General features: G+C 37.3%; 5 protein-coding genes across 9 annotated transcripts in view; 2 read left to right on the top strand and 3 right to left on the bottom strand.

The window, feature by feature from the left end:
* proser3 (proline and serine rich 3) overlaps window positions 1-13,434 on the top strand; it is a 14,198-nt gene extending 764 nt beyond the window's left edge. The window contains exons 4-14 of one of the 5 annotated variants that reach the window (XM_079886369.1): window positions 1,027-1,322; window positions 3,078-3,232; window positions 3,380-3,495; window positions 5,115-5,200; window positions 6,259-6,392; window positions 6,753-6,910; window positions 7,333-7,775; window positions 7,914-8,103; window positions 9,505-9,679; window positions 10,961-11,042; window positions 13,361-13,434. In XM_079886369.1, coding sequence (XP_079742495.1) covers window positions 1,027-1,322; window positions 3,078-3,232; window positions 3,380-3,495; window positions 5,115-5,200; window positions 6,259-6,392; window positions 6,753-6,910; window positions 7,333-7,775; window positions 7,914-8,103; window positions 9,505-9,679; window positions 10,961-11,042; window positions 13,361-13,391 — 1,866 coding nt within the window. In that variant the 3' untranslated portion in view covers window positions 13,392-13,434. Of the gene's footprint in view, window positions 1-1,026; window positions 1,323-3,077; window positions 3,233-3,379; window positions 3,496-5,114; window positions 5,201-6,258; window positions 6,393-6,704; window positions 6,911-7,332; window positions 7,776-7,913; window positions 8,104-9,504; window positions 9,680-10,960; window positions 11,043-13,360 lie in introns of all 5 variants that reach the window. The other 4 variants (XM_079886368.1, XM_079886367.1, XM_079886366.1 and 1 more) reach the window with 4 other exon arrangements.
* Window positions 13,435-13,532: 98 nt separating this feature from the next.
* Window positions 13,533-15,363, bottom strand: hspb6 (heat shock protein, alpha-crystallin-related, b6). The gene is made up of 3 exons (XM_079886400.1): window positions 14,886-15,363; window positions 14,316-14,438; window positions 13,533-14,170 (listed from the first exon to the last, which is right to left on the bottom strand). Exons 1-3 carry the CDS (start codon window positions 15,042-15,044, stop codon window positions 14,003-14,005), a joined length of 450 nt encoding a protein of 149 aa, XP_079742526.1. The 5' UTR covers window positions 15,045-15,363; the 3' UTR covers window positions 13,533-14,002.
* Window positions 15,364-21,169: 5,806 nt separating this feature from the next.
* psenen (presenilin enhancer, gamma-secretase subunit) lies at window positions 21,170-23,568 on the bottom strand. Its single transcript, XM_079886402.1, has 4 exons — window positions 23,433-23,568; window positions 22,937-23,029; window positions 22,745-22,849; window positions 21,170-21,436 (listed from the first exon to the last, which is right to left on the bottom strand). The coding sequence occupies exons 2-4, from the start codon at window positions 22,995-22,997 to the stop codon at window positions 21,297-21,299; spliced, it is 306 nt and encodes a 101-aa protein (XP_079742528.1). The 5' UTR covers window positions 22,998-23,029; window positions 23,433-23,568; the 3' UTR covers window positions 21,170-21,296.
* Window positions 23,569-24,749: 1,181 nt separating this feature from the next.
* On the top strand, window positions 24,750-63,916 carry kmt2bb (lysine (K)-specific methyltransferase 2Bb). Its single transcript, XM_079886343.1, has 37 exons — window positions 24,750-25,132; window positions 27,989-28,067; window positions 28,395-31,673; window positions 32,011-32,210; window positions 34,631-34,735; window positions 35,088-35,244; window positions 35,589-35,799; window positions 38,209-38,273; window positions 38,367-38,621; window positions 38,777-38,883; window positions 38,992-39,102; window positions 39,308-39,421; window positions 39,626-39,772; window positions 40,580-40,672; window positions 41,155-41,272; window positions 43,357-43,470; window positions 44,218-44,423; window positions 47,354-47,455; window positions 47,956-48,066; window positions 48,383-48,459; window positions 48,568-48,788; window positions 48,897-49,000; window positions 49,445-49,582; window positions 49,797-49,955; window positions 51,348-51,465; window positions 51,584-51,662; window positions 51,778-51,938; window positions 52,023-52,193; window positions 52,308-55,356; window positions 55,443-55,535; window positions 55,913-56,019; window positions 56,150-56,287; window positions 56,474-56,726; window positions 59,339-59,446; window positions 60,678-60,761; window positions 61,282-61,411; window positions 62,510-63,916. The coding sequence occupies exons 1-37, from the start codon at window positions 24,824-24,826 to the stop codon at window positions 62,783-62,785; spliced, it is 11,349 nt and encodes a 3,782-aa protein (XP_079742469.1). The 5' UTR covers window positions 24,750-24,823; the 3' UTR covers window positions 62,786-63,916.
* Window positions 63,917-65,500: 1,584 nt separating this feature from the next.
* igflr1 (IGF-like family receptor 1) lies at window positions 65,501-70,302 on the bottom strand. The gene is made up of 7 exons (XM_079885782.1): window positions 70,133-70,302; window positions 69,581-69,764; window positions 69,268-69,328; window positions 68,970-69,120; window positions 68,228-68,317; window positions 67,543-67,680; window positions 65,501-66,992 (listed from the first exon to the last, which is right to left on the bottom strand). The coding sequence occupies exons 1-7, from the start codon at window positions 70,221-70,223 to the stop codon at window positions 66,670-66,672; spliced, it is 1,038 nt and encodes a 345-aa protein (XP_079741908.1). The 5' UTR covers window positions 70,224-70,302; the 3' UTR covers window positions 65,501-66,669.
* Window positions 70,303-70,609: the final 307 nt, after the last annotated feature.

The following is a 70,609-nucleotide window of genomic DNA, read 5'->3' as shown; positions in this document are numbered from 1 at the left end:
TAAAATTTGCACCCTGTTGACTTCAATGGGGCAATATTTAAACCTGCTTTTAGCCTCTTAACATCCTTGATGTGTCATTACAAGTGCACAGGTCATGTGAGTGATTCCTTCAGAGTGAACACGAGTGAATCTGACTGCAGTAGATGTGAAAGAAATGGATAAAAATGATGTTATTTAAGCCAGCGCAAATACCTGTATTTACATCCTGTTTTCGGTTGAAGTCCAAAGTAGTCGATTGTCGAGTTCACGCGCATATGTTTAGTTACCTATGATCACGCGCGTGAACTCGGGAATCGACTACTTTGGACTTCAACCGAAAACAGGATGTAAATACAGGTAAATACAGGGATGTTAAGAGGCTAAAAGCAGGTTTAAATATTGCCCCATTGAAGTCAACAGGGTGCAAATTTTAAAAAGAGAATAACACGGTGTAGGCAACACCGATTTTTGTCGTTGTTCTCTGTATTGACAGCACTCCAAATTGACAAAAAAATGAGCTCAATGTTAAAATTGACCGGAGTTCTCCTTTAAGTATTTTGTGACGCTATGTGACAAAAGAGCGAATGAATCGAATCGGGTAGTGAGGTAAACTAACAGACTTCATAGCCTGAAAACCCAGATAAGCAATGAACAAATCGTTTTCTGTTTCTTATTATTTGGCCTTGGTTGTATTATAGTTTTTTTCTTATTCAAAATGTGATCAACAAGTAAGTAGATGTGTTGGGGGTTACTGTGCAGCAGTAAACACATTATCAGAGAAAAATGTCACTGCAAGAGGGAGGGGAATCAAAGTTATTTTGATTAAAGATTATGGGGGCACATTCATAAAAAAAAATAGTCTGCAAGCAGCAAATATTCCATAAAAAAACAAGAATTGTCCATTTTGATTTCATGGTGACTTCAACAAGTGATTGGTATCTCAATGCAATGATAACTGCTAACTGCAAGTGCTGAGATTAGAAAAACATGGCTTTAACTTACAAAAGTACATGGTGATGTTGTCTTTTTTTGCATTGCACATTGCAGGCCTTGAGTCCTGTCCGGTTTGCTGAGCCACCCAGTCTTCCAGATCCTCCTACTCAGATATCACCGTTGAGGACGGAAGACCAGGCTCACCATGAAAGATCACGTAGTGTCCTGCTCTGCCCTCCCTCGTCTAATAAACGCCAGCTGAACTTCTCAGAGTCTTGGCCTTCTACTGACCCGAGTTGCTCCACAGACGACACTAACGCTTCTCCTTGCTCTGAAGCTCAGATGCAAGCCATGAGAAACATGGTTTCTCCAGTGACAACGGGGGCAAAGGAACCCTCAGTTCTTGCAAAGTAAGAGACACCTCTATTGGCAATATTACCATTGATTTTAAATAAACTAGTGCTGTCAAATCGATTAATTGAGATTGTTTATATAATGGTGCTTTTTCACTGCAAAAGTTTTTCAGCAACTTTAAAGGTGCTCTAAGCGATGTCACACGTTTTTTAAGTGGGTAAATCCAGTCTGACGTTCATGACTGTTTCAGGAAGCACGGAAGGGAGGGGGAGGGGATGGGATGAGGAGGAGAGAGGGTCGAGCTAGCCTACATTTTGTTTGACAATACTTCGAACGTCAACTAGAAGTGACGTCACCCAACATCGCTTAGATCGGTCTATAAGCCCACCCACTTTAAAGCGGTACTAAACTGCAGTGGAAAAGCAAACCGAGCTAAAGCGATCCGAGTCAGTGGTGCCGAGCAGTAGGCCTACCATGCAGTGGAAAAGCGCCATAACACAGAAATTGTAATATTTCTCATGAAATTTGTTTTAGATTTGTCATCTTTGTTTTGTGTTTTTTCACATGACTTCTTTACTATCCGTTTTGTTAAAAGTGTTCCACTTACACATGGCAACATAACTGCATCTCTGCAAATCTAATATTCATTGAATTTTTAATTCACGTTCACGTCAATGAAAGCAAGATATGAGTTGCATTTTATTTATCATTAGCTAATTTCAAGAGTGGCATCAGCACTGGTAAGATAATTTAGTGTCACTACTTTTAAGGAAGACAACTGTGTGTTGAGCTTCAGGATGTGAGCTAAACTTTCAGTTTCATTTGCGGCAGTTTGCACGTCGGCTTGCTGAAGAGATGCTCAGCCATATCTGTGGCGATGTGTGTTACAGCAGCACTGTCGCATCTGTAAACCGGAAGCTGTTATAACGCGCTCTTGCATGTTGAGTAAAATGTACATGTATGTGACTTCAACAAGCAGATGTATTTTGTTCAGTTTCATATGGAATATGAAAAAGTGTCCTCTGAGGGCATTTACCTCACGATTGGATTTGAATAGGTTTCCGATATACACAACACAACCGTTCAAAAGTTTGATGTCAGTAAGATTTTTTTTTTTTATAAATTATTTTATTCAACAAGGATACATTACACTTGAAAGTGATATTAAAGACATTTATAATGTTACAAAAGATTTCTGTTTCAAATAAATGCTATTCTTTTTAACTTTCAAATCAAAGAATTGTGAAAAAAAAATTATGTAATCATTTCCCATAAAACTATTATGCAGTACATAGGTTTTTTTTAACGTTGATAATAATGATACAAATGTTTCTTGAGCATCAAATCATATCAGAATGATTTCTGAGGGATCATGTGATACTGAAGACTACTGTAATGATGCTGGAAATTCAGCTTTACCACCACAGGAATAAATTACAGTTTAAAATATATTAATAATATATATTTACTGTATTTTTGATCAAATAAATGCAGCCTTGTTGAGCATAAGAGACTTATAAGAGAATTATTATTATAAATGAATCGCTTTTTTACATCTGGAACTGGACTTTGGACAGTAATTTAACACACCATTTTGTATGTAGTAAACCATGCAATTAAAATGTCAACAGTAGCTTATTAAAGGAAAACTGGTGTTGTAGAGTAACGTTGCCACGTGTGGTGAGTCTGGTGACACATTAATTCTCAGATGAGCAGGACCAGGACATTTAATACAGCCTTTTGTCTACATTTAAGAATATATTGTTGCTTGTTCATTATGTGACATCCTTCTTGCAATTAAATCCTTCAAGGTACATTGAACGCTTCCGCTTTGGAAGGCCACAGAGTCGTGAGGAAAGACAGCTTCAGGCAACAGAGGGAAGAGATGATCAGCCATTTTGGTGGATGTCCACATCCCCTCTATCCGCTTCAACACCAACTCAAACATCAGAAAAACATATCAGAGGTGTGCTGACCCAGTTGATTAATACAGGCATATACTACTTTGAATAATACATCTGTTTTTTTTGTTTGTTTGTTTTTTATTGATAAAATAAAGTATTTGAGATCACACATCACACTTTTCCTTTGTGTGTGTATATCCTGTGTTTAGATCCACTTGACTTCATGAAAGATGGCCCTACCAGCTCCCAGAGCCCAATCTCAAAGCCACGGCATGATGAAACCACACTGTCTCCAGCTAGACACATGCTTGACCTCAGTATGCTGGTAGGTTTTGCATAAATTTGAACAACTGATTTGCCTGAAAGAGCTGAAGTCATTTTAAAGTCATTTTACCGTATGTTAAAGAGAATGCTAAACAATTTACAGTTTGTTATATTGATTATATTGATGTAGGTCTTATATATGTTGCTGTTTCGGTTGAATTGTGTTTATGATGTATGTGAGAAGAAAACTAGGATATTTCCTCATGTTGCCAGATGTGGTTACGAAGTGTGGTGGATGATTGTTGCCATCTAGTGGTGGTAGCTGGGACATCTCCCTCCATGGGGGTTCTTCATTTAGAGAAGGGATATAAGTGACCCTGGACCACAAAACCAGTCACATGGGTACATTTTTTAAAATTGCGATTTATACCTCATCTGAAACCTGAATAAATAAGCTTTCCATTGATGTATGGTTTGTGGATAATACAAAACTGTTTGGCCGAGATACAACTACCGTATTTGAAAATGTATCTGGAATCTGAGGGTGCAAAAAAATCAAAATATTGAGAAAATCGCCTTTAAAGTTGTCCATTTATGAATGTGCTGCATTCACTCACAAAAATAAATGTTTTATATATTTACGGTAGGAAATTTACAAAATATCTTCATAGAACATGATCTTTACTTAACATCCTAATGATTTTTGGCAGAAAAGAAAAATCGATAATTTTTAACCATACAATGTATTGTTGGCTATTGCCACAAATATGCCTGTGCAGCTTGTGACTGGTTTTGTGATCCAGGGTCACATATGTGTACTGTATAAAGCTTGGGGTCAGTGAGTTTTTTTTTTTTTTTTTTTTCTTAAGAAATCAATACTTTTATTCAGCAAAGATCCATAAAATTGATCAAAAGTGACAGTAAAGACATTTGCAATGTTACAAAAGATTTCTATTTCAAAATAAATGCTGTTCTTTTGAACAGTTATTTTAAACTGTAATGATATTTCACAATATTACTGTTTTTACTGTTTTTTTTTTAAACAAGTGTACTTTGTGTGTGTGTGTGTGTATATATATATATATATATACATATATATATATATATATACATACATGCATACATACATACATACATACATACATACATACATGCATGCATACATACAAAACAAAATTGCACAGATCGGCAGGAATGATATTGTAATGCTTTGTGGAAAGGAAAGGAATTGGAAAGGACTCTAGAATACCTCAGCATTAAAGGAAGAAGAACTCACTCTGATAATCAGACCACCTGATATAAAGCAGTGTCTATTGAGCATCAAATGTTATGTATTTATAAATTCCCAACAACAGAGAGTTGTTATGCAACCCTTGGCACACATTCCCTGTTTTGCGTTGCAGGCCGTCACTCGTGGTCTTGTCCTCAGCAATGATTTAACATGCCTGATGGAAACTATCCCAGGCTGTCCTTAAATGTCAGTAGTCAGTGGTGCCTTAGTGACTGTTTTTACTGGTGACAGTATTAGAGTTTTTGATAATCTCATTCTCATGGATCTCCACCACACAATTCTGTCCTTAATTATCTGTTTTAGGCCTACATTTTAAAATATATTTTCTATTTTAATATATTTTAAAATGTGATTTATTCCTGTAATCTCCACCACAAATGTGCTACCAGTCATTATCTGAGTCATCGCACTGTGACCAAGAAGAACCAGAGATACTGCAGCTACAGGAGCGGGCCAACCGTTTACTGCAAAGAAGGTAAGACCCGGCCACACATACTGTAAACGCACACTCATTCACTCAAGGGGGGAAATGTCATTTCACAAGCGATTAATGACCACCAACATGTTCAGTTTCCTGGACTGAATGTTCTGTGTGGAAGTCAATACAGGAGTTTCACAATCAAGTGAGCTGTATTATTTTTATTTAGCAAGCATGCATTACATTGCTCAAAAGTCAAGGCACCTTTATTTATACAGCACTTAATACAATATATATTGTTTCAAAGCAGCTTTGCTGTGGAAATAATGATTCAATTCTGCTGTAAAGCAGCTCTAAAAAGAAAATAATGTCATTGTTTAGCTGAGGTCAGTTCAGTGTTGATTTAGTTCTGTTCAATAACTGTGTAAAGATCGTCAAATTATGAAATAAGTTTAATTAATCTATAAAGCAGCTCTGTAGAAAGACAAGTGACAATAAAGACATTTATAATTACAAGATTTCTATTTCAAATAAATTGTATTCTTTTGAACATATATTGTCATAATATCAGTCAAAGGTGCCAATTCTGTGAATGGCCAAGCACCCACGGAAAAACATGAGATATTCACCATTAATTTTATCCAATCAAAAAATCTGCTGAGGTTCGGGAACCTCTCTGATTGGTGGATCTCACATTGGGTCCCGGCAGGTCTTAATACACACAATTCTACCATTCAGTTTAGCATTACAACATAACCAGACACAAAAAGCTTGTGCTTTGTTTATTTTTTTTTTACACAATAGTAAATTGCATTTACGTAATTAACTCTAAATCATCGGGTATATTAGCGAGACAGCGACTTGTGACAACACTCGTGGAAAGAATATGTTTTTGTTTGGTTGGTAATGTATTTGCAGTCCGAGTGTTTCTCTTAAAAACACTTTGACAAAGACTGAACTCTTGAAAAACACCAAGTATAGCCCATTTGCTCATGGAAAGCAGATGTGAATAAAGATGTTTCTATTTGGTTGGTAATGTATCGTGATGGCAATTGACCAAATCAAAGTCCAATTGACTAGTTTAGATTTTAGACATTTAATTCTTTTGTGTTTAGCGAGCATTCTCTCAGCAGTGGCTCCGTGCCTATCAGCTCTGAGGGTTTGGGCTGCTCCGATTTCTCCTCCCCTGTGAGCACTGATGAGCCGGTCCGAAGACCAGCCGTGTCCACCTTAACGGGCTCAATCAACAGTAAGTAACAGGTGTAACACACAAAATAAACATCAACGCATTTAGTATATGTCATGTAACATGCCGCACACTATCTATCCTTTTCAGAACATCTTTGTTGCCGATTTCTAAAACACATCCTTATCAGATTATAAGTCACCGACACCTCTTACCACAAATGCTGTAAAAAGAACAGGTGGTTTTGTAAACATGCTCAGTTAACTAAAAAACAAACTGAAAGGGTATAATTGCCATTTTGGCGTGCAAGGTATTTATCTTAGAATAATACATTTGCATTAGATATTTTTGTTTGTTTGTTTCTGTCTCTTAAAGTAGTTTTAGAGCCCAGTTTGTGTGAGGGAATGTCTTTTCCACCAGCAGTTGGTTCTGAGGGGTCAGGTGTCCGTCGTGAAGATGACATCCTGTTTCAGTGGCGTCTAAGGAGGAAGATGGAACAGGCCAGGCGATGGAGTCAGGAGGCCCCTTCCCACAATTCTCTTCTCCATATACCTCTATCACACACTATAGTAACAAACCAGGTGAATGCCTCAGTGCACATTAGGGTTACTTTGTTTATTTTTTTATTAATATGTACCAAAAAGTCAAATGATTAAAACAGTTTTTGTTTTTTGCAGTTCTTTATATTGCAGTTTCCTATAATATAATATGATATAAAGTGCCATTTTAACACTTTAATTTTTTTTATGATATGATGCATTCATATTTTTTTCACTTTTCTTTTTTTAAATAACATGGGAATTGTTTTAATGGTTGATTACTTATTTTGCTGTCATAAATGCATGATTATATATGGTTAGTTGCATTGTATAAATTGCATTTAACATTGTTTTTCCTCCTAAATTGGACCCAAATAGAACCTGTGACACACCAGAGTTAGATTTTCACTTTTACTTTGTGCAAACTTTTTTAATGAATACATTTTTCTTCTGTTTGCTTTCAGAAGGTACAACATAGCACTTTAGACAGCACGCCTCATCAGAGAGCAAATCTCTCATTCACTCCGGTCACCTTCGCTAGCCTCGAACCTCCAGTCCCTGAGTCTGCTCTCCCCATTTCAAGCCCCAGCATCTCCAGACTTCAGCCTGATGTCACCCAGGAGCAACCAGACCGTAATATCCAACCCAAACCCCTTCCCCAGTGCTCCAGGAAGACTGTCAAAAAGAATCTTGAAACCCTTTCTGCCCAACCACAGCATCACAATCAAATCAGAACACAAGTCAGCATTCCAGAAACCACAGAAAAGCATGGCAGATCGAAGAGGTCCTCTTCTCCATCTCCTCAGACTTCTGACAGCACAGAGGACCGGTGGCCGGCAGTCAAAAGACAGACTGAAAACGAGAGACGTGAGAAGAAACCTTCAAACCAAAGGAAAAAATCTGAACGGTACTTTAGATGTTTTACATAATTGTCCTAACAGACTGTGACCAAACCAGGCATAACATGGCAAGTGTTTAAGAACATGTAATTGTACTATTAATGTTTAATATTAAACATTTCCTAATTATTTTCTTACATTTCTAGACATAGTGGCGAGCGAGGCAGCATTCCAATGAGGGCGAGAAATTCTAGGGGTCACGAAGGGGTCAATCGCAAGCCGGAGGAGCCGAGTGTGAAAAACAGGTGGCAGGAAGAGGGTCAAAGGTCGACACGAGGAAGACTGCCTGGAAATCAAGCACCACCACCCTCACCTATACACAATGCTCTAGGAGAGGTTTGTGTGTTTGTTTTATGACACATTAAAAAAAATTGAAGATAAGATTTGAAGATTGTTCATTTTGAATTAAGATTAAATTCAAGTCTCGATTTGATTCAAAATCTCCATTCAATTCATTTCCATATCGATTCATTTAGATATTTATCAGTTGCATTACGATTTTCTCAAGGAAAACAAATTGCAAATAATGCAGTTTTTATAATAATAAAGTTATAACAATAACTTTTTAATGATTTTTTTCTTCATTTTTAGAAATATATTTACTCGGTGGGTAGCATTAAAACTTGTTTTCATGACAGATTTATTCAAACATGATTTAAATATTGAAGAACAGATTAAGTAAAAATATGATGTATGTGTATTAGTGTCTGTATTTAACAATGCTCCTCTCAAGAGTATTATTCTATCTTTCCTGAGGTAAAAATCTGTCACGCCACATTAAAGATTTATTGTTTGAATTTTGTAATGAAATTGAAAGAATTCGAAAGCTGAGACTTTGTTTCATATCAAAAGTATCCTAAAAGATTGATTCTTGGGATTTAAAAATACATATCAGTTCTAGAGCCCTGCACGGGCCAAAAACTCCAGCCCTAGCCCGGCCCTGGCCCGTGGTGTTCAAGCCCTACCCGACCCCAGCCCGACAACGCCTGCAATTTTTTCAGCCCGAACCCGACCCGACCCGAGACCAACATCAATCACTTTTAAGCTCTCTCTCTGCTACACACGCAAACACACACACGTCACACGCTACTAAGAGGTAAACTTTTATTATAGGCCTGAAACATCATGCCCAAAAATATTGGACAAACCGTCCATTACACAGAAGCATAAACATGAAGGGAGAATATAGTGCTACGGGATCAAACCGCAAAAATAAGTAAATAAACGGCCTACCTTTCTTTGCTTTTCAGTAACTGAAGTGTCACCTGTTTAATGCACGTGAGTGACGCGCGCGCGTTCGTGTATGCGTGTTGCGTTTGTGTTACTTTCTTAGGTGATGTATAATATTTATAATATAATCAATATAACAATATTTCATACACACTTCGTGACGTGTGCTCTGCTGCACGTTAATTATATACACAATGAGGAGAGAAGCTAAAATAAGCCCGAGCCCGACCCGAGCCCGATCTGTAAAAAAAAAAAAACGGCCCGAGCCCGGCCCGAATGGGCTTAGCCTGTCGGGCCCCGTCGGGCCCCGACGGGCTTGCAGGGCTCTAATCAGTTCATCAAAATGAGAATCGATTAAAATTGAGAAATCAATATTTTCAACCAACTAGCTGTATCTCATCCTGTTTATTATAACGCCAACGGTCAACAATAGTAACTGTACGTGATCTCTTATTTTCTTGTGAAATAGACTAGAAAAGAGTAAAACGCTGTTCTTGACATTGACAGGTTGTCTCTGAGGTGCTTTTTGCAGAGACAGATTCCCCAACCCTGTGCAAAACTGAGAGTTCTTCAGATTCCCCAACATTTACCCCACCTCCACCCCCACAATCCCCTGTTGCCTCTTGTTCCGGTGTGCAGCAAACCTTGGAGGTCATAGATCAACTCATGCTGGATGCAGAAGGTATGACAGCTCTAAAACTGTATGGCAAAATGTATTTAACTGGTCACGTAAGACTGGAGTTGAGTGTTTTAGCCTGAACCTGTTATAAATAGCACGACTGACCCGTCTAGGTGTGCTTAGAACTACAGAATTCATTAATGCTAGTACATTGTATTATGTCAGAAAATACAAAATATTGTACAATTCAAATGTTTTGTTTTTGTCAAATTGTTAAATGTTTTACTTTAAATATGTTAATATTATTTATTTTCCCCCTATTTATTTGACTATAAAACAACTGATTTTTAAATACACTAAAGGTCAAACTTTTTTTTTTTTTTTTGAAAGATTCTCTAATGCTCACAAAGACTGCATTTATTCAACCATACAATAAAACAGTAATACTGTAAAATATTGTTACAATGTAAAATATCTGTTTTCTATTATAATATATTTTATAATTAAGTCCTGTGATGGCTAAGCTGAATTTTTATCAGCTATTACTCTTCAGTGTTGATTTGATGCTCAGGAAACATTTCTTTCTATTGTCGAAAACAGTTTTTGCTGCTTAATATTTATTATATATGTGGAACCGTGATGTTTTTTTTAGGATTCTTTGATGGATAAAAAAGTTTAAAGGGGTCATCGAATGCCCATTTTCCACAAGTTGGTGTGATTATTTAGGGTCTTTGTGTAAAGTTTGTAACATGCTTTGGTTAAAATTCCTCAATGGTTGTGTAAAACAACACCCTTTTTACCTCCTCAAAAACAGCTCTGTTCACAGCGACCTGTTTCGGTGCATGTCTCTTTAAATGATAATGAGCAACTGCTCACCCCACCCCTCTCTTCCATGGGGGGTGTCCACACAAGACTGCCTTGGTGGACAGTATACAAATGGCTGAGGGGAAAATATGCTAATACGGGACAGTCCGTCAGTGGTCGTGGGCGGAGCATGAGCAATATGACATCATAGTGCTCAGAAAATCCAAAGGCTTGATTATTGAGATTATTTAGGCTTTTTGAGGATAAAAAAAAAACAGTTTCATTGTATGGTGGTTATGTCCACACATGGCAAAGACACATTTATATGCACACATAATAAAAAAGTGAATTTTGCATCCAATGACCCCTTTAAAGAACAGCATTTTTATTTGTATTTTTTTTACAATTTAATTTTCTTAAAAAAAAAACAAAAAAAAAAACACTTACTGACCAGAAACTTATGTATTGTTGTGTACATAAATATAGAAACAAATGTTTGCACTCTTCCCTTATCCTGATATCACATATCTTACATAACAGACTCAGATGGGCAGGAGTTTGAAGACGATCCTTTGTTGCAAGTCCTCAGAGAGCAAAGGAAATGGGTGAAGGAAAAGATTTGGTGAGAATATCTACGCTTTATCTGTTAGACACAGTGTTGGAGTAATATGTTACAAGTAACGTGAGTTACCTAATCAGATTACTTTTATTCAAGTAACTAGTAAAGTAACCCATTACTTTTAAATTCACAAAAGAATATCTGAGTTACTTTTTCAAACAAGTAACGCAAGTTACTTTGTTTTCTCATGTATTGACTGACAGCTCTCCTGTCCTCATGTTGAGAAATCATGAGTAAGTGCAGAGGAGTTGTGTGTGAACATGATGATTATTGTAGCTCTAGACTAAATGTGTTTTTGTGCGAGTGAGATGAGTAAATGCTCACATTCAGTATTCCTCAAAATCAATAAAAACAGTGAAATGCGAACTCAGAACCTGCAATAACATGTTAAATTACACAAATATATACTTTGGTTAATAAAGTGAGATTAAATACACAATGTATTTGCTGCTGACCTTCGATGATCCAGTATGCAAAATGACTGTAGTTAAACATCACATTTGTGTTTGATTATTTTTTTTATTATTGCTGAGAGTGTTGACCTTTCTCGACCTGTGTCCTATTCTTCTGCAATCCAGAATGGCAGCACAGCTAAAAAAAAAAAAAGTTGTTTGAGCTGCGCCCTCTACTGTAAAGACGTGAATTTGCATTTTCTTCAGCCTCAAGCTTATTCATTTCAAGAACCTTTACATTTGCCAAAATAGATTTTTTTTTTTTTTTTTCTTAAGTAAAAAACAAGCAATCCCAGCCCAGGTGAGGAAGAGTAACGCATAAGTAACGTAATGCATTACTTTGCATAACAAGTAGGGATGTCCCGATCGTGCCGATACTGGCCCAAAATGCTAGATCGGATATCGGAGGGGAGAAAAAAAATTATCCGATACCTATGATCCGATACCCATGATCCGATACCCATTAGGGGTGGAACGGTACGTATTCGTACTGAACGTACGTTCGGTGCATGGATTTACACAGAGAATACACGGTATAAAAATAAATAAATCTCGCGTGCACATTAATTAATGTAATACGGAACTAACGTTACTGTTAGATACGCGCATATGCGGGTTCTTTAGGGACACCTAATCTGTAGCCCGCCTTAGCTCTGAACGCGCGTCTACATCGCTTCAAACGCTCACTTTATCATTATACGCGCGCGGCGTGTCCTATTCGCTTTGGACGCGCGAATGGATTCAAACTGTTCAAGCATCGAACTAGACGCGATAGACGCAAATTTGACGCTCTATTCGCGTTTGGTTTGGTGTGAACGCAGCAAAATGAACAGGCTGCGATGTCAAGATTGCAATGCTGGAGTGTGTGTGTCAGAGAGAGAGAGGCACGGGCGCGATCGAACAGTGGAAACATAAAAACATACTCCGTCATTTTCATACAGGACATCATTAAAACTGCAAAAAGTGTTTAGCCTACTTATATTTGTGTAAAACACAACATTGTGCTTTTGTCAAACTGTAAACTCTTGTCAAACTGTAACTGTCACCCAACCAAAATCACACGCGCGCACACACACACACACACACACACACACACACACACACACACACACACACACACACACACACACACACACACACGCTGTTTAAAAGCAAAAATGATCTCATCTTTTGGACATTCATCATTGCATTGGTTTTCATTTCTTGTCCTAAAACAGAGCACTAATCTGTTTATTTTTAAGTTACACATTCTACATTGAATAAAAAAGAAAATCAAATGTGTTTTTAAAAGTAGGCTAGTATTATTTTATACAGAAATAAATTATTTATAATTCAGATGAGAATAAAGTTAAAGTTAATTAAAATTTTAAGGAAACAAATATATTGATCTGAAATATAGCAAATTAATTTTAAATGCATTCAGGTTACCAAACATATCTCAAGGTCTTTTGAATAAAGGCTGGCAGTCTTTCATTATCAACTGTTGTTGTGGACTATATACTGGAGAAGTATTTGTTCTCCATTTTAGTGAGTTTTTATGTGGCTAATTGAGCAAAGTGCTTCCATTATATTTTATTATTATTAGTATTAGTTCAAGAATAAAATAAAAATATCGGATTGATATCGGTATCGGCAAATAGCCAAAGCTGCGGCATCGGTATCGGTATCGGAAGTGAAAAAGTGGTATCGGGACATCCCTAATAACAAGTAACTTCGTAACACAATTAGTTACTTAGGGAGTAGCTCAATATTGTATCGCATTACTTTTAAGAGTAATTTTCCCCAAACCTGTTTGGACATACATTTACACAAATCTGCATTAGTGAATTACTGCAACTTTAGTGACTTGATTTTTGTTTTATTTTCCAGTGAGGTTGACATGATGATCCAGCAGCTCTGAGGCACACGTTTAATATATCAAAGATGCAATATGTGTCGAACACATTATCATGTTTATTTTTGCTACTATTTATTTATGCTGTTTTATGTTGTGGATTTAAACATGTATGAATGTATTTCTAAATAAAGTCCTTAGCAAATAAACAAGTATTACACTATATTTATGTATATTCAAACTGTACATCACACAAATATTAGATGAACAAAATAACATAATTATTTAAATAAAAAAAAAAATGTACAATCCCCACAGTGAGCAAGTGTGACATTATGCGAAACAAAATAATTTGGGTTTGTATGTTTGACTGTGTATGAGCTTTTGGATCAGGGGATCCGGTTAACATGCGGACTATTGCAGGCTGTGTGCTAAACCGACAGCAAGTGTGGAGAAAATGTGATACAATCTTCTTGTTGGCTTGGAATCAAGTATGTTTGGAATTAGCTGTTGATTTGAGAAGTCCACTGCCACAAGGGGGAGTGAGAGGAAGCAAGTCTGTTTTGGTCTTTTTACCATTGCATTATGTGAGAAACCGAAAAGATGAGTGCTTTAAGTGCTTGTATTAACATGTTAAGAGAGCAAAGAATCCAAACGTGTGTGTGTGTGTGTGCACATCATGGTCCGGTGTGATTTAACAGTCTGGAATTGTCTCCTTGTGCCAGAGGTGCTGAGATGACTAGCATTCCTTCCGGTGACACGGCCGATTCCAGTGCCATGATGTCCACTCCATTTGGGATCCGGTATCGGCGGTTAAACTGACGTGTCACCATTCCTGAACCATCCTAGGATTAAACGAACACATATATCATGTTCTTAAAAGTCATGTCTCAAATGTCCAGTACAGAGTGTTTTATTGCAGGGGTAACATCTGATAATCCTAAGGCATGTTAATACATCAGCGTTACAAAGAAACGCTGGGTATCTTACCTTTTTTTGTTCATGTTTTCCCTCAACCACAACATAATCTCCAACCACTTTAACCAGCAGCTCCTCAGGACTGAAGTGTTTCACATCAACTTCCACAGTAAACCCGTTCTGATCACAGGTAACCTGAAAAGAAAGTGAATTTACATTTTTAACTCTAGAGAGAGAGCGAGAGAGAAAAATCATCCAAATTTTGGCATTTCTTGTAATGTATAGTAACTTCTTTTTTTTTTTTTTTTTTTTTTATATAGACTGTAGCTTTTTATTTTTATTACCATTTGTCCTTGTCCTGTTACTAATTCTATATCAACTTAATTTAAAAACTTTATTTACAATTTACTTTAGAGAGAGCAATTTTTCAACAAGTAGCCTAGGCTATATATATATATTTTTTTTTTTTTTATGTATCTACAGTTACACTTTAATTTATTCACTTTTATAAATTTATTTAATAAAATATTCATTATTGTGTGTTTTTTGACAGTTGTAGCTAATAACAAGTCACCACAGATTTAACTTTATTGTGGAAATAGTTTCCGTGGTGAATTTTTATAAGAAACAGGATTACTCTACCTGTGCTGCTCCGGTGTGTTCGGAAACCGGGATTAATAGTTCAGTCGGGGTCCATGAGTAAGGTCCAATCGTCCCGTTCAACCGGGGGAATAACGGCGGGAGAACCCTGTCCCATGGGATGCCGCTCAACGGTAGAGAAGGAGGCAAGTCGAAGTCCATTCTTTTGGGATGAATGTGGAAAAATAACCACCACCAAATAGACTAATACTGCTTCAGAAAAATCGGAGTGCTTGGTTATAATGAGAGTCTATGTTGTCGCGCAGCTCTAAGCAGGAAAGCACTTGCTCTTCAAGTTGGATCTCACTTAGGAGGTTTATAAAGGCTTAAACGCCGCCCCTTCTCGTGAGTTCTTCCTCAAATGCCATAAACAAATGCCATAAATAAGTGGATTGATGGTGCTGTCGAGATCTGAGACACTTAATCATGGAGCACCAAATGTGTTTTAAAGCTGCATGTTGTAGCCTAATGGAATGCCAATGACAGGAGTAGGATTTAACCCCTCCCCTTATTCCCATGATATCCACATTATGTAATGATTCGATGTGGAACATGATGGTCTTCATTCAAATGGTTCCCTTCTCTGTCATCACCTTGCCTGTTATATTAAGCAAAGAGAGACATTCAAAAACTGAATGTGCGACTATTCAATGTCAAAAGGTCGTTGTGTGTGTGTGTGTGTGTGTGTGTGTGTGTGTGGCCGGCTATAAATAAGTAGGAAAGAGTGCAATCCGCGCTGGTCCACATGACATAGCACGTGAGGGTCAAAAAGTAAAAAGAGGGGTCTTAAAAGTATGCAATGCATTCTTTTTCTATATGAGAGCGAGTATTTACATTTCCAGTAAAGTTTTCAAGCACTTTCAGTATAGGCCTAAATAAATAAAAATCAGCGGTCGCGGTCAGTAGCCTATCCTATTATTATTATTTATTTATTTTTTTCACTTTATTGTACTTTTTATATTTCGCAAGTAGCCTACATCACAAAAAAAAAAAAAAATTATAATGTTTGTGTTGGGGGGCCAATTGTACAATTTGGAGACACGAAATTGACTGACTGAAATTCTTTTAAAATGTCGAAAATTAAACAACAAAACACTGCTGTAGATAACACACATTTTAGACTTTTGACTCAAAACTTAGGCTATAGAGTTACCTGAGTCTGACATACAGCCTTGTGAAAACAGGTTAACATTGTTTTTGTTGTTATTTGTCTGCTTGCCTTGCAAACGAAAATGGTTTTAGGCTATTGTAGTAAAAGTGTCCCAGACAGCATCATTGTGTCGACCCAGATCCGGGCCACATCTGGTAGGCCTACATGTGGAATCCACGCGTACCCTACCAGATGCGGGCCGTATCTGGGCTGACACTATGTTGCTGTCTGGGGTAGTAACCATGTTTTTTTGCCACATTGCTTACCATTTGTTTTACTTTGAATACCATGGTTTATCTATGTTTATCCATGGTAAATCTATAAAACCATGGTTAGTTAGGGGTGAATTCAGCAAAAGTGAGACTCAGCTAAAATGGGACAAATAATCTTTTTGGTGTAGGCTAGTGCTCTTTTAAAACAATTGCGATTATGGTGGTTTGTCTTGAAATGTTGTCACAACAGTACTTAATTTGAATATCATCGTTTGATTGGTCAAATATAAACCATGCGGCTGTGGATACTACTCAAGGTTTAAATTCTAATACAAACAGCATTTCAATACAATATACATTTTATTACATCTGTTCATGAGATAATTACATTTTATGCAATGATGTGCAAGTTTATTCGTTCTATTTAAAAAAAAAATATCAAGTTTTGTTACTGACCCAATTTACCTTAACGTGTTAGATAAAATGGGACAGTAGTATTCAACTAAAGTGGGACATCATATAAAATAAAAGATAATGCAAATGTTGTTTTGTTTTACAGAAAATGTCACAAAGCTCTAGGCAGAAAGGGAAAAATGGGAAAACACAGCCATTAGGTACAAGGTGAGAGGGGAGACAGGCCAGGAACGTTGACTTTGTTTTTTGGCCAGGTCATGGTGTGTTCCAAAATCCACCCTTGAAAAAAAGAGCGAAAGGTGTTGTGAGTGCAATGTAGTCATGCCTCTGGCAGATAACCATTTTTGTCAGAGTCGCCTGAGAAGGAAACATATTAAAGCTTCTTTTGCAGAGATGTGCAAAAAAAGCTTTTGAATATGCAAAAGATATGGAATTAAATGTTTTTTCTGAAAACAAATACAAAGCAGTTTATTGCTGGTTCCAAAGTATTTTTTAAAAGGAACCCAGAGCTGGTCATGAAACATCATCATCATAATCATCATCATCATCATCACCATTAACAACAAGAACACAATCCGCTAGTGTGTATGTTTTAATAAAGTTATTCTTTTCCATTTTGAAAAATGTCTATTAAAAAAAAGGATTTGTACAAGCAATTGTATTATCCAAGCACAAACTAGATGAAAATGTGTGTCCCACTTTACCTGAAAACGGCTGTAGAATAAAAATGGGTTCTTATCATTTTTTTAATCTATGTATATTTTAAAGGGGTGGTATAATGCCCTTTTCACAAGATGTAAAATAAGTTTTTGATGTCCTCAGAGTGTGTATGTGAAGTTTTGGCTCAAAATTCCCCACAGATATTTTTATATAGCATGTTGAAAGTACATTTTTGAGGGTGAGCAAAAACGCACCGTTTTGTGTCTGTTCCTTTAAATGCAAATGAGCTGCTGCTCCCGGCACAGAGGGCGGAGCTACAATAGCTTGCACTCACACAGACATGCACTGAAAATTTCTAAAACTTTTAGCCATTTATGTTCAAACCAGATTCAGACAATGATGGAGAGACTCAAGAAGAAGTGACAACATGTAGAAAGCAACAGGACATTTCTGAATGGTTAGTTGATGAATTTATGTAGCTTATGTGTCTTCTAGTCATTGATTAGCATATTCTGTCTCGATAATCTATAAATCGCGTTCCCGGGGGCGGGGTTTATGTAAATTTTAGGGTTGGTGATGTCACTAACCCGGAAGGAATGTGTGTAGTCCCTACCAGCCGTTTGTTGTAGTCCTTAAAAAGCGATTTCTTAAAAAGCAAATATCTCCCTTTGCTTTGAACTTTGAGCGTTGTAACTTTGCAGATGTTGTTTATGCTCAAACAGCAACATTACACACTAACTAAAGTTAGAAAAGTGAAATCATAATCAACCACCCCTTTAAAAAACCATCCATATTCTTTCAAAAAACATATTTGAAGGTACAAGAGACCTCATTTGTTTAAAACATTAATAGTGGATGTGGAATAGATTTACAGGTGCTGGTCATAAAATTAGAATATCATCAAAAAGTTGATTTATTTCAAGAATTCAACTTAACAGGTGAAACTAATATATTATATAGACTCATTACATGTAAAGTGAGATATTTCAAGCCTTTATTTGATTATTATGGCTTACAGCTTATGAAACCCACAAAATCAAAATCCCAGAAAATTAGAATATTACATGAAATCACACAGTAATTACACAGTGATACCATGGTCATTGAACCAGGTTTTGGTTCTTTTGGCAGTGTGGGCCGGTGCAAATCCTGCTGGAGAATGAAGGAAGCATGAAGTGCTCTGGAAATGTCCTGGTAGACGGCTGCGTTGACTCTGGATTTAATAAAGCACAGTGGACCAAAGTCCTCTTTTCTGATGAGAGCAAATTTTGCATCTCATTTGGAAACCAAGGTCCCAGAGTCTGGAGGAAGAATGGAGAGGCACACAATCCAAGATGCTTGAAGTCCAGTGTGAAGTTTCCACAGTCTGTGTTGGTTTGGGGAGCCATGTCATCGGCTGGTGTTGGTCCATGCTGTCCACTCAACGCAGCCGTCTACCAGGACATTTCCAGAGCACTTCATGCTTCCTTCAGCAGACAAGCTTTATGGAGATGCTGACTCCATTTTCCAGCAGGATTTGCACCGGCCCACACTGCCAAAATAACCAAAACCTGGTTCAGTGACCATGGGATTACTGTGTAATTACTGTGTGATTTCATGTAATATTCTAATTTTCTGGGATTTTGATTTTGTGGGTTTCATAAGCTGTAAGCCATATTCATCAAAATTACAACAAATAAAGGCTTGAAATATCTCACTGTGCATGTAATGAGTCTATATAATATATTAGTTTCACCTGTTAAGTTGAATTCTTGAAATAAATCAACTTTTTGATGATATTCTAATTTTATGACCAGCACCTGTATTTGTATTTAATACAGTTTACCAAAACGTGTCCCAATTTTGCTGACCTCACCCTGTTAGTCATTTTCTCCTTACCTACACAAGCTAATCTGCAATTAAATTAAACCTGACATTAAAAAGTAAAGAATGTTACTTTTATTCAAGCAGTGTTGAAGTAATTTAACTTGAGGCTATTCCAGAATCTGAAATTGTAGTTATTCTGCATATTGAATGGACACTCCCGCTGCCAGCCTGCCAGTCGTTGGCATTTTCTATCTTAGTGTTAATGAAATGTGGTTGGCAGGCATTCCTAAGAAATGCATGATGCCATATCGCTATTAGTCTGTTTATCAAGTAACACATTGAATGCCATTACATAATACAAATCCTAAAATGTAAACACATCTATTTAAAAAAAGTCCTGAGCTAATGATGGAAAGCGTTTTGGGCCTGATACATTACGGGAGAAGGCTTTCAGTAAAAAGGCAGCAAAATCTACACATTTTGACATCCAGTCAAATCATTTGACCAGTCCAATGGATTCATATTAACAGTATTATGTCACACTAAACACATTGTCCTACTGCTGACCTCCAACAACAGAATAACTCACAGCTCATTTCTAAGGACATCTTCTTCACATGGATCTTCATCAACTGTCTAATGACCACACGTAGCCTACGAAAGGTACTTTCTGGAACTTGGATTTAAATCATGACCAGTGTACTGGCAGGAGTGCAAGTCATTGGAGCTGAGGATAACATGTCCTTCTGCTGTTGCCATCCGCTGGTAGCAGAAGCAGAACTTTCTGTCCGTGCACTGGCTATAGGCGACTAAAAACAGCACCCGAGAAGATCCATGAGGGGCTTAGCGTTCGCTCAAAAGTTGGATCGAATTTCATAATAGGCGCCTATAAGGGGTTACAAATGAGACAGAGGCTTCATGCGTCGATATTACAGAGTCTGGTATGCAGAGGGTTTAAAATGATTGCAAGCTGTGTTGATTAGTAAGCAAGAGAACAAGGGAATTCATTCAGCGTGTGGATTTTGCTAGAACCCTCTTGGCCATTTGATGCTTTCATTTTCCACTCACAACAAGCTCTAAAAATGGAAAATGAGAGATAGATTTTCTTTTCAACGTTGCACTTTTTTAGGTTAAAATATATCCATTTGTATAAAGAAAAGTGTATATTTTTGCTCTAGTTAAGGTTTTCATCACTGATTTCTTACCATGTGACATTTTTAAAGTACAAATATGTGACCCTGGATCACATCACGTCGCACGGGTATTTGTGGCAATAGCCAACAATACATTGTATGGGTCAAATTGATTGATTTTTCTTTTATGCCTAAAGTCATGAGGATATTAAGTAAAGATTATGTTCTATGAAGATATTTAGTAAATTTCCTACCGTAAATATATAAAACATTTTTTTTTTGTGAGTGAATGCAGCACAATCGTGAACATAAATGGACAACTTTAAAGGCGATTTTCTCAATGTTTCGATTTTTTTGCACCCTCAGATTCCAGATTTTCAAATAGTTGTATCTCGGCCAAATATTGTCATCCTAACAAACCATACATCAATGGAAAGCTTATTCATTCAGCTTTCAGATGTATGATCTCAATTAAAAAAAAACAAAAAAACATGTGACTGGTTTGTGGTCCAGGGTCACATATTCCATGTAGTTTCTCATAAAATCATAATTTATATTTGTATAATAAAATTACAAAAATACTTTTTAAAGTAGTTTTAGATGGAGTTATCATATCACACACCTGGACATAGACAAGGTAGAAAGCCATTTTGACATATATTATTTCTAACAGTGAGAATCATATATGCTGCATGCACATAAATAAGTCAAATTTGACTTATTTTTTTGCTTGTTAATGCCCAAAATCTTCCACCAGTGGACAAAAAAAGTGGGTAAAACTTTGCGTCTTAATTTACAAGCTTAAAAAAAATTGTATTTCTAAATTATTTAAATAGTTCATTTTCATATATTTCTGTATTTCACATGATAAAGACAGTGACACTGCAGGAAATTTTCTGATTTTAATTGAAATGGTGCAAAACACAATTTTTATTAATGGACAACAGAGACAACAGTGGTCAAATTAGCGAAGGAGCATCATGTCGATGGGAGGAGAATAAAAAAAAAAAAAGAGGTATTTTAAAGCAGCGCCATCTGATCAGGCTGTGCCGAGCGGAATGGTGAAGGAGAGGTAATCTCCCACCTCACCCCACCGTGCTCTGAAATGCTGGAAAATGGTGATCCACGTCGTCAGCACGGCCACCCACAGTAAAAGCCCCATAGCTGACTTCTTTACATCTGTTGAAGGCGGAAGAAGAAGCAGTACACATTACATCCTAGATGTCAAACACTGAAATGCATGTACACCAGTCATGTCACGGACAGCACAGCAAACTCTATTAGTCGTGGATAACTGTATTTAACCTTACAAAAGCCTACTATATCATATCTGATACGCCTCTAAATTATAAAACACAATTAAAAAACCTTCAGGTTGTAGTTCACGTGTCTTTTTGCTGTGAAATCTATCGATTTTTGTATATTGTTTGTAATATTTCAAGCACAATAAGCAAGTTTACTTGAATATTCATACATCATGTTTAAATGCGAGTATCAAATGTGATACAACAGGTTGAGGAACATTTATTTCTCAATCATCGCATTATATGTTTTGCTCCTCACAATTAAAACTACACCGCTTCAATCATAAAACTAAGCAATTAAATTAAACATCTTACTAAAACATATTATTGGGAGATAAGGAGTGACAACTATATTTAAATGCATTTTATGCAAGTAGTCTTCTATACTGTTAGAAAGAGCTCACTGATTTACATTACAAGCCATCAGAATCTTGGCCATATAAATATCAGCAACTGTACTAAATTGCATATTTTTGCTCGGTTTGGACTTCTGAATAAAATTGAGATATTTTTCCCCTGCTATATATCATACTATATGCGGTATAAGGCAATTCACCTATTCCCTTGTGTAATACACATCTAACTGTCTATAAAGGGCAACTCAGCTGGCTTAAAAAAATAATGTTTTAATGAAATATTGTGCTTTTTACATTTATGCATTTGGCAGACGCTTATATCCATTTTTATCAGTTAATAAATTCACTATATGTTAGCAGTTGTTTAAAACAATGCTCACCATAATGCAGAACAATATTCACAATACAGCATGATTTCTCAAACCTAATTGCTTAAATATAGCATTATATTTAACACAAGTGATAGATGAACACAAGTAACTCCTTAAAGTATTTCCTGGACTCAAAATATGCCCTTAAAAGTATCACGACGCTTGCATATAAACACACTGGAGTTTACACAAACTCGGCTCAAGAATTCCAGCGAGGGAACAGCATCTCTGGCTTGTTCATCTCTGCAATGTGAATATCCTCTGGAGGTTTTTTTGCAAATCAAATGGCAACGAGACTCCCTCCTGACTTAAAATCTGAGTTTAGACTTTTTTAAAGAGACATTTTAAAACAGGTTGTGGGAAGAGTTGTAAGGAAGAATATCACCCACAGCAATGCGGTAAAACACAAGTTTTGTGAAAAAGTGTGACTCATGACATGTATTGTCACATACTCACAAGATTTGAGCTGTGGTTGTTCTGTGTACGCAGGTTTTAAAAAGGCCTCTTTGAAAAACCACATCACATTAACCAGCCAGAGAAAGGGGAGGAATGCAAAACCACCTGAGGAAAAAATGAGCACATTGAAAACAATAACACTTGTACACAAAACATTGAAGCGTGTCGTGATATCCCATTGTCACAGCTCACCTAGGTAGTATCTTCTGCAGAGCTGAAGCTTCTCTTCATTGGGAATCCGTTCAAGATTCATAGTTGTGATTTGTTGTGATGGTGGTGGGCTTTCTGTGAAGAAAAAGAGTTCGTTGATAAATCCAGACGCGGAAATCTAAGTGAACTGATCAATATCCTGAAACATTGCTGCCATCTGCCTATTCAAAACAGTACTGCCATAACACAGTGATTCACATGATCGCGTAACAGTTAAAGGGATATGGGGATTACTGTGAAACATCATGCATTTAAGCCCCCGTCACAGCTTTGTCATAAATTCTAATCATCAATACAATTTAGACACTGCTTGGAAAACAGTCAAAATGATCAGAGCAATAAGGTGGATTTTCTAACCTACACCTCAGTCAAAACAGCATTACTGGACTGCGAGCAAACAAAAACCGATCGCATGCGTCAGACTGTCTTCTTTAAAACCTTAAACTGATCGTTTGTTGTAATGAAGGTGGGTTGATACCTTAACAGCCGAGCTCAGATGAGAAAACGGAGGGTTTAACACAACAAAGGCGAGGGGGGAAACAACTTTTATGGTTCCGCTTCCTGATGAAAACTATGACGTGACGTCACTCTACGGCGTTGCATGATGGTTAATGGAGTTTTCTAGGACAGGCGTAAAGCGCGTGACTGGTATTCAAATCATGGGTTATACAGTAACCCTTTGGTCTAATAGCGTAACTGGCGAATGTCACAAAAAAAACCAAAAAAAAAAACACGTTTAGGTCGCATTTCACCCCAGATTCAAAACACACAAAAAACAATATATATAGGGCTGGGCGATATATCGCATGACATTGTTAGGCGCATCTCAGTAAAGCCGGTTCCTTGATTAGTAGTAAATCGCCATCACCTGCTTTCAGATGGAGCGGCATTTACTACAAAGAGCCGTAGTTAACTGACAAGCTGAGCCATATCGCATTAATATCGCGGACGTATCGCCTATACATATATATGTTGCTATTTGCCATTATTTTCATTACAATTCGCCACAAAATTATCTGTTCTATAATGTGTCCAGATGCTTCATTTTTAAATTGCCTATATTGCCTATAAATTATTCTTACAGTATTTATTTTTACAGTATTACAGTAAAAAACATTGTTACTACAATCCAACAATATTTAAAAGCATAAATAACAGTAAATACTGACATGATGTAAATAAACACCTATTAATAATACTAATACTAAAAATACTATATTTAAATATTATTTAATATTTAAATAGTATGTTAGTTATTTTTGCATTACAATAATGCAAATACACATAAACAATGTGCTGATTGTGAAATCAATAAAAAATATATAGTTTACTAGATGTAAAAAAATACATGCATGGAAAAGGATTAACCTGATTCAACACATTTTGTCTATTCAAATGGTTAAAATCTCTGAAAAGTTATAACAAATGAATGGAATTAACTATAACAATATTATTTTCCACACTAAAAACAAGGCCTTACTTCTTCTGACCAATAGAATCATTCATATTCCAAATAATATTTTTTCCCACAAGTCCAGTTTTATTTGATTGAAATAATTATTATCTATTAAATAAGAAATAACAATTATAAATACATTATGTGGTTTAATAAATAAATAAAAAGTTTGTATGTATCAACTTACATCCATTCTTGTATTGTATATATTGACAAAAAAATATATATTTTTTTTAATAAAACAACGATATATTAGAAATAATGTATATTCAACATTTGCCAGATGTTGTGGAAGTACACTTCATTCCCAGCCTACAGTTCCCATAGTGCAGCGCGCGTCCTCCCCCCTCCCATCAGCGCTTTCCCTCTTCTCGCAGCCTGAGTTTCTGTCTATCGGTGTTGTTGTTGATGCGATGATGGCGGCAGCGGGATGCGGATCAGCAACCGCGGCTGCCGTTGTGGGCGCAGGCGGTATGGGCGCGGCGCGGGGTCGCTTCCCCGGTCGGCCTTGGTCGTCGCGGAGCCGTTTGCGTTCGGAGAAGCGATGGCAGCTCGGCCGCTCTGGCACAGATCTAGACGAGATCTCCTCCAACGGAGGCCCGAGGCCCACCTGCCTGGTGCTCGCGCTGAACGAGGACCAGTCACACTTGCGCCTTCTCGGGCTAGAGGCGAGCTACAAGAGCCTGGGAGAGGCTGGGTACAGCTCGAGTGGGAGCGAAGAGGTGAGTGCATGGCTCAAACTGGCGGTTTTTACTGTAGCAATCAAATGCACCAGCGCGAGCTTGTTTTTACGCGACCGTGTTTCATAGGAAGGAATAAGAATACAAGTAGCGCGAGCGCAGTGACTGCCGTATAGCGTTACATTAAAACACGGAGGGGGAGGGGACAGTTACTGTAGCATTGTAGCTCACAGCAGATTGTGGGTCAGAGATCATGCAGTTTGAATTTTTATTTATTTAATTTCATACTGTTGTAGGTGCTGCATATAAACACCACTGTATGCGTTAACTGATCCTCTTTGCACGTGCATATTGTCTTTCTATGCATACACATACACCAGTTGCAGCACCCAGTTTACTGGACTTGATTCTTGTGACAGATTGCTGATAAGAGCATTCAGTGCTGCTGGATCACCTGCAGTGAAGAACAATGATGTTACTTTAATGCTTAGAAGGTCATTCTACGGCAGTCAATGCATATATATGTGGGTATCTTTATCAATGCATAGCTGACACAGACTTTCACTGTGTGTTACTTATGCTTTGTGGGATTTGTCTTAACACATCAGACAAAATCCAGTGAATATATTTTATTTCTTATTTCATTTGCATCTTCTTTGTCTATTATGATGTATATTAGTCTGTCCCTAGTCAGTGTTTCCAGATTCCCCTGTATATTAGCAACACATTATGTAAATTCATATTGTAATTGTAAAAAGTATGTAGATTTCAGTCATAATATTTATGGATAATTATATTGGTAGATTTTAGACCTTATATATGTTGACTTTAGGTATAATATTGTATTAAAAATAAAAAATAAATACTTCCCAGGTTATGGTATATCTAAGGTATGTATTCTTACCTTTATTACCAGCATAACTTTATTATTCTATAAATTCTTATAATGACATCACGTCTTGTTCCGATGTGAACTTTATCACACATATATATTTAGTTAGGTGTGTCGCTAGGTGACGATTTTAAATTGTGAGCCTTTTTACTATGGTTTTGTACAGTAAACAACTAATTATCAAAAACTGGACATTTGTAGCAATATAAGTGTTTTTTTCTGAAGCATCATCATAACCTTGTGCACAAGGCTACTAAATGAATGATAAAATTGACAAAACTGTTGTGTTTTTAAAGGCATAGCTATATCATATCAACATAAAGGCCTATTAAATGTTGAAAACTGATGTTTCTGATGCTGGTCAGTGTTATGTACAGGGTTTCCACGATAATGGAAAACCTGGACATATTATGAGTTGTAAAACTGTGATTTGCACACCTGTTAAATTCATGGAAATGTGTGTAGTTTTCCTTAGCCAGAAATTGCTCTTTGTGAGTGCACTGTATGAATTCTTTCTAAAAGTCCTTATCCTGTAATCTTGAACGATGCGAAAAGTCACATGAATTCATTGGTCAAGAGGCATGGGAACCCTGTATGCAGCTTTTTTCTGATGCACTTGTTTCACTTATGCGTCATGTATCATTGGCATGGTAATGTGCTATGGTTACTTGTGTTGTGTTTCCTGAGCAGAAAGCTGCAACTGAAAAAAAAAATGAAAAAACATGATCAAGGTCAAAGTTTTGTGGACTTTGAAGGCTTGAAGACGCTCTGACACTTACGTAGATACGTATAAATAGATACAGGGGCCATTGTCTGTGTATTAGCTTCTGTGAGGTTTACGGTTTCGGTTTTTGGTTAACAACTTCTGTAAACTTGAAGAAATGTGTGCAGATTTTACAAGTTTGCAGGGTAACTCTCTGCCAACATGCTGTCTGTTGTAATATTGTGTAGCCTTTAGGATGTGATATTAGTCAGTGCAGAGACATATATTTGACCATGCTGCTTGTAAACTTATCAAAAGACATATTTTTTATGTTTCAAATAGATGTTAAAATAACAGAGATTGTGTGTAAGTAAACAGTACTTTACCTGAGGGCTTTTTCTTAATACTAAATAATTTATCAGTTATTTTCAAGTTTACTAGGGTGGTTAACGGCAGAGTTGTTCCAGTTGCGTTGTTTCACACAACAGAATAGTTGAGTTGTTTCAGTTCAGTTCTTTCTTTGTCTTTGAGCATGAACAGTGTTCTGTGAAGTGTGAAACAAGAGAGTTAGCCTGTCTTCTACAGTTCAGTGTTTTAAGTCTTGTAAGGCCTAATTCTAATAAGGCCTTACATCTTTGTCAAACACAGAAATGGCATTACTTTGTTGTTGTGGTGTTCTGTTTCAGTACATTATTGACAAGGTGAATCTTAAACAAGACATTCGGCTATCCTATGATGCTCATTTATGCAGAAAAGTGCCACAAAACGCTTATAAATAATAACCCCTTTATAAATGTTCAGTGGTCTCTTAAAAATATGTACTACCTGTTTTAAAGCGTCAGCAACATTTGGTAAAATATGCAAATGTTTATATTTTTATCTCTTGTTTTTCCTTTTTGTTAAGCCTTTTTAACTGACGTTTTCATGTACACTACCGTTGATAAATTTGGGTTCTGTAAGATTTTTTAAATGTTTTTAAAAGAAGTCTCTTATGCTCATTGCTCACCAAAGCTCCATTTATTTTATCAAAAATACAGTAAAACAGTAACAATTTAAAATAACAGCATTTAAACATGTCTTTACTGTCAATTTTGATCAATTTAGTGTCCCCTTGCTAAATAAAAGTATTAGTTTCTTTTAAAAATATCCCAAACATCTTGCTGACCCCAAACTTTAGAACTGTAGTGTATTTATGTGACGTGTACTATATCACAGTAAATGATGTAAAAAGACAACAAACAAGTAAAGTGTAGACTTGAAACAAGTTACGCATGTTAAATTCAAATCTCTTTTTGACTTTCAGGGAGCTGAATTCAAAGGATTTGATGTTCAAAACGAAAATAGCAGCGCCCCAGTTCGGGCTGGACGAAATCCATATAAACGTAAGTGTGGCTTCAAATGCAAATAATTCAGAAAATCCCCAAAGTCTGTGTTTGTATTGTAGCTTTTTTATACCATAAAATGATCCCATATGATTTAAGTGAAAAAAAAAGAAGTAATTTTTGTAATTTTTCATCTTGTACAACAGAGCGTCACTTCAATGACTCGAGAACAAACAGTGTTGGCATAGCTCATTTAAAATATACATGTTCATATTTTAGTTTCCACTTGATACTCTCTGGAGCTTAAGCCCTAACATGTTTGAATCACTTGACCACTGTGGAATGAATATAATTAAATTAAATTAAATCTTGAATGGTCTGTTTCAGGTGATCGTGCTTCAGCAAAGTCGTCAAGGAGGATACGTCAAAGGCTGACTCTTCCAGTCTCGCCTTTAGTGGAAAACACAGGTTCAGAAGATCCTCAAAATGATTCATGTTCTGTTCAGCAACTACACAGTCAAGAGTCTCTAAAGGACACATCAGTAGATGATGATGGTGGTGATGGAGGATCAGAGAAGCCCACCAGGAGAAAAAGGGGGTCAACAAAACGGGAGACCCAATCAACTCCAAGGATCACAATCAAGTTGGTGGCCAAAAAGACAGTGGTTAAAGTCCAACGTAGATCTGGTAAAAAACAGAAGGAAATCAAATCTGAAGTTACAGAGAGTGAGTGTGCCCAAATCTCAAATGCTCATGTGAAATTAAAGACAAACAAACCAGCCAGTGAAATCAGTGCTGGTGAGGCAAAGGATGCGGTTTGTACCAGAAGGCGAGGAAGATCTGCTGACAAGAAATTAGAATCCCCACCACAAACAGATCCTAAAAAAGAGACCAATGACCAAAAACTCAAGCTGAGGAAATCAACTCGAAGGTCTCAAAATCCACCTCTCAATGAAACTATGGAGCCAAAACCTGATGATAAGTCAGAACAAGAGGCATCAGAGGTAAATAAGCTTGTGATTAGGAGACAACGCAGAAGGTCCTCAAATGTTCCACAGGAATCTGGAAACCAGAGTTTAGCAGAGTCGCTTTTGGAGGTCTCAACAATTGATGAATCCAGGTCACCTTCAAAGAAGAAAAAAAAGAAAAAGAAGAAGAAAAATCGTAAAGAATCTGAAAGGAATCAGGAGCCTCATTCACCATCAGCAAAAGATCTAGGCCACTCAGCTGATGATCCTCAAAAACTCTCTTTTGACAATGACTTTGTCGGAATTCCAGGTTTGAAACTGACCAGAATACGAAACCCCAAAGCCCGGTCTCGCAAGAAACGCTGCAAGTTTGTGTGGACTCTTACACTGGTGAAAAGCAAAAGCAAAGATTCACACATCCAAGAGAATCCAAACAAAACCCAAGAAAGCAAAAGCAAAAATTCCCAAGTCCAAGATGATCTCAACAAATTGCAAGAAATCAAACCCCAAGAAGTCCAAGAGAGTTCAAGCAAAGCAGGTGAAAGCCCCAGCACAGAGGCTGAACTTGCTTCTAAATGTGATGAGGAAGTAGATGTTTCTACAGAAGCAGAATCCATATCTGCTCCTTCCAATTCCTTGGAAGCTAGCTCTTCTCAGGAGTTACAAAACATAGAAAACACTGCCAGTGATCTATTTCCTGAAAGCCCAGGGAACCCTGTGGCCATTGAGAAGGTTGAGGAGACCCTAGAAAAGGAAAACAAGGAGGCTCTTGAAAAGTCAGAAATTGCAACTGAAGCACATCCAGATGAGGCCACTCAGACGGACCCTGAAGATCTGATAAGTAACGATAGCGTTCCACCACTTCAAATCAAAGTTGTCTCCTCACCAGGTAAAAACAACAGTTTAAAGCAATCCTTTTTAATTCAGCAAGTTACAACTTCACCTGAATTAAAAGAACCTGCAAAAGTGGAAGACCATCAGCATTCAGAAAAGACTGAGAATGTGTTGGAAATTACTGCTACCACTCCCGCCCCCAAAGTAAGGAACAAGCTATGTCAAAACACTGCTCGGAAGAAACGTACAAGACGCAATCACTGGACAATTTACAGACGAAAGTGCAGGCGGAAGGGCAAATTGAATGAATCTCAAGAAAACCCAGCTTCTGAAATTGCAACTGAAACTGATTCTCAGGTGGAGGAATTGCCAGTATCGCCAACATCAGTGCCAGCACCTGTAGAATCCAAACCAAAAAGGCATTTAAGTAAAGTTGCGCAGAAAAAAGGTAAAAGGTCCATTCCACCAGCTACAGAACCATTACCTGAAGCAGCCGAATCTCAGGTCATTGAACAAACTGTTGAATCACCTCCAACCAGTCCTTATCTTGGGACAGAACCCCAGCCAGAGATAAAACTTGAGACAGCATCAATTGAAACTGAAGAGGTTCTAGTTTTAGAGCCTTCCGTGAGAGATCACCCACAGGTACCTCGTCCCTCACATAGGCAAATAAAACGGGTCAAGCGTAGAAGAAAGTCTTTGATTGGACGGCGAATAAGAAATCCGAAATTGCAAAAGAAGAAGTTGGTTGAGGTTAGGGACGATAGCCCAACGATGACGGGGTCTGAAGTAGGAGAGTCTAAACTAGTTGGTATATTCTCAACAAAGTACAAGAGGAAACAGATTTCGAGTCTTCAGTCATTAGAGGGTAGACGGAAAAAAACGAAGCTCTTATCCAAGCAGTTGGAGAACGCCAGCGGTGATCAACTTTCTGATCAGGCAGAAAAGGATTCTGTGAATGTGAAAACAGACCAAGATCAAGACATCCAACGCAGCAAAACGAAGTTCGTGAAAACCATCAGACATTTCATAATGCCAGTTGTTAGTGCCCGATCCTCTCGGGTTATCAAAACACCAAAGAGGTTCATGGATGATCTTGGTATGTCAGATCTTCCCCGCAAGAACTCCCAAAAGAAGCTTGGTCTACAACTGAAATCAAAGAAACCTGAATCCAATGAATGCGGTGAACTTGGATCTCTTCAGTCTCAGGATGAAGATGAAGTGAGTGAAACTGATCTTGATTTGTCTTCCGCTTGGGACTCAAAACCTAAATCACCTGATGATGCTGAGATCTTCAGTGAGGAGAAGCAACCTGGGAAAAGGCGATCGCTACTCAGAGATCCGGGTTTCAAATGGGGAGTGCTGGAGCCTGCCAATGACGATGTGTATACCTTTGATGAAGATCTTGACAAGGAGTTGGAGACCTTGCTATCTGCCAAAGATTTTACAGTGGACTCGTTGCTTGATCCCGTCCAAAAGAAGAAAAAATCCTCAAAATTCAAAGCGCAAACTTCAAAATTTAGGTTATACAAAAAGCTTAAACTCAAACAGAGTCTCTCAAGGTGTAAAAAGACCCCAAAGGACAAAATAGGCAAAGTTGTATCATCCCCTGCCAAGACACAGAAGAAGGAGTTGGAAGAAGGGGCCAGTCTAATAAAGTCTCTTAGAGACATGAAGAAGGAAAAAGCAAAACTCAAGATTGAGGATCTCAACACCCCTGGGGTTGTTCGCAAAGTCTCCATCTGTGTCCGAGCTCTGAGTGCCAAGTTGCTGGCGCAACACCAGGCAAAAGACATCCAAGAGGATGACCTGCCAGATGAGTTTTCCATTCATACAGACATCTCTCTTCCCAATAAATGCAAAGGTAGGCAAATATTTTATTTATCTAAACCTTTAATTATAAATAAATGCTGTCTTCCTTAAAATACACGACACCAGAATAGACTTGTTGTAAGACATATTCCTGGTCTCGTTATAAATGAATCATCAGTTCACTTTATTCCAAAGAATTTTCTTCCAAATTTTCTTTCTAAAATGTTCCTGTTAGTTAACAGTTAATTTAACACAGTTCATGGTTTCTACAACCATTTAGTATTTTATGTCAAATAATGCCATTTCATCTTAACTTCAACGTTTGTTAGAAAGTACTACTTGGTAGTATTTTGGTCTCAACATGTCCATACACATTTGTTCTTTTTCAGACTTTGATAAGATGCATCTCACAAAATCAGAAGGACTGGTTTCTGAGGACACTCAGAAACATGCTGTTGACATTGAGGAGAAAACTACCACCCAGCGCCCTCGCCTGACAGGAGCCAACAAGCGCATGTTCAACCTCCTCAAGAAAGCCAAGGTTCAACTCATCAAAATAGATCAGCAGAAACAGCTGAAATCATCTGGGGTAAGTCCATTTATCTAAATGTGTACCTTTCCATTAAGATTAACTGTAATCTTATCATGGGGTAATGTGGATTTTTTTTATTTTCTTTTTATTCAGTAAGGATGCATTCAATTGATCAAAAATGACAGTTTCCACAAAAAACATTAAAGGGGGGGTGAAATGCTCATTTTCACTCAATCTCCTGTTAATCTTGAGTACCTATAGAGTAGTATTGCATCCTTCATATCTCCAAAACGTCTTTAGTTTTATTATATTTAGAGGTGAAAGATTGGCTGTACCGAGTCTTTCCGGAAAAAACCGAGCGGCTGGGGGCGGGCCGTGTGGGCGGTGTGCTATAGCTGTGCTAACTGATCTAACAACAACACAGAGAGACATTTGAAGTAGTTTACTCACCGTGACTGCTCGATCCTTAAGCATTAGACGATCTGCAAATAAGTCGATCTGGGCTTTGTTTATAAAACAATCATCGTCGAAATGCAGGGAACAAAGAGTCGTGCACAACCTCCGTTGATGCTTCGAAAAAACAAACTCCATCCACTATTCCCTTAACGCTGGGTTCTTTGGGAATCTGTGCAGGGTTGTCTTGCCCTGCCAACCAAAAACCCACTTCTTTGGTGACATTGACTTCCTTAAAAGCCGAGCATAGCGCTTTGAGGTAACGTACTGCTTTCGCTCTCTTCTCTCTCTGGTCTGCGAGTGCGCGCGCGGCCGCGGAGAAGTGCCCTTAGGACCCATATAAGGAAATTCCGCTCTATCTTACGTAAGACAGAGCCATACTCGAAAAAAACTTTCCGAAACTTGTGACAAACCGGAAGGAGTATTTTTGGAACAAAAATACTCCTTCAAACGTACAACTTAACTTTTGAAACTTTGTCCATGTTTAGCATGGGAATCCAACTCTTTAACAGTGTAAAAAACTCAGTATGCATGAAACAGCAATTCACCCCCCCTTTAAGCTTGCACTACTGTTTTCTACATTGATAATAATGAGAAATGCAGCTGCATATTGGAATGATTCAGCTTTGTCATCACAGGAATAAATTACATTTTAAAATGTATTAAAGTAGAAAACTGTTATTTTAAATTGAAATAATGTTTCACAATATTAATGTTTTTGCTGTGTACAATAAATACATCCTTGGTGTGCAAGAGACTGCTTTCAAAAACATTAAAAATAATGACCTCAAACTTTTGAAAAATAATGCATGCTTTAAGAAATTCTTACTCAGTTGATGCTTTTTCACCATGTGTATAATTGAAGTGCTATTAAAGGTAGGGTAGTTAGGATTTTTATAAAAAACTTTTTTTCAAATTTGTTTTTATATACCAATACATAATTAAAATGTAAGTGCTCTGAAAAAGAGAGTATAAAAATCGAGTGACTGTAGACCTTTTAATCTGCAATAAACACAGCTCATTATTTCCATTCGGGACGAAACAATTGATTGGTTTGGGCGACTGTCACTCACTCTCGCAACCATGGCTACCACCCCTGTTGCTAGATCTGCCCATATGCCCGCGCACCCGTTTGATTTGAGGAGTGCAAGAGAGGCGCGGAACCTACGAAGAGTAAAATTATGGCAGAGAAAGAGCATTCAAAATTCAAAGCACCTGCATATTCAGTCAGTGAAGGCAAACAAGGCAAAAACTACTTCCTCGGACCCTGGTTGCCCGCACTCTTGAACGACCTCCTCTGCTTCGCCCTCGACCCCGGACCTGTCCTCGAACTGACGAAGCGGTACTTGTCTCCGGAGTGTAGTCCTCATTAGAGTCAACAATGTTTTCATCATGGAAACTCTTACATGCAGAACACCATATATGTTATGAATCTTACACGAAATTCACCTTCATCACAGTGTAACTGATGGTAATGGAAAAACGTGTAACAATGCAACCTGTTTTTAGCTTTGCCTTATAAATATAGCTCGTTACCTATAAATATAGCTTGTTACCGAATCAAACAAAGTATATTTTAAACTTTACCAGTATCGATATGCTAGCTTGATAGTGAGTACTAAAAGAAATCTTATTTGTTTATATTTATAGTGATGAAGTTAGGTATTTTATTACATGTGATTCTGACATGATGTCACTGCATACTGCGCTCCTTCCTCTCCACTCGTCTCAGGTAATAAATGCGTCTTCCAGCTGAGCCTGAGCGTTTGGCGTCGCGCGTTCATGTGTTTTGGGGGCGTGGCTTTGGAAGGAGCTCAGAAGGGAGGGGGTGGAGTGAATGGAAATAATTAGCTGTGTTTACAACAGTCGTGAGAGGTCTACAGACACTCGATTTTTATACTCTCTTTTTTATACTCTATATAAAGACAGTTTAAACAAATTTGGAATGTTTTTTTTTTTAGAAAAATCCTACCTACCCTGCCTTTAATATTGTTTCATCTGTTTTCACACCTTGTTTGTGGTAGCTTTTGCCAGAGGGTAGAATTACTGCAACAAAGAGACAGAGACGAAAACCGAAAGAACGGCTTGAAAATGCCTGCCCCAACAAGACTGATGCTTCTCCAGAGCAGGTATCAGGTTTTTACTTTTTTTTATCAAATAAGAAGAATCCTACTAAATAAACAGAGTTTTGTGTTGTTTTCAGTAAATGCACTAGAATCTTATTTGATTCTTATTTTATTTCATTATACTTTAGTATTGGTATTAAAAATATGATAGAAATTCCATGAGCAATGTTGTACATGTTCTTTTAAGATTTTACTAGGTCAGTAGGTAACTAGGTTATCACATAGTAAATATGTGCACACTAATTGTAATTATTGACATAATTTTGGCAAATATGATGCCAGTCAAACCAGTGTGATAACAGAACAGAATTTGTTGAGTGCTTTTGTTTTTATACTTTACAAATCTCTCCATAAGGAACCTGCCAGAGGGGGGCCTCGCATTAAACACGTATGCAGAGCTGCAGCTGTGGTTTTGGGTCAGCCTCGTGCCATGGTCCCCGACGACATCCCCCGGCTTAGTGCGCTACCCCTGCACGAGAGATCGGACATATCCCCTTCTCCTGCAGAAAAAGGTACCATCACTTACTCTGCAAACTGCAAATATTACCAATAAACCCAAGAGATGATCTCATAAAAGACTTCAGTTAGTGTAACTTTTTATAAACCATTCTTTTAGATGTGTTTCTACAGATATTTATAGTTTAGGATGCTTTCTTGTTAATCTGCTGTTTACTGTTTATATATTCAAAATACATTTCTGGTCTGTTCCAAAGCCTTGTAAGCTACTTGACAGCATTGTATTTGCCTTAAAAAGTTAGACAGCATGGCAGTTCACTTGCACTAATTTGTTGATAGTATTGATACCTTTTGTTGATTATGTATCAAGGCTGTGTTTTGAAATTTATCACTGTTGCAGGAGTCGAGTCTCATTCTGACCCGGAAAGCCCTGTATTACAAGAACACAGGACGCCAAAGTTTCGTCGCGGTAGAGGTCATTTCTTTGGGAACCGGTCCCGACGGTGTGGGGAGTGTAAAGGTTGCCTGCATGAGGAGGACTGTGGCAGGTGCATTAATTGCTTGGACAAACCCAAGTTTGGTGGCCCCAACACAAAACGGCAGTGCTGTGTGTAAGTATGTTTATGTTATTTTACCCAGACTACTTGACACTCAGTTCATGGTTTAGTGTTTTTCAGGCACTGTAGTTCATGGGAGAAACCAGATTTTTTTCCCTCACTTCTCATTTTATATTAAAGGTCAAGTCAAGTCAAGTCAAGTATATTTGTATAGCGCTTTTCACAATACAGATTGTATCAAAGCAACTTCACAGTATTAAATTAAAATAATACAACAAGGTTTGTTTCTAGTGAAATTTATTGATTGATAAAATTAAATTAAATATTCCCAAAATATCCCCAACTGAGCAAGCCAAAGGCAACAGTGGCAAGGAACCGAAAAACTCCATCAAGTGACCTAATGGTGAGCTGAAACTCCATCAAGTGACCTAATGGAGAAAAAAAAACCTTGGGAGAACCCAGGCTCAGTCGGGGGCCAGTTCTCCTCTGGCGTTTATGAACTAGAGGCCGGATTGTAGTTTGAACTGTAAGATTAAGAATATTATATGAATGCCTGGCTGAAGAGATGCGTCTTTAATCTAGTTTTAAACTGGGAGAGCGAGTCTGAGCAACGAACAGTATCAGGAAGGCTATTCCAGAGTTTTGGAGCTAAATGTGAAAATGCTCTCCCTCCTTTGGTGGATCTGGATATCTTAGATATGACCAAAAGCCTCGAATTTAGTGACCTTAAAGAGCGCGATGGATTATAGGGCGATAGAAGGTCTGTTAAATAGACTGGAGCTAAGCCGTTTAGGGCTTTATAAGTCAGTAGCAATACCTTGTAATTAATACGGAACTTTATAGGTAACCAATGTAGTGATGTTAAAGTCGGTGTTATGTGATCATATTTTCTTGATCTAGTAAGAACTCTAGCGGCGGCATTTTGGACTAACTGTAGCTTGTTTATTGAGGATGCAGGACAACCGGCTAATAAAGCATTACAGTAATCTAGTCTCGAGGTCATGAACGCATGAACTAACTTTTCTGCATCAGAAACTGATAGGATATTATGTAGCTTAGCAATGTTTCTAAGGTGGAAAAAGGCTGTTCTTGTAACATATGAAATATGAGGTGCTGTATGTAATTTTTTGACTGTACTGAAGCATACAAATATCATATGTTTGCACTTTGCAGAGATTTAGGAAACATGCTAAGTTCACATACTTGTTTCTCTGAAACACAATGCTACAGATAGTTATTCTACTTTGAAAAGTGAGTCCCGTGTCGGAATGTCTGTTTTTGTTTTGGTCTGTGTGATCTCGCCCGCTGCCAATTTGCCCAATAGTATTTCGACACCCCGGATTGCCAGTTGGCGGGAAACATAGGGTATAGGGTAAGCCAGTAGATGAACTGAGTCAGAGATCGCAGGTTCTACCTGACCTAAAAAGCCTCTGCATCCATCTAAAAATGATCTATGACCAGAGGCATATCAAAACACAGATACAGTAAAACTTAGAGTGTAGAGTTTGTCAATTAAAAGCTTGTTCATGTTGTGTGTCCTCAATCTGGCAACTCTCCAACATTTTGAATTTGGACTGCAATACCCATTTCAAACACTAGCTGTCGATATTGCATAATGCACTGTTCAAGTGGGACTCTTTAAATTTTGTAAACATTAATATATATATTTATTTTTTTTTAAATTGAGGAAAAGGTTACTTTTCACAACTGGTTTTATTTTAATATTATTTATATACTTTCAGTTTTCATTTTTATTTTAGTTTAATTTTTAGCAATTTGGTTATGTGCTTTTGTGTTTTTTTTCCTTTATATCTGTTTAGCTTTAACTTATTTTCATTCCTGTTTTAGAGGTTTTAGTACATAAACATTTTTATTTCAGTTAATTGCCAACATTTATCATTTTCATTTAGGTTGCTTTGGCAAAGTTTTTCATCTAATATGTATATCTTATTTTATTTCATCTTCATTTCATTTAACAAAAACACTAATAGTTTTAGTTTTGTTTAAAAAATAACAACATTATCAACAACCACCATGCATACAGGTAAAATGTGTTCAAAGGAAATACCAAATTATTTGACAAAAAAAGGCAATTATGGTTAACATTCTATATTAGGAATATATATTAGTAATCAGTGTGTTACATATCAAACCATTCTAATTAATCACAAATTATATTTCCATTAAGTGCCCACTTTCGTTACTTAATGTACAGGAATCCATCTAAAAAAGGGCATTATCAAACCCATTTGTTTTAGTTTGTTAGTTTTTTTTTTAACCTTTTTTCAACAATAAAATGTATTTGTTTAATGTCTGCCCCTGTTATAATTACATTTTCTACAACAATTTTCTTGCTTTTGTCTGATTCAAGGTCCTCGTATTTTTCGAACTTGGAATCAACGCAGTCCTGTCCAAATTAAACTACTCTTTCTTATTATTATTATAATTTTTTTTTTTTTAAAGATACAAGAGATGTGATCAGGTTGAAGAAAGGAAGGCCATGAGGCTAAGTGGCAAGCTCCAAAAAGGTAAGAACGTGTTTTAGAGTGAAAGCCGGCATACAAAATGAAAAGCTATGTTTATTCTTTGTACGTCTGCTATAAATGTGTCATCATTTTCAGGGCATGGGAAGAAGCGCCGCTCCTCGATAAGTGTGGGTTACTCAAGTAATGAAGAAGGTGAGGGCGGCGATGGGATCGGGCGGATGTTTCCACCCTCTCTAGGCGACAGTCCATCTGTGCGGAAACAGCCACGGCGACATGTAAAACCACGTTCGTACTGCGACCTGTTGGATTATGACTCCGACTTCGACTGGATAGGAGCTTCAAATTCCACTTCCCCAGGCCGCAGGAGAACTCCTGGTCTTCGAAACTCAGGTTAGACCCAAGTGATCAGGAATCTACAAATGTTTTTTTTTCATAACTGGTTCTGTTTTTTTTGAAAAGTGGAATTGAAACCAGATTCTTGGCAGTTATTTACTTGCATTATTGCTCTCAAAGTCACAGTTCTGTTTGTATTATATGCACCACAGATTTTGTTTCATTGGACGACTTCATTGGCGAGGCTTTTGACGAGGGAGTGCGCCATCGCAGGCCTGGCTTCCACAGGGTTCCGCCCATCAAACGGAAAGTCGAGAAGGTATTCATGTTGTTGATACCGGTGGACTCTCTCAAAGAGTCCTGTCCTCATTCAGCCAAAATGTCATTGAAGCATCGAAAGCATCGTCCATTGTTCCTTTGTTTGCAGAGCCCTCAGGAACAGACGCCACCCAGCGTCCTTGCAGCCCTTGCCAATGGTTTCGCAGAGAGAGAACAAGAGCCTGCAGAACCCACACATAAGATCCGTGTTGATTTTAAGGTAGATATCTACAAAACGGAGTATAAAAATCAAGTTCTGTTTTATTTGTAATCTACACAGATCTTCAGATTTCAGCACTGCAAAGGTTTGCCACATGATGGCAGCACTGGATTCTGTTATGGAATAATCAGGGCGTGATCAAAGCATGCAGCAGAAACTATGTGGTGCAAAAATTTTCCTTACTCCTTTCTTTTTCTCTCCACAGGAGGACTGTAGCGTGCAGAGCGTGTGGGCGACCGGAGGTCTGAGCATCCTCACATCTGTACCCCTCGTGCCCCAGTACGCCTGCCTGTTGTGTGCCAGTAAAGGCCAACATGAGGTACGTCCTGACTGCTTTTCATTTCAGCAACACATTAAGAATGTTTTATTTTAAGGTGATTTTTTTTTTTTTTTTTGTTTATCTTGCCACATTACTTGATAGTGATGATACATGAAAAACATCTTTCCAAGTGAGGTTTACCGGTATTGTGAAATCCTGGAAATAAAATCTTCTGAATTTTCATGACAACCTTATGTTGTGCAGATGCTGTACTGTCAAGTCTGCTGTGAGCCTTTCCATCGCTTCTGCTTGGACCCTTCAGAGCGTCCACTGGAGGAGAACAAGGAGAACTGGTGCTGTCGTCGCTGCAAGTTCTGCCGCGTTTGTGGCTGCAAGAATAAAGAATCCAAGGTAGTTTGAGACACTCCAAAACACGACACCAGAGGATGATAATGTTGTGTTTGTTCCAAGCGCGGTTTCGCTTTAAATGCTCAAGCTCTTTAATGCTGGATGGATTCTGGTTGGCTGTCAACATTTATTTATTTTTGTTCATCACCTGGAAAAGAAAATCCTTCTGAAAATGATTCCAACAATATCGTTTCTTTGTGCTATTATAGTTGTGGTGTGAACTCTTATATATTTAAAACAATTTTTAGAACTTTATCGTTATAGTTATTGCCCTTGGTGTGAACGGACCTTAACCCTAATTTAAAGGTTATAACTGAAATGGTCTTAACTGAATTTTGATCAAAATACAGTAGAAACAGTAATATTGTGAAATGTTATTACAGTTTAAAAGAACTGTTGCAGCTGTTACTCCAGTCTTCAGTGTCACATGATCCTTCAGAAATCATTCTAATATGATGATTTGCTGCTCAAGAAATATTTCTTATCATTATCATTGTTGAAAACAGTTGTGCTGCTTAATATTTTTGTGCAAACTGAAATTTTTTTTCAGGATTGTTTGATGAATAGAAAAAAAAGAGAAATCTTTTATAACCTTTTACATGTCTTTACTGTTACTTTGGGGCAATTAATACATCGTCCCTGAATAAAAGTAATAATTTCTTTGGGGGAAATAATCTTTTTGAGTTCAAAATTTTGAACAGTAGTGTACACGTGTTGCTCTCACAAGAGGAACTTGTGACATTAGTCATTTTCGATGGAAACAGATGGTCTGTAACAGCTTTGATGTCACTGGTAAATGTTTTTTTGCAGCCTCTGCTGGAGTGTGAAAGGTGTCAGAATTGTTATCATCCTGCCTGTCTGGGTCCAAACTACCCCAAACCCAACAAACGTAAGAAGCCTTGGGTAAGTTGTCCACCGAGGGACTTTCCTCCACTTGCAAAACCTACAAGGAAGTCTTCGCCTCTATAACATTGCCTTTTCTTTAGGATGTCAGTGCAAACAACAAAAAATGTGCGGCATAAGATAGCACTTCAGTTAGTATCAGGGGAAATAACAAATGCAAGACATTGAAGTATACATTTGTGTTTATATTGTATAATTCAGTTCACCCACAAATGAAAACACTGTACAAAACCCTATTTGTCTGAGGAATATTTGACAGGAACATTTTGAACAAACATTTACAGTGGCCAGAACTTCAAAAAGCACCATAATAGTAGACTGTACACTATGTATTTTTTATGTATATATTTTTAGATTATTTATATAAAAATTTTATAATGACATGTTTTTATAATTTTTGGTCAGACTGTCATTGTACAGTTTCTGGATGATGTTTAAGTTTATGCAGGAAATGTTGATTGAGTGACATTTGTTTTTTTAAGGTTTGTATGACATGCATCCGGTGCAAGAGTTGTGGTGTGACTCCTGGAAAGAGCTGGGACACTGAGTGGAATCATGAAAAGGGTCTTTGTCCTGACTGCACTAGGCTGTTTGATCAAGGTGAGACTTGTAGCATATTTTATATATGCCTATTATAAATTATGTTGATGAAATATATATATATATATATATATATATATATATTAGGGCTGGGGGAATTAACGCGTTAATCTTTGCGAGTAATTTGAAATGTTTAACGCGTAAAAAACAAACAAAAAAAACGCAATTAACGCAGCACTTTTTTTTGCCTCGATCAGATTTCATTCTCGAGCGGGTCTTTTCCGTGCGGCGCGCTCTCCGTTCCGTGTGTGTGTGTATTTGTGTGTGTGTCGGCGGCTCTGTCATTAACGGCCCAGCGGCGCGCTCTCCGTTCCGTGTGTGTGTGTGTGTATTTGTGTGTGTGTCGGCGGCTCTGTCGTCAACGGCCCAGCGGCGCGCTCTCCGTTCCGTGTGTGTGTGTGTGTATTTGTGTGTGTGTCGGCGGCTCTGTCGTTAACGGCCCAAATGCTCCAATCACGTACCGACTACCGAGCACTGGAAAAGCAAAGTCCACTCAAATAACGTGAATTTTCTCTGTAGACTTATGTTTGCTGAGCTGGTAGTCATGCTGGGCAACAATGGTAAAAGCTCTGATCACATGCTCTGGTAATAATAGCTTTGAAGGACTATATTTTATTTTGATAATTAGTAGAAAAAAATAATAATAATCTGTTAAATTGATTGTTGATTGATTATTGAAACAGAATAATATATTGATATATTGATGTTTAATATTATTTTAATATAGGGCTATTTTCTGTTCCTTTTTTCCTGTGTTGTTTAATTTAATTAGGTGATTCTAAGTTTAAATATTGATGATTACAAGCTTGGGGGAAATGTAATTAATTGCAATTAATTACAGCAAATTGTGCAATTAATTAGTTAATTTTTTTTAATCGATTCCCAGCCCTAATATTTTTTTTTTTCAGCTGTTCCAGGATCTTTCAGAGTGTCTGTTAGATATTTCATCACCCATCCAGTCAGATTATCTCAAGCTACAAAATAATGTACCGTTAATAAATGCATGTTCTTGAGGATTTTTTATTCTTGGCATAACATGATGATTTAATTTGGCCTTTGCCTAAACTCTGCAGTAGAGTTGTCAAAAGTACCAACTTCGGTACCGAAATTTAAAAAATGTGACGATACCAGCATTTCCCTCAAGCATTTTGAGCGCTGTTGAACGGATTCCTAAACACCTCTGATTGGCTCAAGGCTGCATTTATTTGATCAAAAAAAAAAAAAAAAAAAAAAAAAAAAAAACGAAATATTATTACAATTTATAATGATGGTTTTCTATTTTAGTATACTTTAAAATATAATTTATTTCTGTGATGCAAAGCTGAATTTTCAGCATCATTGCTCCAATCATCAGTGTCACATGATCCTTCAGAAATAATTCTTATATGCTGGTTTGATATTCAGTTATTATCAATGTTGGAAACAGTTGTGCTGCTTAATATTTTTTTGGAACCTGTGATACCTTTTTAGGATTCATTGATGAATAAAAAGATAAAAAGAACAGCATTTATTCAAAATGGAAATTTTCTAACAGTATAAATCTTCGCTATCACTTTTTATCAATTTCACACATCCTTTTCAAAAATAGAAAGAATTAAAGAAAAAATTACTGACCCCAAACTTTTTTTTACGGAAGATTTTTATTTTACGAATTGAGTTCCCTTTCACAATTTCTTGCGCTTGAATATTTAAATGAGCAAGGCTTAAACTTTCGTGACGATACAGCACTGGCCTGTCATCTGTCCCAAGTGTCGTTCATTCACATTGATGTTCTCACAACTTGCAGTGTTAGGATTCATAAAAATGTTACCGGCCAACACGTGACTGATACCGTTCCATATACTCAATTTTTACTTTCATTTGCCGCTTGACAAGTGTTAATATTAGGCCCTGGCTGTAAAGGAAATCTCAAATGGGTGGTACGATCTCATGAAACTTATAAACATGTATTTACAAATGGACTTAAAAAAACAAAAACATTTTAGCAGTCTGCCACACCGACTTTTTAATAGCTACCCTTTATGTGAAAAACACCCCATGTGACAAACACATCCGCACAAAGTTATTTTTTCCTCTGTGTGTAGGTAATTACTGCACCATGTGCTTCAAGTGTTATGAAGATAATGACTACGATAGCCAGATGATGCAGTGCTCCACTTGTAACCACTGGGTCCATGCTAAATGTGAAGGTCTGACAGGTGAGTGACCTTTTCAGATCTTACCTTCTGCTAAAGGCTGGGCAGAGTGGAATTGGTCACATGGTTTTATTTTATAGATTTTTTAATTTAGTTTTTATTTAGTTTTTTTTAACAGATTTTATTTATTTATTAATATTATTTTTTTTAATCTTAATTTATCTCGTTTTATTTTATCTTTTTTAATTTTTTTATCAATCAAATGTAATACATTTTAACTTGCAATCTAAATCTGCAATCTTTTTTTTTAATGACACTTAACCAAATTCACAAAACAGAAAGCTCCACAGAACATCGGTTTGTAAATAAATATGTTATACTTATTTATTGTGCATTATAGGATAATTAAATGATTTATTGTGCTTTTATAGGAGAATAAATTTATTTTTTTATGTGGCTAGAATATGAAAGCATTCCTACATAAAATGTGGTTTTCCAAAAAACTTGTCATGGAAAGGAAATTCCCTGTGTGTTCACAGGCCAAACATTTGCAAATCTATAAACATTGGAAATGCGTACATTTCCATATAAACATACTGAGTGATGCAAACTCTTAATAGTGATGCAGTAATGCATGATTTCCCCATCCCGATTGTTTTTATTGAATGAAGCATTCTCAGGGAGTTGCTGAGGAAAAATAATTAGTCACAGGTGACTCTCAATATTCAGTGAAAATGCTCCACTCTGAATCAATGGGAAATCTACCTCTTGCATCTGTGGCTGACTCCTCGAATGTTTGTTTTCTCACAGATGACTTATATGAAATCTTGTCGAGTCTACCTGAGAGTGTGGTGTACTCCTGTCAGCCGTGCTTACAAGAGCAGCCCAATGGAGAGGATGTTAATGGAGCGGGGTGGAGGGAACTGCTCAACCAGGAGCTGAGGACTGGCTTAGAGAGGGTGCTGGAATGCCTGCTGAACTCCACCCTCACTAAGCACCTGGTCACCTGCAAGAAGGTGGGCATCTGATGATCTCTCCTAAACCTAGTATGCTGTACTTTTAAAGCTGCAGCAACCAGATACTGTTGATTGTTCAAACAGCAGCTAGGATCACATAAACATTTTGATAATATAATAAAAATAGTTCCAAAATGTTTATTGTTACAAGCATGTTCCTTCCCAGGTCCTGAAAGTTATTGGAATGTATAGTCTTGACAGTCAAAGTAAAGTCATAATTCCCGGTGTTTCCTGTAAATAATCAAGACTCTGGCAGCCCACCAATCTGTTAATCTGTCCTGTCACATTTTCAAAACAATTATATAGTGCTTGATACAAAACAGATTGTTTCAAAGCAGCTTTACAGTGATAAATAACAGAATCAGTGATGCAAACAAATCAAAGAAATCAATTCTGCTGTAAAGCAGCTCTAAAAAAGACATAATTGTCATAATTCATCAGTGTAAAGTTCGTCAATGAACCAAAGTCTCACAATTAACCTAAAATACACTTTTCATTATAACATAAATGGTTTTGTCAAAGCATCTGAAATTGAACTAAAATCAAAAGCGTCATATAGCTTAGTGCCCTTATTAAATAGCAAAAGAATGCGATTTAATTCAGTTTATAGGCTGTTTTGCTCATCATGCGTTCAGCATGTGATCCAATGTTTTCCATGGCCCAGTTCACAGTGAGTGCAGAGAACTCAGTTTTTTTTTTATTGTGCATTTGGGAAAGCAGTGGAACTAATTGATATTATTTTCACATTCACATACTTTTCAAAATTTTTTTGGACAGATGATTACAGCATTTCACTAGATTTGTTTTGAGACGCGCCGGTTATACAGAAACTGCCATTTTCTGCTAAAATTAAAGCTCAAGAATTTAACTCTTGCTAATGAGGAAATTAAGTCAAGTCAAGTATATTTGTATAGCGCTTTTCACAATACAGATTGTATCAAAGCAGCTTCACAGTATTAAATTAAAATAATACAACAAGGTTTGTTTCTAGTGGAATTTATTGATTGATAAAATAAAATTAAATATCCCCAAAATATCCCCAACTGAGCAAGCCAAAGGCAACAGTGGCAAGGAACCGAAAAACTCCATCAAGTGACCTAATGGAGAAAAAAAAAACCTTGGGAGAACCCAGGCTCAGTCGGGGGCCAGTTCTCCTCTGGCGTTTATGAACTAGAGGCCGGATTGTAGTTTGAACTGTAAGATTAAAAATATTATATGAATGCCTGGCCGAAAAGATGCGTCTTTAATCTAGTTTTAAACTGGGAGAGCGAGTCTGAGCAACGAACAGTATCAGGAAGGCTATTCCAGAGTTTTGGAGCTAAATGTGAAAATGATCTCCCTCCTTTGGTTGATCTGGATATCCTAGGTATGACCAAAAGCCTCGAATTTAGTGATCTTAAAGAGCGCGATGGATTATAGGGCGATAGAAGATCCGTTAAATAGACTGGAGCTAAACCGTTTAGGGCTTTATAAGTCAGTAGCAATACCTTGTAATTAATACGGAACTTTATAGGTAACCAATGCAGTGATGATAAAATTGGTGTTATATGATCATATTTTCTTGATCTAGTAAGAACTCTAGCGGCGGCATTTTGGACTAACTGTATCTTGTTTATTGAGGATGCAGGACAACCAGCTAATAAAGCATTACAGTAATCTAGTCTCGAGGTCATGAACGCATGAACTAACTTTTCTGCATCAGAAACTGATAGGATATTATGTAGCTTAGCAATGTTTCTAAGGTGGAAAAAGGCTGTTTTTGTAACATATGAAATATGATTTTCAAAAGACAGGTTGCAGTCTAATATAACACCCAGGTCTTTTACTGTAGAGGATAAAGTAACAGGACATCCTACTATGTTAAAGTTGTATTGTGAGAGGTTTTGTGGGCGGTTTTTTCAACCGATGATTAGTACCTCTGTCTTGTCTGGATTTAATAAAAGAAAATTGCGCGTCATCCAATCTTTTATATCTTTAACACACTCTGTCAATTTGGATAATTTAGCGTTTTCATCCGGCCGTGATGAAATATAGATTTGAGTGTCATCAGCATAACAAAGGAAACTAATTCCATGTTTCCTTATAATATTTCCAAGTGGCATCATATATATTGAGAATAATAGAGGGCCCAACACAGATCCCTGCGGCACTCCATAGTTTACTGAAGTTATGATCGATTTTTCTCCATTTAAATAGACAAAATGGTAGCGGTCAGATAAGTATCATCTGAACCAGCTTAATGCTTGTCCTTGAACACCAGTATAATTTTGTAGTCGATCTAAGAGTATTGTATGATCTATAGTATCGAACGCAGCACTAAGATCAAGTAAAACTAGTATTGAGATACAGCCTTGGTCAGAAGCTAAAAGTAAATCATTTGTGATTTTAACGAGCGCAGTTTCAGTGCTATGATGCGGCCTGAATCCTGACTGATTCAGATGAAATTAAGACAACATTTTTAAATTAATAAAAAATTATTAAATTATTTTACACAGCTGTATTACAATAGTAATATATTGCTGTCTTAGGAATAATAAAAGTATTATTATTCATATATTCCAATAGTTTTACTTCCTAAAACACCCGTGTGAATGTAAAATAGACTGAGACACTGTATCACAACTCAAAAGTGGTTTAAATCCACTTTAATGTCAATGTACTTGGGTGCTGAAAACAGGTTGGAGTTCTTAAATTTGAACTCTAGTTCACCAGATTGATGCTTTTAACATTCCAGTCCTGCCTCATTAAGCCCACTTAAGAGGAAATGTCATTATATTGTTGTATTTTGTACAAAACATTTGAAAATTTATGTTTCAACAGTTTACTCAAAGCGGGGGAATTTACAGGAAATAAACTGGATACATATAAAAAGGAACATTAATCATTGCTTGATTAGTTAGCAATTCCTAGTGCTTTGTCATCTTTTGTAGTGTGCTGCACTGGGTTCTCCGGACACTGGAGTTGAAGATTTGCCTGTTTGCGACCTCCGTGCTATTGGAAAGAAGTTTGATGAAGGCCTATACACATCCTTGGTCAGTTTCTCTGCTTTTCAAATAACTTGAAAATGTGCTTGTTTTAGGTCTGAGATCAATAAAGGGAAAACTCTGTTTGCTTTTTGTGACCTCAAAAAAGTTGAAAGAATTCGAACCAAATGGGAATGTAGGGTTGAGAAGTACCATCATAAATTGCTTTGTTTACACTAGTGGTTTTACCAAATATTCAGTCCACATTCTTTGGTTCAGTGTGGCTGTGCAACTTCACCATGCTTTTCGAGTGTGTGGTATCCCACATTGTTCATAAACTGAGCAATTACTGTAAATGTGATTGACATGTCAACATTTCAAAAACAAAAAAAAAATAAATGCTCATTCCTTTCTCTTGCCTGCTATTTGCTAGTATCTCTGATGGCACACATTAGCTAGTCGACCTCAAACTGAATCCTCAAATTATCAGGATCATTTTGTGTTTTGGTTTCAGAATGAACAGGATATCGAAAGGAAATATTAATTCGATTTGTGGTTTTGTTAAGCAGAAATCCTTCCACGAGGATGTGGTGAAGGTTATTCACAGTCACTTGGAGGAAGAGGATATTTTACCTGAGGACCAAAGACCCACTGCCCTCGCCCGCTCATACTATCTCACGGTCAGATTATTGTGTATTTATTTTTAATTTGAGACCAAAGTTATTTTCACCCAACCAGTCAGAGTAGCTTAGGTCATCTCATGAAAATAAAATGGACTTATGATGCACTGTTTAAATATACACATATTTAGTCACGACTGCAAAGATGACTGTCTTTTTACAAAACTGTCTTTTTACATTTTAAGTTTGCATACATTTTTTTTTTCATTCTATTCTCAATATCAGCCTAGAAATACTCATAAGATACTTATTTTTTTGTGATTATTCAATTTGGCTTTATATTTGGATGCATTTATATAATTTCAATCCTTTTCAGATCTTAGAGGAAGTTTATGGTTGGTTCAACAGTCTGGACCCTAAAGTATGGGATCCACGCTCTAAACATTTGCCAGCGTAAGTGTCTAATAATTCTTTCCAGGCTCATTCTTTTCAGAAACATTGTATATTTTATTAATCACACTTGCCTTCCTTTCCATTCCTGCATTCTCACTTGTGCTGCAGTGGGATGCTTTCACATGCCGTGATGCCACCAAATTATGAACATGTTTATGCTCAATGGCGTGAGAGAGATGGCTGCAGCAAGGCTTTGGACGGCACCCCAAAAATAATGGGAAGACACGTGGATGTTAAAATGGGAGAAGAAGAGAATCTGTCCACACTTTTGGACCATAACCCTAAAGGTCATTTTATGGACATAAGGGCATTACGAATGAATATGAAAGGTAAATAAACACACAAGTATAAATTGACAATTGTAACCATTGTTTCTGAACATATGGAAAACCTGTGTTAAAAGCATCCTAACTTGAGATTTTGATGCTTTCTCCCAGGGAAAAAGGGTCGGACAGCTAAAACCGAGCTGGACACAGGCTGGTCGAAAGATGACGAGAGACAGTGCGTTCTGTGCCAAAAATATGGTGATGCAAAGTCCAGCGTAAGTACTTTTTTTAGACAGTAACTCACAGTAAACTCCGTATTCTACCTCATATTAGCTTGTTACTACAAGGTCCTAATAGGTTTTTAGGGATGTTACAATGGTAATATCATGTTTTCTAAGACACATACCATGGAAATATTACTGTGTTCTTTTAGTACCATGAAGTACTATGTAATTATTGTGGTTTATGAATATAGTAATCATAGCTATCAATATGGTATGCATAAATGTAAGTATCATGGCATTGCCATCTGATAATACCGCTGTACCATGGTACTGTCGCAGTACTTTTTGTACGGGTGCTTACAAAGTTGTAATTTTCAGATACCATGTCATAATATTATAGCATAAAAGTCTTACTCTGATCTGTGAAAGATATTATTAGTATTGCAAATCCAAATCTATATTGCAACCCTTTGTATTATAAATTTCTCTTCCCAGGATGCAGGGAGGTTGCTCTATCTTGGGCAAAATGAATGGGCTCATGTGAACTGTACCATGTGGTCTGCAGAGGTGTTTGAGGAGGATAATGGCTCACTTCTGCATGTCCACAGTGCTGTTGCACGAGGTCGTCTAATGGTATGGTATTAATCTCATTTAATTCTGGTTCAATAGATCCATTGGTGACGCTTTACACTGCCTTGAATTAATAATTAGTAAATATCATACTTAATGGATTTTAACTATATGCCATATACATTTCATATGTAGTATTTAAACAAACAGTATACTTGCATCTGTTAAGCATAATATAATGTTTGGCTTTGCTAATGTTCCAACTTTCCTTCCACAGCGCTGTGAACGGTGTAACCGAACTGGAGCAACGGTAGGTTGCTGCCTTTCTTCGTGCCAGAGCAACTACCACTTCATGTGTGCCCGCTTTCGCAACTGTGTCTTCCAGGATGATAAAAGAGTCTTCTGTTACAAGCACCGTGACCTTATAAGTGGAAAAGTAAGCTTTGTTTAATTGCATTTAATTTAGCTATATAGCTGCTTATTTAGTTGTAGTTTGTTATAGTAGCTTAAAATTAAGTCAAATAGAGGCCTTATGTGTAGGGATGCTCCGATCCGATATTTGTATCGGGTATCGGGGTCGATACTGAATAAAATTCTAGATCGGGTATCGGCGACATTTGCCCCGATCTGCTAGGCGATATAAAAGTTTATGGAGATGCCGCCGATTAAAAGCTTTCGCGCCGCCGCTGTGCGCAGTGTGTGACATCATACGCTAGCAACGTGCACTATAAATAGTCTCTGACTGTACGCAGCACATGTTAACAAGCTAACATTCGGAGTAGAGAACAGCGAACAGCATGGATCGAGCCAAAACATCTGTGATTTGGAGGTATTTCACAATAGTTATGCCAACAAGTTCCAACGCGGTTTGCAGTATATGCCAAGTAAATGTTCCGAGGGGTGGTGTCTGACGCGGCGCTGCTGCTGCTAGGTGACATATGATAAGCCTCATTGGTGATATATTTGACATATTTGAGTTGTGGAAGGCCTATACTTCATGTTAAACATAAATATATAGCAGCAAAGACAACGTCGGCAGTGTTGACGGCAAAATAGGCTATATAAATTTCGTTCTGTAGGCTATTGACAGGTGCAGTATTTGAAAATTGATAATATTTTTTTTTAAATTACATTTATATTTGCATTTGTCAAAACCTAGACACTTTCAAACATCAAAATGACATTTATTAATATGTATTCGTGTCAAAATGACATATAAACATCTTTTCCTATTCTATTTTGCCTGGAAACGCTTCCAACACGCTTGCGTGTCGTGTGAAAAATAGGCGTCGGTTCTATTTCTAGCATGCACGCGTTTTCCGCGTGGCTCGGGCGTGCGTGTGTCACGCAGGCAGTGTGCAAGCTCTAACCTGTTAACATGGGAGCTGAAATAAAAACGGACACGCCACGCAGCCAGTGTGTCGCCGGCCTTAAGCATTACTTTAATTTTGAATGTCAAGTTTAAGCTACTGAACTTATTTTGCACTTGTTGCTCTGGTGCTGGTTTGATAAATAAATCACTAAACTTGTGAATACATTGTTTGTCATTTTGTTTTACAAGGCAAAAAAATTATATTGTTTAAGTCGAGCCTGATATCTTGCAAAGTAATGCATACAGCTGAGCTTATTAAGTAATTCAGCACTTTTAACATTTTACCTTTGTATCGGATCGGCACTCAGTATCGGCCAATACTGAATTGCAGGTATCGGAATGGGTATCGGAAACAAAAAAGGTGGATCGGAGCATCCCTACTTATGTGCACATTACACAGCTGGTTTGTGAGAACAGTTTTTTTTTTTTTTTTTTTTTTTTTCTGTATTTTACCAGGTCATCACTGGTCAAGGGTTTGAAGTTCTTCGGAGAGTTTATGTGGATTTTGAAGGGATAAGTCTTCGCAGAAAGTTTTTGACTGGATTGGAGCCGGAGTCAATTAATTTAATGATAGGTTGGTGTTTTTGTCTTTTTAAGGTTACAAAAGATAAATGTGCAATATGTAAATATAATGCATTGTTGTACAAGGAGGTTTTGAACAACGTTTTAAACATCATTTTTTCAACTGTTAGGTTCTTTGCTAGTAGAAAAGCTTGGAAAGCTGAGTGAGTTATCTGCCTGTCATGGAAAACTATTCCCTGTGGGTTATGAGTAAGTAGCTTCTTGAGATTTCTTGAGGAGTTTGCTCCTCGCGTAATGGATGTATTAGACTTAGCATTTCCAGAGAGACAGAGTTAACAGAGTTTTTGTGTCTTCTACTTTTAAGATGCTCTCGCTGGTATTGGAGTACTGTAAACCCCCTTCGTCGCTGCAAATACACATTTCGTGTTACGGAGGTCCGGCCACCTGTTCAGGAAAAACCAGTGGAAGAGTCGCCCGATCAGGGAGAAAATTGCACAATTGCCCACAGTCCATGCCCGCAGTCAGGTGAGTACTGCATAATGATACTTCCTGCAAAGTGTTGTCTTGTACATTTTTGAATATTGAAATTCCAATTTATATTTCCATTAGAATCTGAAGCCCTCAAAGTGGATTTGTCCTCAACAAATCCTTCCAGTGAAACAAATTCCACTTCGGTATCTGTCTTTGCCAAACCAGACCTTGGTGCCCGCCCCAAAATCCCTTCATACCCCCAAAACAGAAGACCTGCCGGAGGACTATCCAGACCACTGCCTTCTCCTGGTAATCAAAATCAATTTAACAAAGTAGTGTTGCACATTTGTATTGTCTTAACAAAATTAATATAAAACATTTTGATCATTGATTATTTACTTTTTTTTATTTATTTTTTATCAGGAGCTGCCCCATCCAAACCTCACCACATCCTGACTATCAGTGATTTGGATGACACTCGAAGGCCACGACGGCATAGCCCACACACCCAGAATAGCGGTACCCGCAGTCACATGACCTCCCCTACTCTTGGATCCCATGCAGGCCCAATTGCATCTAGAGCAGGTGGTTCCCACCACCTTAAAACCTCCCAGCCTACCTCCCCAGTTTTCCCCCTTGGTGCTACTGAAAACCTGTTGACCTCTTCCTCAGCTCGGCCTGTCGGTCGAAGTGCTTCCTCAGTCCGGGGTTCTGGAATATTGACGCCCCATTCTACCTCAGGACTATTTTCACAGTCCACAAGGCAAGTTGGCATTGGCAGCACCCCTTGCACCAACCGATCCCTTACATCTCCCACCCATTTCTCCACAAGACCACGACCTTTTGATTTTAATCAGATAGACTCTGTTGAACTTCCACACAATTTTATAGCATCACCACAGGAGCATCCAGCAGAAAATGGTGCCTTGCCATTAGGTGACCCTTTGGGTACACAAAAAGGTAATCATCTAGACAGTGAGAGAGATTTCCCTTACACATCCTTCCACTTAGAGGCAGACCTGACTGAGGCACCTGAGCTGAGGACCGAGCTTGAAATTGAAGAAACAGTGCTGAATGAAGGTGTTGCTATGAACTGCAGTGCACAAATTGTAGTTGAAGGTGAAGACAACCAGGAGGACTTCTGGGAGCCAAATGAAGAGAAGTCCAAAATGTCTACGCAGAGATTGTCTTGCACTGTTGATGCTTGTAGAGAAGACTGGGGTAATAGTTCTTCTGATGAGGACATGGAGAACTACTACAACTTCACTCGCACAGTGGTTACTTGCAAGGCTCAAAGGGATGCCTCTCAGACACCTACATCTCCATCTTTGAGGCATATTTCCCAACTTGATGGTGTGGATGATGGGGCAGAGAGTGATACAAGTGTGGCTAACAATGATCAGGGTGTGAAGTTGTCAAATCAAGCTCAAAAGTCACACAAATCACTCAACTCTGTACCTCATGAACAGACAGCTAGCAATGGGCTGTGTTTGACTTTTCCAAGCCCTGTATCTGATATTTCGTCCATTAGTTGTCGATTAGAACCGGTGTCCAACTCCGAGGCTGCTGCTGCTGGTCAAAATTCCTTTGGTCTAACCCAAACATTGCAGTCAAACCTTGGGGTGGTTGTACACACACAAGACCCTTTGACTAATTTTGTTGAAGCAAAGTCTTTAAACCCCTCAATTTCCACATATGGTAATGAATTCCAATCCCCTCATTTAATTGTTGAGCCAGAGATGCCTTTAATTCTTGAGAGATGTGATTCTCTTTCACCCAATGCACATTTTACAGAGCTTGTCCCAGTCCAGGATTCTCTTGGTGACCCACACGAATCTAAAGAATTGTACTTGGATCCTAGTAGTGGCCACTTTGTGACCTCTATGGATGACCCTACAGTTTATCCAAACAACCACTTGCAAGACGTTTCTCCTGACTTGAGCCAAGTTAATGGAATTCAAACTCCACTGCAACCAAATCCTGTTCCTTTCACAGAGTTGTCTAAATCTGCATCCACTTCTGAACCTTTATCCTCAAATTCCTCTGTGCAACTTCCTTTTGCAACATTCCCAAATCAGGCACCTGCTGCAAATGTTTCCTTGTACCCTGTCCAAACTCCTGAGGGTAAGACTGTCTTGCCGCCCATGGAGAGTTTCAGAACCAAATTACACCCACCTGCTGAACCAAGGCATCCTGCCCCTTCAGTTCCTGGAGGTGCAATGCCATGTGTCCCCACAAATGTACCACAAAAACCAGAGTCAATGCTGTCTGTGCCGTCAGCCACTGGTGTACCCCTTGGAACTTATGGGCCAGTTTCTGGTACAGTGTCTGTCCCATTGCATCCCACTTACCCACAGCCTGTCGGCTCTACAGCAGTTGGTGTAGTCTCCTCATCCTCTTCCGTAACTTCCCAACCATCAGTTCAGTGCCAAGCAATGCCTACTGCCATTCAGACAGCCTCTGCTCCAGGTGCCATCAATGGATACAACACCACGCCTATGCAAAGAGAAACTGCTCCAGGACGAACTATTTCCATCAATTTTTCAACCCCCAGATCAACAATTGAACCCCAACAACAGTTGGTTACTCAAGCATTACCAGGTCATGCTATTCTTACTGTAAAGGAAGTTGGTGGACCTAATGTGGATCCCACACCACATGTTTTACTTGTTAACCGTCTTGGTCAAATTTTTGTCAAAAACCCAGAAAGCAACACCTTCCAGCTGCCGACTCCACACTCCCCTTCATTCAACTGCGTTACCCAAATCGCCAGCCTCTTGCAAAGCAATGCCTTGTCGGCAACACTTGCAGCAGCTGGGAACTTTCCCACAGTTGCGGGTGCCACCGTTCCAACCCAAATCCACCAAATTGTGACCCCATTGGTACAGACTTCTAATACCATTACCCAGCTACTTACCACCAGTAGTAACGGAGCAGCTTCACTACCAGCAGATGTTAAGAAACCACGTAGGAATGCCAAAGCTTCTGGAGATGGAGTGAAAAAACCACGAAATAAGAAGGAGTCTTCCACACCTAGAAGGACAAAGTCTGCTAGCACACCTGGTCCCTCTAGCAAACAATCTATGAGTCAAGTAACAACCTCCTTAGATACATCTAATCAAGCAGAGAGTGCTCAATCTATCATCAACCAAGCCATGGCTGGCTATTATGATCCCAACAAAACCGTTTCCCATGTTCTTTCTCCCTCATCACCTCGTAACACTACCGTTGTTGGGCGAACTCAGAAAACAAGTTCAGTTGTTTTACCTGAAGGTATCCTTGTTGAACCAGAGACAAAGACTTCCCCACCAGCTACACCAGAAGCAGCACCTCGACCAAAGCAGGTTCGAATGAAAAGAGTGTCCTCTCTATCTGACCGTATTGCCACCAAGAAATCAAAATCAGACTTTCTGGACCTGGGCCGCCCTAGTGGATTGGAAGAACCATGCAAGTCAAACTCTGTATCAGCCAGGTAAATGTAATGTACTTAAATTTAAGGATATTTTCTGTTATTTCAAACTCCGCAAGGAATATTCAATTGACTATTTTCCACTGCAGGTATGGAGTTCGCATTAAAACCCCAACCGTCAAGGGAATTCTAGACTTGGACAAGCTGAATGAAGAGCGAAGTAGTGACTCTGAGAGTGCAAGGTGAGCCTTTAAATGGAAATTGAATTTGTATTGCCCGTTTTTTTTTGCAATTTTTAAAACAAATATGAAAAGTGTTTTTGTTCAATATCAGCAGGACCTACCCTTAATTTTGCTTTTCAAACACTAAATGCATTGCATACAGTACATTACATCGCATGTCTGTTTAAAAATTCAAAGCAAGAATACTAAATACTTTCATATAATAATAACAAATACCACAGTATTTATTTAATGTGGTTAGTTTGTTCCACCATTTCCACTAATTTATGTCATTCGATTGAGTGGTGACTATATTATTGCAATGGAAAGAATATGTCAGACACTAAAATGGCCTGACTAATCCATTAATATGTGACCTATCATTGATTTTATTTTAGGCCTGGGCCTTGGGATCGCCTTTCATTGCCTCGAGGTGGAGACAGCAACAAGCCAGCAACTTGGGATCCTGCTAACCGTAGTGCATCTGACTGGAACAAATACTCAGGTATGTTTTAATGTAATTTAAATGTAATCTTTTTTCGTTGTTGTTCTATTTTATTTAATTTTGCTCACTTTAAGGTCTTTCAATGGATCAAAGAATGAGATGATAAAAAAGTTATATTCTTTCTTTTTAGGGATGCTGTCCTGCTCAGATGATGAGATGCCTCCCTCAGACGGTGAAGAGAATATTCTTCCCAGCCGAGACCATCCCCACCTACGCTTTGAGATCGCTAGTGATGACGGCTTCAGTGTAGAAGCAGACAGCATTGAGGGTAGGCGGTCAAGGATATTCTAAAGGCTATAATCTAAAGGCTAATTCACACTGCACTGACCAACACTGTAATCATTTTACAGTACTTCACTTATAAACATATATTAGTTTATAGAAAACCAGTAAGAATGTTTGTTTGTTTTTTTAAATAAATGCACTTTTTTTTTTCTCCCGAAATTCCCAACAGTGGCTTGGACCACTGTTATTGAGGGGGTCCAGGAAGCCCGTGCTGTTGCTGGACTGAGGCAACTCACTTTTTCGGGGTTGAGTGGTGCTCGTATGATGGGAATGCTTCAAGATGCCGTAGTATACCTGGTGGAACAGCTCCAGGGGGCCAAATGCTGCCAGCGCCACACTTTCCGCTTCCACAAGCAGGCCAGTCAGGAGGAAGATCTGCCCGTTAACCCAAGTGGCTGTGCCCGCTCTGAAGTCTACTTAAGGTCAGTTCACTGGTTTAACTGTTAAATAATATATGAAGTGGTGGTAACATAGTGATTAATAATTAATTTTTTTTTTTTTTAATTGATGATGATGATGATTTTTTATTATTTTACAAAGCGACAAACAATTTACTGACTTCTAAAGCCTCTTTTTGTAATGTCTATTCAATGCTTAACTTGTCTGCCACAATAATATAGTACTGTTTAGGGCTGCACGATTTGGGGAAAATGTCATATTGCGATAATTGAGGTCAAGATTGCGATTGCGATGTACGATATAATAAACAAATGGTTTCTTGAGTTAACTTGCTTGGTTCTCAAGGAAAATAAATGCACACACAGATTAGTGATAATCTGCCTAAAGAAAAATATTCTTTAGTCAAGAGCAGTGAGTGTTTTTCTCTGTTCCATTTGTTCTTTGATTAACTTTAGCGACAGATATAATTAGTGACTACTGTGTACTGTCCCTTTAAGACCAGCCGCTGCTGTCAGAGACGCGGATCTCACACGCGCCTCATTCTCTCACGAGTCACAACTCCTCACGTTCATCATAAGACTACTCTTATGTTATGAAGATACTCGACAAAAAGACATTTTGGCATAATTGTGTGTGTTATTGTTCGTTCAAGCTCGAAAGAGAGCTGTATTCTGGCATGCTGTTTTGTGCGCACGCACGATATTAGCGCGAGTCTTTCTGTGTGTCACAGTCAGGACATTCACAGGCAGCGCGTTCTTTTTTGTCTTATCGCGCATGAATGGTTTAAAAGCATTTGCATGAATAAGAGCGGGATCATGTAACACTAGCCAAAGGATGCCAAAAATTAAAAGATGCTGCGTTAATTGCGTTAACAGCGCTAATTTGTTTATTTAATATAAAATCGCAGCATTTTGCGTCATATCACGTAGGCTTGACATCGCGATTGCGATATGATTAATCGTGCAGCACTAGTACTGTTACTACTTAATATTGATAATAATTTATTATTATTATTATTATTTAAGCTTCTTTCCCAGCAGATTGATATTTGGTTATTTACAGTTTGTTTAATTAATTAACTTGTCAGACGCAATACTATAGTAGTACTACCACTACTTAATAATAATTATAATAATAATTTAAAATTATCTTTTTTTTTTTTTTTTTTTTGTACAAAGCTTCAAACTATTTATTGACTTCTGAAGACACTTTTTGTGATGTTTATTAAATGTTTGATTTGTATGCCACAATAATATACTACTACTGATAATATACTACTACTTCTGTGTTACTATTATTATTATTATTATTATTATTTTAATTTAAGGGCTTTTCCCAGCAAATTGATATGTGGATATTTGCTGTTAATTTGATTAATTATTGACCTTAATGTGTAATTATCTCAATTGTGTTTTATAATTGATTGACAGTCCTAGTTCACAAACTACAATCCAGTTACTGGGATGAACATTGTGCCTTAAGGCGAGACACTACAGGTGAATAGGGTAAAATTTTAAAATAATAGATATCACCATGAAACTTCCTCAGTTGATCACTTACACAAGTATATAAAAAATGTATTACAAGGTTTAGAAATTTGTATGTTTAATTATGCAAATTAGGCATTATTAAATATGCACAATTTAGCATTTTTTCATTTTGTTTACACACAAGATAAAAAAACAAATTCAGAGGGATTTCAGGATTTATGCTTTTATTACCTAGGAAATCAAAATATACTGTCCTTAGCCTTAATTTTTTTTTTTGCCATATTTATTTGATTAAAATGTCACATAAATCAGGGCAGGCATGATTTATTAACAAATCCCTCTGAAAATATCTTCAGAATACTGCTAAGTGTATAACTGGAAAGTTTGGTGTACATAGGTGCTACATAGCCTGAGAAGTTTATACTGGAGAATGACAAAAAACTCATTTTGAGAAAACGGCAGTTAAAGATTTAATAGCTCTAAATGACATTTCGTCATTAGCTTTAAATCCCCCCATTGGACATTCATGATTGATTACTGATAGAAAGGAAATGCCCATATATGGGTTACATAGCGGTGTGCAGGAGACTCAGAGCTTTACAATGATACTGGTCATGACAGACCAGTTGTAAACAGACGGAACTCGGCATGACGCATTGGAATGCTAACTTCTTGGTAAATTCGGGAGAAACTTACTGCCACAAGTAAACAAAATGTAATAAAATAAACATCTTAATGCATGTTTTCAACGTTTTCTTTATAGCAGCTTGAAAGAACACATATTGAAGGAGTAAACTAGCCCAAAATCTCAAAACTGACCACTGCATGAAAAATCAATGTTTTTGCCTGCCGTGTCTCGCCTTAAATAAGGAACTTTAGAGTGCGTCACTGTAAGGGGTCTGTCCCTATATCATTAGCTTTTATAAAAGGCATTTGCTAAATGACTAATACCTAACAACAAGGGAGTAGGTGTTTTGCTTCTTGGTTATCATACCAATGTAGGAAGGGGGTTTAGACATACATTTGTCTTAGAGAGTAACAAGTGATGTTATCTAGAAGCCATAGTTCCGTGACTTAATATGTGCGTGCCTAAAAAGGGATCTTTTCTGGTTGAAACTGCTCACACCCACTTGTCTGTTTCACAGGAAATCTACCTTTGATATGTTCAACTTCCTGGCGTCACAGCACAGACAGCTTCCTGACACCGACCTGTATGATGAGGAAGAAGATGAGGTTCTTCTCAAATCCACCAGGTCAAATAAGAGTTAGAATTTTACTGAATGAAAGTTTTGTTTCTTGATATGACACAAAAGCACGTAAAAGTTACGAGAAAAACCTGATAGAGGTTCACAGTAAAATCAGTAATATTGTTTCAAAACTACTACACTATATGCATGATGTATACTTTGCTGTTTTTAATTGAATTTTTATAAATAGTATTTTTAAAGTGCCCCTATAATACTATTTTAAAGATTCCTAATTTAGTTTTAGAGGTCTCCTACAATAGGTTTACATGCATTCAAGGTCAAAAACATTTTAATGTTCTCATATACACTGCAACGACTCTTTTCAAAGGGTGTCTTAAACTGTTCGATAAAGGATCTGGTCTCCCTAAACCCCTCCTTTCCGAGAGTCTACTCTGCTCTGATTGGTCAATGACCCAGTCTGTTGTGATGGGTCTACTCTGCTCTGATTGGTCAGATAGCTAGTCTGTTGTGATTGGTCGACTGCTTACAGCTCATCCCGAAAGCAAAAACGGCCATTACCACAACTGAATTTCCACTCCAGATGTTCCCTCGGCGCATGATACACAGTAATACAAATAAAAAGTGGATTTGCTTTTTACAGTGCCAAAAACTGCGTCTTCTTGACATGTCGACAACACAAACCAAACTAGTCCAGGCCTAAGCTACAACTACAGTGTTTAAGGGCGAGTCAAAGTAGATGCTGTTCACGGGCAGCCAATGAGGACCATATTATGTGAATTTGTTACAAACCTACGCAAGTTTATGCAGAAAAGATTTGAATTACTGACGACTCATTTCAGGCAGTTCAGCTCTTTCTTTTGGGAGACAATAATGGCATTTGTCGTGCACTTCTATCTTTGAAACGTTGCAGACCTTTTATATTTCGAAACCGCTATAATACACACTGCATAAAAGGTCATATCTGAAAAAGCATAATAGGGGCACTTAAAAGTATTTCAATGGGGTCACCATGAGCACTAAAATACGAATGCTGATATTTTTGCTTTTGTCTTATGGACAGAAAAATATACATTTGCTTTTGATGACTTGTTTTTTGTTTTTTTGTTTTTTGTCATGACAATGTGCCTTTCATATTCTTTTCCCCTTTTTTAATCTTTCGTCGCTGATTGTAATTCCTCTTTCTTGGCTAATTCTCTCAGTATTCATATTTTTGAGCGATTTATTATGCAACTATAGCTTGTTTCACATGACGAATAAAATCATTTGCACTTTACAGACGTGCAACAAGTTTGGAGCTTCCTATGGCAATGCGCTTTAGACATCTGGAGAGGACATCCAAGGAAGCGGTTGGTGTCTATAGGTGAGTTAAAAGTTTTAACCCAATTGAGGAACTGAGTCATAGTTTCAGTTCTGTTCTTTAACCGCCACGATTTGAGCTACATCAGTAGAAAAGTTTAGTTTAGATCGAATCCACCAGTCGCAGGAAGGAGATGTTTATGTTTTGTTCCCAGGTGATCTCCCAATAATAAACCTGTGAAAAAACCCCTGTTGACTTGGCATAAAGATGCACTTCATTTTAAGAAATGCACGCCCTAGGATCTGCTAGAAATATTTGACTTCCTTTTTATCCCTGTAATGACACATTCTAAAGTCTGGGTGTAGTCTCTTTGGTTTACAAATGGGAAATTGTTTTATAATCTTTGGAGTCTATTCTGCAACTCTTTGCCAGTATCTTCTTTTGCTCTGTTGTATTTGCAATGAATGAATTCAATTTTGGATAATAAAATGTTCAATATTTTTCTTCCCGGTTCCTTGGTTGTGTTGCCAGTGTTTTCATTCAAAACAAGTCACATTTACTGTAACTGTTATTGCCGTCATAGGTCTGCGATTCACGGAAGAGGCCTTTTCTGCAAGCGAAACATCGAGGCAGGGGAGATGGTCATTGAGTATTCAGGCATTGTCATTCGTTCTGTTCTAACGGACAAGCGTGAGAAGTATTACGATGGCAAGGTAAGTGGAAAAGTGCTGTTTTAAAATGTGTGCAGTAGGTGGCGATATGCAGCTTTTAGTGGGTTTGTCAACCTCCATTAATAGGAAATATATCTCAAACGTGCATGTTGATGTGCGAGAACCAATGAGGTCTGTTCTAGCGCGTCACGCACGTCTGAGCTTCCTTTTTAAGCATACTTGATGCGCACTTTTGTAACGAATCGCTCTCAAGTAATTTATTTACTGTTTATTTTTATATACCATCTGTATTTGAGATGTGCACCAAGCACTAGGAAAATACAAGTATCGGATTCGGACTCGGTATCGGCAGATACTAAATATTCACTGGATCGAAACTTGAAAAAACTTGATGGGAACATTCCTAGTATTTATTATTATTTTTGAACTCTCAGCCGATTACAACTAAGTTGATCAACAGAAATGCATTTTGGATATTCATATCTCTCTGTCTTTTTTCCTTTTTTCTGTTATGTGTAGTAGTAGTATTTCATATTTATTTAATTTAAATATTAAAATATTTATGTAATTAAGACTTTGTAATGTAATTTTTTCTCATGCGTTTGTCATACTGCCTTTAATTTATATTTTCACCTGGATTTCTATGATTTTAAATACAGTAAGAACATTAATATTGTGAAATATTATAAAAAACGGTTTTCTATTTTAATGTATTTTAACACGCAATTTATTCCTGTGATGCAAAGCTGAAGTTTCAGCATCATTACTCCAGCCTTCAGTGTCACATGATCCTTCAGAAATCATTATAATAAGATGATTTTCTGCTCAAGGAACATTTCTTATGATTATCAATATTGAAAACAGTTGTGCTGCTTAATATTTTTGTAGAAACCATGATAGATGTTTTATTCCTTTATTGATTAATAGAAACAGCATTCTTTTAAACTACTATTTTTCCTTATTTATTTATTTTTTAATATTTTTTTTATTTATATTAATATATTTGTTTATATGTCTTATTGATGTTTAGATTATTTACTTATTTGTTTTACATAAATACATCTTTTAGGATCACCCTGTGCTAGATTTGGGTCATATTATCAGTCTAATACCACTTCTTTCCTCTGCTCTTCCTACCAGGGCATTGGATGCTATATGTTCCGCATTGACGACTTTGACGTTGTAGATGCCACGATGCACGGCAATGCAGCACGGTTCATCAACCACTCCTGTGAACCAAACTGCTACTCTCGAGTCATCAACGTGGAAGGTCAGAAGCACATAGTCATTTTTGCCTTGCGGAAGATCTACCGTGGAGAAGAACTGACCTATGACTACAAGTTCCCCATTGAAGATGCAAGCAACAAGCTCGGCTGTAACTGTGGTGCCAAGCGCTGTCGACGCTTCTTAAACTGAGGAAGAGTTCTGGAACAGTGGCAGTGCAACTGCACGACAATGGAGCTAGACGGGTAAAAACACTGTGCCGAGGCTTGACGGGTAAAGGGGGTCCAAGCAGAGGGTTTCAAAGCTTAACAGCCACCTCTTCAATTTGAAAGTCCTTCATTTTAAAGGACCACTAACTTTTAAACAGCTGTTGTGGAGCCATTCATGTCCTTGAATCGTGATTCCTGCCGACCCTTAGACATTCAGTCCAGTAGAGCAGATGACGCATGATTGATGATGTGTGGAAACATGATCATGGCCTTTCAAGAACATTTTCCATTGTGCTGCATCCTTTGTGGTTCTCTAAATGTTTTTTCTGAATATTACTGGTTCGGAAAAAAGTCTCGGTCTCAGTCATAGCAATTTGTTTTAACCAGTTCATAAGCAGCGAAGTAAAACAAAAAAGCGGCACAAAGGTTCAACTTTAGCCAGAGTCGTTATATATTTTGCAGCAAAATTGTGACTACTTTTAAATTATTCCTGTAGGCTTTTTTATGCTTTTTAAAAGCTGAATAGAAATGGCCGCTGCCAAGATTTCAGGACGTTCTGTTCACGTAACTGACCTTTAAATCTCAACCCTCCTTCCTTTTTCCCTCTTCGAGCCGACCTTAAATTGCTGGATTCTCAAGATCTGAACAGAAGTTCTCAGTGCGGACCACGTAGTTTGTGAAAGCTTAGCGGCAGTGAAGATACTCTGTAAAAACATGCATATTTACTAATCAAATGATGTGAACGTATTAATTCAGATCTGTATCTATCGACTTTATTTTAGATCACACTTTTTTTGTGTTTAACTGAGAAAGACTCACACACTGCTCAGGACAACATTGTGAACCCCTCAGTATAACCCATGGATCCACTCCTTGAGCATGGCAGTCGGTGACGGACACGTTCTGTTGAAGCATCTAGTGGTCTTTTCATCCGTGTCAGATTTTTCGCTTGAAAACCCCTATAAGGCTTTTATTTTTAACCTTTTCTTTTCAGTAATTTATTTGTAGTTTTCATTGCATTTTTATAGTCATGTCTAAACACTTTCTGTTCACCAAAAACTGTATAGGTGGTTTTTAAACTTGATGACCTCCATGGTGCTAAAATCAAACACAAGTCCAAAAGGGGAAACGACTTACTTCCTCTGTTTCATCTATTGTTAGATTACTGATGCAAGGATACTAAAATAGCAAAGTAAATCCAGTCCTGCTTTCTAACAATGTGCCCATATATGTCTATGATGTGTTCAGACCCCATTCCGAATACTCGAAAAGCAACGTTTTAGCATGTTTGTGCTTTTTATACCTCTTGAGAGCCTTGTGTCGAAACAAAATCATGCCTGGAGAGCGTAGAAGTATATTCGTGTTTCTTTTCATCGTGTTAGTAGAGGACACTACTTTAAACTAATTGTGACTAACCGCATCCTCATTGCGTCACAGCTTTTAAAGGTGTGATGACGTCGTGGATTGTTCCTGCAATAAAATCATTTTTGCCACAATTGCACATACAATTGGAGCTCTACATTTACTGCTTAAAGTGTCCTATAGATGTAGGACCGCAAAGGCGATGTATACTGGTGACTTACAGAATCTATATATATTTATAGAAGAGTTATTGAACGTTTTTCAGCAGATGGTGGCACTCGGCACCTTAATTTTCCTTGAAAGATTTGGAGTTGGTTATCTTCTTCGTGTAGGAAAAAAATCAAGCTGATGCCATCGTTCATCGAAGCGTATAAAAGATTGTTCGGACTTTAGAAGCGTTCTATTTATTCCTGTTTGTCTTTATGGGAGTTTATACCCATAGGTCTGTGCTTTTTGTATGTGACCATGGTCTTATCAGAGTTTTCTTCAGGGTTTTTTTCTTTTTTCTTTCGTCTTTTAAACCTTTTCAACATTTTCTTTCCTTTTTTTAACTTGGAACATTGAGGATGAGTTCTTGCAACGTGGCCTTTTTTTAATGAGGTGATGTTTTGAGCCAGCTGTTTGTTTTATGTTTTAGTTGTTTGCTTTTATTTAACCTCCTAAACAGCAGTTTTCTTCCCCCTAAATCACGCTATCGTCTCCTGCTTTTTCTTTGTTTCGTGTGTTTTCCATCGAGAACCTGAAATTTAGCAGATCTCAGATTTTAATCAAACCACCCCAGACTTGCAAGGATTCTACCTCAAGCTGTTCAGACAACGTCAAGTAATACTAATGCAAAACTAGATTTGCTTGGTCTGTTCTGTCATGCAGAGTTGGCTCGTGTGCAATGAAGGATGCGAAGCACTAGTCAGGACCTCCTGTGATGATGCGTTTCCCAGAGCTTCTTGGGAAAAGAAAAATCTGTCTGTTCCTGTGTAGGTTATTTTAAAAAAACAACAACAACGTTGTGTTGAAAGACTTAAAAATAAAAAAAAAAAAAAAAAAGTGTCTTTGCTACCTTGTACAAACGACCCCTAAGTTTGTAAATAGTTGTATACATATTTCTAAACCTGTTTAATTTTTCTATGCACTTTTTTATTTATAATGTTTTTGCTTAATAAAGATGTAAAATGTTTGAACAAAGTTCAAGATTTACTGTGGTCTTTGAGCTGAACAGACAAAAAGCATCAATTGTGCACCACTAATAACCAAAGATATTGCTTATGGCCAAATCCTGATTTTTATAAGGAATTAAATGAGAATAATATATAATATTCTAGAACAATTAATATTATAGAAATATATAAAAAACAACTATTTCAGGAATTGTAGTAGTAATTTAATAAAAAGCCAAAATATTAGTTACGCACTGTTAATATTTTGACATACACAAAAGTAAACATTTAACAAAGTTGAACTAGAGTGAAAACAACATACAAAATTGTAGAGTAAAAAACTTTCTTTGTTCCTAGATGCTTCCATATGGTCCTACACACACATTTCTTTGTTCCTACACATCTGTTACCCATTACATTTGTTTTCAGTCCATACAACTCTGGAGGTTCACATTGTGTGCCTCTCTAAATCACTGTGCGCTTTAAAAACTTGTCATTGAATACTGGAGTTAAATGTGTAAAAAATATAACACATGATATATAAATCAAAATATACACCAAAGTGTGAAATATACAGAGGACATATTTGAATCTTTTTTTTTTTTTAACTCCTAAAAGGTTTATAATAGTCCCTTAAGAGTACAAATACATACCTGAAGGTACTACTGTTAACCTTTTTTTGAGGTAAAAAAAAAAAAAAGGTACAATGATGTAATTTTAAAGGGGTCCAATAATGCCCTTTTCACAAGATGTAAAATAAGTATCTGATGTCCCCGGAGTATGAACTTTTAGCTCAAAATTTATAGCATGTTAAAATGTTCTGTTTTTGTGCGTGCCCCTTTTTCCGCACAGAGGGCGGAGCTTCAAGTGACAACATGTAGAATGCAACAGGACATTTCTGAATGTTTAATTGATGAATTTATGTAGCCGATGTGGAGTTAACTATCTTCTAGTCTTTGATTTAGCATATTCTGTCATGATAATCTATAAATCGCGTGGTTTATGTAAATGGGGGGCGCAGGGTTTGTGTCAATTTTAGGGTTAGTGATGTCACTAACCCGTAAAGAATCTCATTGTAGTCCCTACCAGCCGTTAGTTGTAGTCCTTAAAAAGCGATTTCTATCAAATAAAATAACTCCCTTTGATTTGAACTTCGAGCATTGTAACTTTGCAGATGTTGTTTATGCTCAAACAGAAACATTACACACTAACTAAAGTTGAAAAAGTGAAATCATAATCAACCACCCCTTTAAGGGTACTGCCCCAGTGACAAGCTGTTGTAGGCTCCCCTTAAAAGTAAAAATACTATATAGAGAAGTTTAATACTGTGTTGTTTTCTTACAAAACCACATTATTCTTCAACACCAGCAGGGAGCTTTGCCAAAATCTCCACGGCATCGTTGCGACCGATAGCGGTTAACAGCTCAGCAAGGTGGCCGACGGTCCATTCTGGGTTCTTGGTGACGACACCCTCCAAAACGGCGACGAGGGGACTTTTGTGGTCCTTCATGGAATATGCATAATTGATCCAGGCAAAGGAAAAATAGCACTGTGCAGCAAGGTGACGTGTGTTCTTAGCGCCAGAGATGTCCGGGTCTAAAACCAGCACAAGCTCCTCCAGAACATCCAGGTTGTTCAGCACAGTTTTCAAAGGTGCACCCTGGATCTCAGGAGCTATGAATATAAATTAAATTAGGGGTTAAACTTCATTTTGATAGTCCACTGCTAGTGACTTTGCAGCTACATGTCAACTAACCCATTAATTTACCATTATTAGGTTAGAGTTAGTAGAATAAGTTGAACTTTCTATAGTAATAAACAGTAAATTAAGCATAATTACAAGTAACTAACCTAAACCAAACTACTTATTAGAGTAAGTACAATGTCTACGTCACTTTAAAATAAAGTGTTACCAAATAAGTTGACATGTATTTGTAAAGTAATTATAGTCAGTAGGATGTCTGTAGGGGGACCATTAAAAATAAAGTGTTAGCAGATATTAAGCAGACAATCTACTGATTATCTAATGACTGCTAGCTAACATGTAGATGCAAAGTTACTTATAGTTAGTAGAATGTGGACAACTGAAATAAAGTGTTACCGAATGAGATGTTTATGGAAAATCATCACCTTCTCCCAAGGAAATTTACTGTAAACACACCTTAAAGGAGTGGTTTCATCTAGGGTCAAATGAAACTAGTTTTTTTTTTTTTCATATACCCACCTAACAGATACGCCGATCCAGTCAAGTGATCGTTATTATCGCTTTCTTTGATTATGTTGTATGAGATGGATTGTTCATATCCCTTGATGCCCTTTTTGGACAGGCTTTCTCGAACTGATCCATTACGTTTTTGAAATTCTGTGAAACAAAAGAAATTCCTGTTATTCCCTTTCTTTAATCTTGTGAAATACATATTGCTTCATAGTAGCACTCATCCTTTGTGATGTATCAATTGCAATAATGTAATACTAAAAAGATAACAGTTAAAGATGGTCTATATTGAACCCTATTTAACCTTTCTTTTTTTTTTTCTTTCTTTTTTTTAAGTGTGTAATTTCTGTACTGCCACTGTAATCACCAAATGGGTTTACAAAATAAATGATGATTGTTTCATACAAGTTTACAAAACACACCCATATTACATTCCAAAAAAAAAAAAAAAAAAGTAAAAAAAAAAAAATCCAGCCAAAAACAAACTAAGCCTAGCGGATGTTTTGAGAGAACACATTTCTTGGAGGAATCAGTTTATGAATGGCTTACTTGTTTTGTCTCTGCATGTCAGCATCTAAAACTAACTATTAAACTATTTCAATATATATATTGGATCAGCCTCAAACAGACATGACAGGAAACATTAGTATTTAACTTACAGGATATCCTTCAAATATTTCTTCCTACGACTGACCTTCATTCAAATGTTTTGTCCTCCTCTTGATAACCAAGAACAGACATACCAGAATGAGAGTGGATAAAATCCCTAAACACACATAGATCCCTGCAAAGAAAAACATCAAATTTACTTTTGTTTTACATTGAATCCAACACATTCTATTTTTCTTTCTCTCATGGTGTGTGTTTGTATTGAAAAGGCTACATTTTAACATGACTAGATAGAGAAATAGATCAACACCAAGCAGTGAATACTGATACTGTAAATATGTATTCTACTGTTCAAAAGTTTGGGGTCAGTAAGTATTATTATTTTATTTTTTTAAAGAAATTAATTCTTTAATTCAGCGACCATTCACTGAAGTGATCAAAAGTGAAAGCAAAGAGTTTTTCGTTGTTACAAAAAAGTTCCCTGATAAAAAAAATTATAATAATATTTCAGGATTATTATTATTTATTTTTTATCAGGGATTCCACAAAAATATCAAGCAGCACATCTGTTTTCAACATTAATAAGAAATATTTCTTGAGCTCCATATCAGCATCTTAGAATTTCTCAAGGATCATGTGACTGAAGACTGGAGTGAAAATTTTGTATTTTTGATCAAATAAATGCAGCCTTGGTGTAGCCTACTGGAAGATATTTCTTTCAAAAACATTAAGAAAAATATTACAGACCCCAAATTTTCAACAGTAGTATATGTATGGTAAACTGTTGTAGAGATAAAGATTAAAAACACTGAAATGCAAAACAATACCTGTCACATTTATGACATGAGGAGGGTTTTGAGATTGAGTGGTGATGGTGCTTGAGCTGCCAACAGAGGCAGCAGCAGTAGTAGTAGTAGTAGGCCTAGTAGCAGTAGTAGGCCTAGTAGTAGTAGTAGTAGGCCTAGTAGTAGTAGTAATCTAAAAAAAAAAAAAAAAAAACTGTTTACACTGAAAATGGCGTATCAAGCTTTTACTAAAGCTTATATAGGCTAATATCTCAGCATTAGATGAGAGAGCACTGTTGGACAAAGGGAGAGTCAACTCGAAGATAAGTTACAATCTTACTGCTATCACTGTGGTCTGCAACGGCTGATGGATGATGCATTTCCCATCGAAAACCTGCTCCCTGCAAAAAAGACCAGGAACATCCAATGATATCAATAATTATAGGAATAAAATAGACAAGCAGATTTAAAGCTCACCTTTATCCTACTGTATAGCGCTACTTAAATGGGATCAAAATAATAGGCAAACCGTTATAATTAACTATTTATATACATAAACTTTAATTAACAATCGTTAAGATTATATAGGCTACAGTCATGTTTATACTAACGTCCAAATGTACAAACATAATAAATGTAAAAATAAAACGTACCCTTGTTGACAGCAGATGGTGTCAGATGTTGTGGTGCATGGAATAAACGGCGTAATGCACGAGGCACATTTGTGGCATTTAAGGTGAGATCCGTTGTTATATGTTCCATTTCTGCATGGTTTGTGATGTAAATGGATTTGTTGTTGATCGTCGGACCATCCGCAGTTTTCAGTAAATTCGAAACCTACCGGCAAAACATAACTATGAGATTTTATTTTGTTTCATTTATGTTTCAGTGGTTTTCAAAAGTTTAAAACGATTAAATGAGCGCATTTTCTTCGGTCCCAAATTACTTTTACATAGGCCTACTATGTCTAACATATCCACTTTATTATGTTTAGGCTACTACAACACGAACAACAACAAAAAAATCGAATGTTTTATTTGAAACGCTTTTAGAAAACTGACTATTAAATGACTGCGCTATAGAGTCGAAAATATTTGCTTTAGGCAACATTACTTTGACTATAACCTCGCCACGAAATTATAATCATTACATGTAGCCTTAATGGACAAAGAAACGATTAACCGAACACTGGATTTGAGACTTACCTGCTTCGATAGCATATTTAGACTCGCATGGCAGACATTTATGCTGATTACGATTCCAGAATTCCTCATCTACACACCTAGATGAAGTCATTGACGCTGCTGATGTTGTATGAACGTTTCGACTAAACTGAAATTCTTCTGACGGTCTGAAGATAACCAGCAGAGGGGAGGAGGAGTTGTGGACATTTAAGCAATGGAAACATAGCCTACTTAAACCATTATGCATAACAAATTCAGACACAGTGTTAGGCTACTCTCAGAGAAAAGCACGTAGTCAACCAAGGTCTAACAATTCTGTGACATCAGCTGTGTGTTAGGCTACTGTGATTTTAAAGTTTTAGGCGTTTATAAAATATTTTTTTTTCTCCTAAAATAACATCAACTGTTTCGTACCTCTAAACGGTTTAACCTGATAGAGAGCTTTATGTTCATGAAATGAACCATGATATATCCACAGTCGAGACATCCAGAATAAGG

This window comes from Squalius cephalus (assembly GCF_949319135.1).
Source record: "Squalius cephalus genome assembly, chromosome: 11".
NCBI lineage: Eukaryota > Metazoa > Chordata > Actinopteri > Cypriniformes > Leuciscidae > Squalius > Squalius cephalus.
Note: the sequence above shows the minus strand (reverse complement) of the source record. Positions and strands in the feature narration are given on the sequence as shown.

What these genes read in the sequence shown, in the direction of transcription:
- igflr1 (XM_079885782.1), bottom strand. Translation starts at nt 70,223, where the DNA reads ATGACTTCATCTAGGTGTGTAGATGAGGAATTCTGGAATCGTAATCAG. An exon ending in TAAATATGCTATCGAAGCAG is followed by an intron (nt 69,765 to 70,132) that starts GTAAGTCTCAAA and finishes TTTTGCCGGTAG; the next exon opens with GTTTCGAATTTACTGAAAAC. An exon ending in TGGATCGGCGTATCTGTTAG is followed by an intron (nt 66,993 to 67,542) that starts GTGGGTATATGA and finishes TTATATTCATAG; the next exon opens with CTCCTGAGATCCAGGGTGCA.
- psenen (XM_079886402.1), bottom strand. Translation starts at nt 22,997, where the DNA reads ATGAATCTTGAACGGATTCCCAATGAAGAGAAGCTTCAGCTCTGCAGA. An exon ending in CTGCAGAAGATACTACCTAG is followed by an intron (nt 22,850 to 22,936) that starts GTGAGCTGTGAC and finishes TTTTTTCCTCAG; the next exon opens with GTGGTTTTGCATTCCTCCCC. An exon ending in ACAACCACAGCTCAAATCTT is followed by an intron (nt 21,437 to 22,744) that starts GTGAGTATGTGA and finishes CGCCTTCAACAG; the next exon opens with ATGTAAAGAAGTCAGCTATG.
- kmt2bb (XM_079886343.1), top strand. Translation starts at nt 24,824, where the DNA reads ATGATGGCGGCAGCGGGATGCGGATCAGCAACCGCGGCTGCCGTTGTG. An exon ending in ACAAAACGGCAGTGCTGTGT is followed by an intron (nt 35,800 to 38,208) that starts GTAAGTATGTTT and finishes TTTTTTTTAAAG; the next exon opens with ATACAAGAGATGTGATCAGG. An exon ending in CGCTCTGAAGTCTACTTAAG is followed by an intron (nt 56,727 to 59,338) that starts GTCAGTTCACTG and finishes TCTGTTTCACAG; the next exon opens with GAAATCTACCTTTGATATGT.
- hspb6 (XM_079886400.1), bottom strand. Translation starts at nt 15,044, where the DNA reads ATGGACTTCGACTTGCCTCCTTCTCTACCGTTGAGCGGCATCCCATGG. An exon ending in AACACACCGGAGCAGCACAG is followed by an intron (nt 14,439 to 14,885) that starts GTAGAGTAATCC and finishes CTTTCTTTTCAG; the next exon opens with GTTACCTGTGATCAGAACGG. An exon ending in GAAAACATGAACAAAAAAAG is followed by an intron (nt 14,171 to 14,315) that starts GTAAGATACCCA and finishes GTTTAATCCTAG; the next exon opens with GATGGTTCAGGAATGGTGAC.